Source organism: Felis catus, chromosome C2 (genome assembly GCF_018350175.1).
Source record: "Felis catus isolate Fca126 chromosome C2, F.catus_Fca126_mat1.0, whole genome shotgun sequence".
Lineage (NCBI taxonomy): Eukaryota > Metazoa > Chordata > Mammalia > Carnivora > Felidae > Felis > Felis catus.
Genome location: NC_058376.1, coordinates 31,400,301 through 31,472,389, shown reverse-complemented (window position 1 = coordinate 31,472,389; position 72,089 = coordinate 31,400,301). Strand labels below are relative to the sequence as shown.

Sequence of the window (72,089 nt, the reverse complement as noted above, 5' to 3'; positions counted from 1 at the left end):
ATTGTTTGATAATTTGTAAAAATGAATGCACTGAAGTAGATAAAATGAGATGATGGGAGTAAAATAGAATTTGAATTATTTCACAAAAATTATACAAATTACACAAAATTACACAAAAATAAAGAATATACTAGAAAAATTTAAAAATATTTTTAATAAAAATTAAAAATAAAAATGATTTTTTTCTCTTTCTGTATTCAAGAAAAAGAAGATACATGAAAAAGAGAAAAAAGAGGAAAAAAAGGAAATCATTTGAAAATTTGAAAAAGTGAATGCACTGCAGTAGACTAAAATAAAATGATGGAAGTAAAATAGAACTTGATAAAATTTACATAAAAGCAAAAAATATATAGTAAAAAAAAATTAAAGACAAATATTTTTAATAGAAATTTCAAGTAAAAATGAAGTTTTTCTCTTTCTGCATTCAAGAAAAGGAAAATAAATGAAAAAGAGAAAAAAGAAAAAGAAAAAAAGGAAATTGTTTGAAAATTTGAAAAAGTGTATACACTTAAATAGACTAAAAAATGATGGAAGTAAAATAGAATTTGAAAAAAAATTACACAATAGTAAAAAATATAGTTAAAAATTAAAGAAAAATATTTTTAATAGAAATTGAAAATAAAAATGAAATTTTTCTCTTTCTGTATTCAAGAAAAAGAAAAAAAGTGAAAAAGAGAATTAAAAAAAAATGAATAGATGGACCTGCTAACAGATTCAAATGCTACTGAAATTACTTTGTTTTCCCCTAGAAGTCAGACTATGAAGCACTATGTCAGACTATAAAGTCCATAAACTAAGCAGGCAGTGAGACTTTTCTTCTTGAAGAGTGAAGTTGCCCAGTTGGGTGGGACTCAGTGTAGAGGCTCTGTTCTCCACTAGATGGCCCTGCTAGCCTACTGGGGTGGAGTGTTGTGGTGCTCGTAGGTGCGTATGCACATGCACAGGAGTGGTGAAAATGGCATCACCCAGCTATCCAGTCTCTAGTCTCAGAACTCTGTTCTCCCCGATCAGCAATCGTGCACCCATCTTCTGTTTTCAGCTTTCGTCCACTCCCTGCTTTTCCATTGTTAGTGACTAGGCCCCAGGCAGTACCTCTCTCCCAAGTTTTATCTCAGATGTGGCTGTTTTCCCCAGCCCCTTACTTCTGAAGGACTGTGGCTTTGACCAGTTCCACCCCTCTGTGGGAGGGTCTCACTGAGCAGTGGCCGAATGAGCAATGGCCGAATGTCGGCTGCACCCAGGAACGCTTGCTGGACCTTGCTGCTGCCAGTGCCCCAAACTGTGGCCAGGTACAGCCCACTCCAGAAAAAGTTTGAGAGACAGTGTAGCAGCAGCTTTTCAGGGATTATGGAAAATCACAAGACACATCTGGCACCAGGCTTCACTCTTTATGACCTTGTTCCAGCACCAGCGAATGTGGCTGTTTTGTGTGGTCTGCTGGGACGAGGTGGCTTCAACAGTCTCTACCAAATGTCTTTTCAGCAGTGGAACTGCTTTTCCCTGTGTGGCTGGAGAACCTCCCAGACCCCACTCTGTTTCTGGGGATTCACTCTCCCCACCAGAGCACCGCCAGGTATGAAGCTGCGGAGTCGCAGCCTTGGCACTCCCCTTGTTTAAAGTCTTAATGGAATTTAAATCCTCTCTTTTCTCCCTTTTTAGTTTAGTCCCTGTGACTGTTTCCAATTTTCTGATTTCCTTCCGACTGCTTTTGGGGATGGGTGCTTTTCCCGATTTCCTCACCCCCCGGCTCCGTCCTCTCTCCGCCCACAAAAGCACCTCCCTTTCCGTGTCTTCTCACTCCCCAAGTTCACCTCTCCTCTCCACTTCATACCTGCTGAATTCTGTTGTTCAGGTTGTGCAGATTGTTCAAACTGTACTATTCTACTCTTATGTGTATATTTTCATCATAAAGATATAACTATTAATTTCATATTGCTCTATAGAGAAATAAGTTGCATATTTAAAATAAAATTGGTATATTTTCTTGTGGTCACTGATATTAGAGTTCAGGAGATTAGATGCATGAGCTAAATAAACTAGGTATTTATCCAATGAGCTAAAGATGAGAGAAAATGAAAATGTGTAAGTAATCAAAGAATGGGGGGGGGTCCATTCTTTGATGGCTCAGCCAATTAAGTATCCAACTCTTGATTTCAGCTCAGATCATGATCTCATGGTCCATGAGATCTAGCCCACATGCCAGTGTAGAGCTTTCTTGGGATTCTATCTATCTCCTTCTTTCTCTGCCCCTCCCCTGCTTATTCTCTCTCTCTCTCTCAAAATAAATAAATAAATAAATAAATAAATAAATAAATAAATAAATAAATTTAAAATAAAAGATTCAAAGAATAATATTCATTTTTTTTCCTGGTAAAAATTGATCTTATAATACACTATAGAGAAGGTAAAACTTGATATGACTAAGAGCTAAGGTAAATAGAATTATATATATATAGTTATATATAGTTATATAGTTATATAGTTATATAAACCCACCATCTTCTGGAAAACATAAAAAAGTTTTCTTCATCACAGACTTTGTCAAAGCACCAAATCATTTTACTCAAAGCAAAAGAGCAGCCAAGTACATACAGGCATGTTTACATGGAATAAAATACTCTTCTACAGAAGTGGAGACTGTGATCTAAATATTGCTGTCTTGTTTTGTATTGTTTTTTTCATGCTTTGGAAGGAGAGCAGATTTTGCCACCCCAAAATATATCTTTGCTGTAAGAATTATTTTGAGTTAAAGCCAATCAAAACCCAGCAAATTCAGGAAAAGTTATTTTACCTCTCCTTCAACATTCCTTCAGAATGTTAATAAACCTCAATTACCTGATTGCCCTTTGGGTCTCATATTTTTAAGGAATTTCCCTATGTACAAAATTTGTTTGTTTTTCTTCTGTTAATCTGTTTTTTGTCACTTTACTTATTATACCAACCAAAAGAACCTAGAAGGGTAGGAGGGAAAACTTTCCTACCCCTGTACTTTTAATATAATTACTATATGAAGGAAGAGAATAGAATATAATAACCTCTTTAAACCTAGGTTAATAGTGATTCACATCTTGTCATATCTCATTCTAATACTTTTTAGCTAACCTGTTTAAAAAGATCATTACATCCTATTTTCGTCACTAAATATTTCAGTATGTATGTTTAAAAATATAAGAGTATTAATCATTTAATGACAAAATATTAACTCCATATTTAAATTTATGTAATAGGAACAAAAACTGTCTTTATTTGTTAATTTGTTCAAATGGTATAGTTCTCAGTCTCCCCAAGGCAACAGGAAATAGCTTACTGACCTCTCTATGTTCAGCCTTCTCCTATGTCCTGGATGAGGCAAGGAGAATAGGGCAGAGGCACCTACATGGAGAATCTCATTCGTATTGAGTGTGTTCTTCCCACTGACTTTCTTCTCTCTTGGCCATATCTTATGGGAGTTTTAGTAAATCCAAGAGACAAAGTGTTTATTTTTATTAATTTTAAAAAAAATCAATTTATGTCAACTAATAGCCAATGACTCCAATCTTGGCAGGTAGATTCTGGTACCTTAAAATACTCTTAGTCTCAAAACAGATTCCTTCTGTGTTGAGTTCCAGAAATCACTCTTGAAATGAAATGGGAATATTAAACTAGTTTATGTCTCACCTTGAATTTCTGCTAAGTTCAGAATGTTGGAGCTGCTTAAAAAACAAAAACACTGAAGTAGAAAACCCTCCTAGTCTATCTTTGATCTCATTCTTGTATTTGAAATGAGACTAAGAGAACTTTTTTTTTTAAGAGAGAGAAAGAGAGAGTGTGAGCAGGGGAGGGGCAGAGAGAGGGGGGGGAAAATTCCAAGCAGCCTCTACACAGTCTATGTGTGGAGCCCAATGTGGGGCTCAAACTCACAAAACTGAGATCATGACCTGAACTGGAATCAAGAGTCAGATGCTTAACCAAGTGAGCCACCCAGGCACCCCAAGACTAAGAGAACTTATTGAAGAACTGGATACTGACTTTGGACTTTGGGAGAAAGAGATGATTTCTTTTGGATCAATGCAATTATAACTAGCAAGAAAAATAATAAATCTGTTTTCTATTTGCAATATTAATAGGATTTAACCCTCAAATGCTGGTGGTAAACAGAACTGATTACAAATGGCTGAATTTTTCTTGATAGACACACTATGTTATGTGGGCATTTGTTAATTTATCTGCGATGTGTACCACATTAGTTGATTTATGGTGATTTGAAAGAAAGGTCAATTAATGAGTGGGAACAGAGTGTAATTAAGAAGTCTTTTCTTTACTCTGTTTCTTTTCAAGCTAGAGAACAGATCTGAATGCTGATGAGGCATCTATTACAATGTCATCTATCAGAGTTAGATAATTATCTCAGAACAGAACACACACACACACACACACACACACACACACAGACAATATCTTTGCTACAGGCAGAAGTCCATGGGAAATCAGGTAGCAATGAGAAGAACTGAGTGTCACAATATATTTTTTAGATGTTTATTTATTTATTTTGAGAGAGAAAGAGAGAGCATACAAGTGGGGGAGAGGGGCAGAGAGAGAGAGGGAGAGAATATCAAGCAGGCTTCATGCCCAGTGTAGAGCCTGATGCAGGGCTCAATCCCACAACCATAAGATCATGACCCAAGCTGAAATTAAAAGTCATATGCTCAATTGATTATGCTCAATTATGATGATTCTTATGATTTCAGATCTTTATTGATCCAAGATAAATGAATTATTCTCTATAAATGGAATGCTGCACATCTGACGAGAATTAGTTCTTCATAGGCACCAGAAACCAAGTAATCTTTTCTGTAGCCAGTGGGTTGAAGTTTTTCATAGTGCTCATAAATAAAAGTTTTAAAGAAACAATTGCTTTTCTATGAAAGCTTTGGCACAGATCTTACTTTTAAAGGCCAAATCTTCGTATCCCCTGAGGATGAATACAAACTGAGTTTTTGTAGTATGTTTTGCAAATTGCTGTTCTACTTTAAACTCTCTCCTGAGAAGAATGCATACCAGAAATGTAGACCAGATCCATTTTCTTTAACTCAGCATGTTAACTATGATGAAGAATTTTTTTTCTGCACTCTGCATTTACATAAGTCACTCTGTTTGAACCACTTCTGAACCTACAGCAGCTGCTTAAAGAACTATATTAAAACCAACAAGGCACTTGTCAAAAATGCAAATCCCAGTGGGTCTTTCAAAGACCTACTGAAGCAGACTCTTTTGGGGACAGGGCAAAATAGTCTGTAGTTTTAATAAGCAGTGACTCCTTTACTCCATTAAACATGTGAAAAACACTGACCTGTAGAGTTTTCATATGATAGAAGCTTCCTAAGCTATTGAGTCATAGAATTCTAAATGGAAGATTGCAATAAAATGGAATAATATGAGTCTCTTGCATTTCTTTCCAGTGGGTACTGTCTTAGCATTTGCTATTCACTCTCATTTAATAGGTCATTCATCGAATAGCCACTGTGGTTTTAGATGATGGGGATGAAATAGCCAACAAAATGCATAAAATCCTACCCTTATGGAGCCTTTGTTTCTGCTGGGGAAGATAGATAAGAAACACAATAGATAAGTAAATACATGGAGTATTTTAGATAGTGATAAGTGCTTAGGAGAGAGAGTAAGTACAGAGTAAGTAGAGAGTAAGTGCTTAGGACTGTGGAGAGATGGGGAAGAAGGTCAACACTCTAATTTGAAAGAAGGGCACCTTTGGAAGGTAATTTCTGACTAGAGACTGATGGAAATAAGAAAGCTAGCCAGGTAGATATTTGGTGGATGTTTTAATGAGGAAACCATAAATGTGAAGATCTAGAGGCAAAATAGAACCTGGAAAATTCAAGGGGAGAAGGCCAGCATGGCTGGAATGAGGTAAATGAGAAAAGAAGAAGGCAGGGGTGGGTGGTAGGCATTATCACATAAGGTCTTATGGGTGATGGTCAGCAGTTTACCTTTTACTCTGAGTGAATTGGGAAGTCAACCGAGGATTTTGAGCAGGTTTCATTGACATTATTTTGAAAGGGGCAAGTGGAAAAACAAGGAGATGATTCAGGAAGCCTTTGTTAGAATTTAGGCAAGAGATGGTGAATTTTGGAAAGTTGGAGAAAGTGGAAGGAGGAGGAGATAGTTATCTTTGAATATATGGGGAATAGAAGAGGAGAATCAAGGATGACTCTCAGGTTTGTGGTCTGAGCACTTTAAAGAATAAAGTTGCCGGTAACTAAGGAAACATTGTAAGAGGAACATGTTGGAATAAGATACCAAAGTTCAACACCAGGCATATTAAATTTCAGATGACTGAAACATTCAAGTGGAAAGTCTAGTAGGCTTTTGGATACCTAAGTTTTGAGGTTTAGGTGAAATATATATTTGGGGTTACCAACATGTTGATGCTATTTAAAATAATGAAATCAGATAAGATAATCCAGGGAATGAGTAGAGATAAAACAAAGAAGAAATTGAATTACCGGGCCCTAGAGTTCCCCCTCACATAAGAGAGTTGGTCACATAAGAGAGTATCAGCAACTGAGGCTGGGAATGAGTGCTACAGACTGATGGTATGTGTTACCTCAAAATTCATGTGTTGAGACCTATTCCCTTAATGTGATGGTGTTTGGAGGTGGGACATTAGGGAAGTGATTAGGTCATGAGGGCAGAGGTCTCATAAAGGAATAGTGTCCTTATAAAAGAGGCCCCAAAGCTCTCTCCCCCCTTCCACCATGTGAGAACAGAGTGGAAGGATGTCCATCTATGGCCAAGAAGTAAGCTGTCACTAGACATCAGATCTACTGGTGCCTGGATCTTATACTTCTCAGCCTCCAGAACTGTGAGAAATAAATTTCTATTGTTCATAACCACTCAGTCTATGGTATTCTGTTCTAGCACCCTAAGCAGACTAAAACAAAAATTGGTTCTGAGAATAGGGTGCTGTTCTAACAACTACCTAAAAGAGTGGAAGCCAGTTTGAAACTGGGCTGATAAAGTTTTCAGTTTCATATTAGAAAAAGCCTACATTGCATTGTACACATTGTCAAGGGCAATTCTGGCTCAGAGAGAAAAGAGAACTGTAGAGAAAGCCTCAATCTTACTAGAGAATTTTTAAGTAATCCTGAGCAGATTGTCAATAGAAATATGGATAGTAAAGCATTCTGATGAGTTCTCAGAAGAAATGAAGAATGTGTTATTGCACAATGGAGGAAAGATCATCTCTGTTATTAAGTGGCAAAGAACTTAGCTGAATTGTGCCTGTGTCCTAATGTTTTGTGGAAGTAGGACTTGCAAGCAATGAAATAGATACTTGTCTGAAGCTATTTCTGAGCAAAGTTTTGAAGTTGCAGCTTGGGCCCTCCTCACTACTTACAGTAGAATGCAAAAAGAGAAAAATTACCTAAAGATGAATTGTTAATCAAAAAGGAAGCAGAAATTAAAGACTTAGAAAACTCTCAGCCTATGTATAGTGTAAAAAAATGAGAAAGGGCTTTTGGGAGAGAACACTAAGGATGTGAACAAAACACCATTTGATACGGAGATTAGTCAGCCATTTCAATAGAAGCCAGGAGTTCTTATTCAAGATAATGGGAGAAAATAAAGGAGGTGCTACTATTTCCTTAGGGACCTAGGCATACCCTGCTCACCTGCACACTTTGCAAATAGACTCCACTTTGCACACTATGGGTTGCACCTCTTGGTCTCTCCAGCTGAAGTGTGGGATGCACCTAACCAAGCCATGGGGCCATAGCTGTCTCCACCTAGATTTCAAAGGATGAGTCCTCCTGGAAAGAGGAATCCAGAGAGCTAAAAGACCTAGGTAGAGAACTACCAAAGGGGCAGAGACTAGGCACAGAGTGGGGGCACAGGTGCAGGCTGCCCAAAACCTTGGTGGATCCTGCCCAGCAAGGGCACAGGGGCAGGACCACCACTCCGGTGGGCCTCGAGGGTGGGGCATCAAGGCCAAGAGGACTATTTTTAAGCTCTAGGATCTAATGGAATTTGCTTTATGGGTTTTGGACTTGCTGGGACCTGATATTTCTTTCTTGTTTCCTATTTCTTCCTTTTCAGATGGGAATGTCCATTCTGTGCCTGTCCTGCCATTGCATTTTGAAATCATATCAATACGTTGGCTTCACAAGTTCACAGCTAAAAAGCAATTTGCTTCAGGATGAATCATACCTTGAGTTTCTTCCTCATCATATTTAAAGAGTACAAATTCAGGTAGAAGAAAAGCCAGGCATGTGGGGTACCCTGGAGGATGAGTAGAACAAATATTTCAGGACTGGAGTGATTAGTTGTGTTCAGTGGTGCACCTAGCAGGAAAGGAGGACTGACTATTGGATTAAGCTATGCAAAGCACAATCAGTGAGGAAGCAGGGGAAAATCTTAATGGAGTAGATTTAAGTGAGAATGGAAGGGAAGAAACTAGAGATGGTGATTAACAACTTTGCTTTTAAAGAACAGAAAAGATTGGAATTTCATATACTGGAGTGGAAACGATGTTAAAGGAGTTTAGTTTTTTTGTTTTATTGTTTAAGAGAGAAATAAGTGTGTGTTTGAATGAGGATGATAATGATCCACTTTAGAGACAAAAAAAACTTGACTTAGGAAAAAAGCAGAGAAAATTGCTGAAGTGCTGCCTTTCAGAAGGCAGGGGGTGGGTATGATTTACTGCACAAAGGCAAAGGTTTGCCTGAGTTTACAGCCCACATAGCATCCAACAGTGACAAAAATAAAGGCAGAGTTTTCTGGCACAACATATGGTTGGTGAGTGAATGTTGAGGTAGAGGTTTATAGGGGTTCTTTCTATTTGCTTCTGTTTCCTCATTGAAGGAGGAAACAAAATGTGGTTAATTTTATATATCAACTTGACTGGATCTTGGGGTTCCAAGAAATTAGTTAACTATTATTTCTGCATGTGTCATTAAGGGTGTTTCTGGATGCAATTAACATTTGAATTGGTAGACTGAGTAAAGCATATTGCCTTCCCCAATGTGGGTGAGTCTCATCTAATCCACTGAGGGCCTGAATGAATAGAATAAAACGCTGAGTGAGAAAGAATCCTCTGTCTCCTGTCTTCTGCTTTCAGACTCAGACAAGGACTAGGACTACAATACCATCAGCCCTTCTGGGTCTCCAGCTTATTGACTGAACATCGTGGGACTTCTCAACCCCCATAATTGCATAATCTTTAATTTCTTATAATAAATATCCACACGTGTATGCTATTGGTTCTGTGGCTGTGGAGAACTCAGATTCGCACACAGGAGAATTAGTAAGAGTGAGGATTGTAGAGGCTTGAGAGGAGAAGCTCTAAGATAGCTAACAGAGAAAGTGAGGGAATGGACTAAGAACTTGTATATTTCCTGGAAATATTAGAGATCAGTGGCTATATATTTAAACTAGCATTATTTTGCATGATTTATTCATGCTTTAATTTTATTTCGTTTTGTTTTGTGTTACTTTTCTCCACTGTGCTCACCAGCATGGGTCCGGGCATGTAGTGCATGGAGAGCTAGATTTAACCAGGGCTATTATTTAGCCACACAAGTATCAAAAGCAGAACAGGGAAAAGGAAATTGAGAGTATAATCAAAGGAGTAATTACAATGATTGGCCAACTAATTAAATGTGAGAAAGCAAGGACAAGATAAAGGTGAGGATATTGAGAAATTTGTGGTATTCAAAGATTGTCCTTGTAGGACAAATGGAATTTGGGAGCTGGTGTTTGGCATATGAAATGGTGAATTGAAAAGATTGAGTTTGTTGGTACATTAGTTGAGATGGATACTATGAAGCAATTACAGTTACCCATAATGACATGTTCAAAAAAATAATCACATGCTTGTGATTGAGTGGCTATAGCCTGATAGAGAATATTAAGAGGGGAAAAAGTCAAGTAAATGGGATTTCAAGACTTTGATCATTCCATAAATTTGAGTTCACTGAGAATTATGAGAAAACTAACAATGGAATGAGTGACAATGGGCCAAGGATCTACAAAGTATAGACTTGGGGTTGGTGTAGTAAACCATAAAACATAGTAGGATATATGAAATCCAAAATCTGGGATTGGAGAGAGTAGTAAGAAAACACCCGTCCAATTCTTGTGCCTAGTGGTACAGAAACCATTGGAGAGAAACAGCTACCATTTGAGAGGGCTACAAGAAAATCAGTGTCCTCAGTGGGGATAAATGCTTTCCTTGGAACATTAAAGAAAATACATGGCTTGGAGGAGAATTTGAGTTTAGAGGAAATTTTGCTGAAATTTGATCTTGAGTTATAGAAGGCACACTGAAAGGGCTTTAGTAACTGGGGAAGAGTGAGAGAGTAAAAAAATAAAAAAAAAAAAGAGTCTTATGTGGATTAGAATCCAGTGGATTAAGTTTGACCTGGGAGTCTTGGTCTGTGTGGTAACTGTCATGGACACAGATGAGGACTTACTGAGAGAAATTCTGAGGGTCTGTGGCAGGGGCTGATGGAGAGGCTGTGAATTAGGGAAGGGCGGTTGTGGGAATGGTTCATCTGTGGTACATGGGACCTGGGGTTCCCACTCTTCTCCTGCTAATGGGAGCATGAAATTTTGCCAAGAAGTGGTTTTAGTCCAAAATCTAAAGAGAAGAGGTTACTCAGGCACAATAGCCTTAATCTGTCAGTTACTGAATAGTGGCCCGGAAGCAGTATTATACTTAAAAAAAAGCTGGGGGAAACAAAATAAATTAATAAACAGAAAAATACCCTCCCTGCTATAGTTTTAGCATTATATCTTAAATCCATTCTGTGCAAATAGGCCACACAGGCCTACATTTCATTGATATACACAATTCAATTTTTCTAAACATATTAACGTGATTTGTAGACTGAATTCACATTTTTATAGTATCCCTGTGGAAATTGCCAGAAGACAAGTAATGTATATGTAAGAACTTGTGCCAGGGTAACAAAAGTAAGAAGCGTACAGTTTAGGCAAGTGTGAATAAATCTAGGTAGTCTATATTAAACTCATACCTCTGCTTGCTTAATATAGAATATTACATTTGAAAAATCATAACAGGCTTGTTATTCTTTGTCTAAACATAAACGTCTAATTACACTTTGTGAATAACTAATAGTGAACCAAAGAAGAGAAAAATCAAACCATTACATACACACAGGTCTGTAGAAATGCAGGTGGTATTAGAAAATACCCTGACACTCAACATTTTATTAGATTACACCACTGAGAAGCATCCTTTGCAACCCTTTGTTTATAAAGATACTTTCCAAGGATCACCATGAACAATGCTCAAATAGTATACTAAAACACTATTGAAAGACCCCCCAAGAGGTTCTAAAAATATGAACTATTTGAGGCAAAGGTTTTTAAGGACCAGTGTTTTCCTTGGCTTCAGATCAAGACAAACTGTTCACTGAAAGGGCAGCTCCTCCCGGGTGTTGAGAACAACTGTTAGTCTCATGTGAACTGAGTGTGCTTTGTTCAATTTATAAAAAAAAAAAAAAAAAGAAGAAGAAGAAGAAGAAGGAAAAAAAAGAAAAAAAGAGGGTTGTTTTTCTTGGAAAACAAAGCATAAAACTTTTTTTTTTTCAGTTAACTCCCCAACACTTAGGAGGCACAAATTCTGTTTTGGTTTTTAGACAAATAAAATATCAGACAAAGGAAATTTGCATTCTCACCCATATAGGCAATGCTGTTTAAAGACAATTGATTTAGTAAATAAAAACTAAGACTGTACTACAGAGCTCTATTAATAGCATTTTTCAATTGCACCATCTATAAGAAAGGCAGTATTTAAAACAGCTATATATAAAGTTAACATCATACATTTCTACTTGGAATGCTGGCTTTATTAGTAATAGCATAATACACATCAGTCATTTGGCAGTGATGCTTTGAGCTAAAATTTTAACTGATAAGGGCGTCTGGGTGGCTCAGTCTGTTAAGTGCCTGACTTTTGGCTCAGGTCATGTTCTGGGGGTCCATGAGTTTGAGCCACGCATCGGGCTCTGTGCTCACAGCTCAGAGCCTGGAGCCTGCTTCAGATTTTGTGTTTCCCTCTCTCTCTCTCTGCCCCTACCCTCCTTACTCTCTTGCTCTCTCCCTAAATAAAAATAAATAAATAAATGTTAAAAAATATAATACGAAAAATAAAATATTAACTGATATATTAAAAATCATGAATTGGAAGAAACATATAAATATGAAATTAAACATCATATTTCTTATTTTTTACTTAATAGTTCTTATAGTTACTTAAATAGTTCAATAACTACTTGTTGTCTTTTTGTGTGTGGTAGTATGTTATGCATTGAGAAAACAATAGTGGGTGCAATAAATGTGGTCCCTGTTTCAATATATCTAGATGAGATCATGAAAAACAAAGAAGCAATTGCAGCACTGAGTAGTCATAGGAATTATAGGAACGGTTCAGGATCTGGCACCTAGAAAATCAAATTAATCCACACGTAGCAGTTTGGAAAAGACTTTGTAGATAAATGGTGGTTGCAGCTAAGCTTTAGAGGATAAACAGGAATTGCACTGACAAAATAGCAAGGCCGTTGTTTCCAAGCAGAAAATATCATTGTCTTTTATGATTCTTTGGTTGCAAATAACAGAGATACATCTAAAGTGCATTTTGGAAAAGGGAGAATTTATTTCCTAATGGAATCTGAGGAAGGGTGGAACATGTTCATGGAGAACATACAGGGTTGCAGCTGAGACTAAGAAATACGGACCAAGAATGACCCTTTTTCTTCTTTCTTCTCTTCATGCGTTGTTTTTATTCTCTGTCACTGCAAATGGACTTCCATCTCAAATGGCAGAAGAAAGCCCACTAGAGGCTAACTCTATAAATTTAAAGTTCTAAACTCTGAGGATAGATTAATTGGTTCAACCTGTGTCCAGTTCCCAGTCCTAAATGAACAAGCTGTGGCCAGAGCTGTGGGGTCACGTTAGAACTTTAAAACTACTGTTGTAATCATGTGAGTTGTGAGGAGCTGTGGTTGCTTTGGAAAATAGTCATGGGGTGGCAGTAGCATAGATATTTATGATTCAGCGTTTCAATTATGAACAACTTAAAAATTTTTTTTTCTACGTTTATCTATTTTTGGGACAGAGAGAGACAGAGCATGAACGGGGGAGGGGCAGAGAGAGAGGGAGACACAGAATCAGAAACAGGCTCCAGGCTCTGAGCCATCAGCCCTGAGCCTGACGCGGGGCTCGAACTCACGGACCGCGAGATCGTGACCTGGCTGAAGTCGGACGCTTAACCAACTGCGCCACCCAGGCGCCCCTATGAACAACTTTAAAATAAGAATATTTTAAATCTCCTGTGATTGTATTTACTATTTCCCTCCAAAGATGAACACAGATGATCAAACAGAATAGTGTTTTCTTCTGCAATATATCAAATGCATTTGATTTGATTTATTCTGAAAACACATCTTACTACATAAAACAATCTGTACAGAATTATACATAAGATGCATATTTAAAGATAAATATATACTAAGATCTGTTTACACAGGATGGATTTGGGATACAACACTAAACTATAGCAGGGAGGTTTTTTTTTTCTGTTAATTAGTTAATTTTTAATACAGTACTCTTGCAGGCTACCATTCACCAATTGACAAACTGACACGACACATATGTGTTCGTGCGTATATGCATATATATGGATACTTGTGTAAATGTCCATCTTCTCTATCATCCATCTACCCATCCAACTAATTGATTTCTATATAACTGAATAGCTGGATAGGGGATTTAACTAGACTTTGTAGGATGTAAATCTCTATTACAGGAAGTCATATAATTTGGGGGCTGTACAATACACTATAGAACATATTGCATCGAGCACCTGGCTGGGAGCACTTTTGGCCACCCACACCACTGGCATTTTTCCCTCACTATGTTTGGAAGTAGCTAGGAATTTGGTAGGTATCATTCCTTTTTCTTGCCCTAATTTTTCTCTTAAAACTGTTTGTTACCAGAATACAGTGACTTGTGATTTACTTTGTTCTTTAATTTTTATATTGATGACATATAGCTCAGGGAAAAATAATGAATTTGGGTGGAAGCCAAATCAGGTAAAACTTACATTTTTTTTAGGTCCCTGGATGGTTATATTTCTCTAATTAGTATCCAGAGTGTTCTATTACATTAAAAAGATAGTTATACATAAAGTTAACATAGTAGAGTTCTACTACATTAAAAAGATAGCTGTAGAGAAAGTTATTAACTTTAAGTAACTTTAGTTCATAACTTCAGAATATTAAATTCAGGTTCGGGTTAAAGGTTTCTTTTCAGAAGCCATCTGCCACATGTGTTCTGAAATTTTCATATGAGGGTAATGAACAAGAGCTGTAAATTAAACCAGATGCCCATGTAGCTTCTGTCTTCTTTCAAGTGGCTATTTCCTAGGTCCTTTTATCATTGAACAATAAAATAAAATAAAATATTTGGACTTAACATAGAAGTCGTAGCTGAGTTGCTAAATGTAGAATTTGAAGCAACACAAATTAAAAACACATAACATCAAACTTTTCGCTTTAACCAAAAAATAAATGTTGAAAATGCAAGGGCACTCTGATTTTTTGATCCTCACATATTGCATTCTTATGTTTTGTTAGTATTATTTTCTTAAGGTCTTAGATATTTCAAAGAATTCCCTCATTTTGGAAAAAAAGTTATCATAGTTAAACTAATAACATTTGTGTAGTATTTTAACTGCATTATTTTATATAAACTGGTAAGTAAGGAAGACAGTTTAAATTTAGTATTAAGAGCTTAATCTTTATTTTAAACCATCTGACTTAAAGATCTGCAGCCAGGAGTATATATATAATAAGAAATGGAAAAATTAATTAAAAACTTATTTGAAATTAGATACAGCAAGTCATAATAAAATACAGAGAACACATTTTTTTTAACCAAGAATTGGTGCATGATTCTGCAAAAGTGATTTTATTTTTCTGATTTGTTGTTTTTATTTATGAAAAAGGCTGTGAATGAACAAAAATTAAGTTTTATTTAAGTTTTTATTTAAATAAACTTATGTATTAGAAAAATGCACCTATCTAAAAGACCTTTCAAAAAATTCTAAAAGGCAGAAACATGAATCCTTCCCTAAACCCAGAAGAGCTCTGGGTATTCAATGATCTTAGAGGAAGTGTGTTGTCTTAGTAATATAAATAGAAAGAAAACTTGGTCTGTATAAGATTGGGGGCAGGGTGGTGGCAATAAGTAGAAAAATGCGTAAGATGGAACAGGTAAGTAGTTGCTACAATGGTAACCCAAGGAGAAAAATGCCCTAGCATAGAAAATACTATTATTTTTTGCAAAAAGGGGTGAACACTTCTACACTTAATTTCATATTTATGATGACTGGCATATGTTCCTTGGTTCATGATCATGACTTTCATATGATTAAGAACTTTGTGCCTCTTTATGGTGTTCTTCCCTAGCTCTACTCCTTATTGTACACTCGCTTTGAGTATTCAAATTAAACTATCAAATATTCATGGCTATCCAGTACTGATACAAAATACTACAATCTCCCTCTGGTAATGAATTTTACAAAACTACCATGTTAATTTTGGCAAACTATGACCATTGCTAGTGGAGGGATCTAGAAAATTCAAAATGCCTTTAAGATAACAAGTCCTTTCCTGGGGCACCTGGGTGGCTCAGTTGGTTAAGCATCCAACTCTTGATTTCAGCTCAGGTCATGATCTCATAGTTTGTGAGACGGAGGCCCACATTTGGCTCTGAGCTGACAGCATGGAGCCTGCTTGGGGTTCTCTCTCTCTCCCTCACTTTCTGCCCTACCCCCAGTTGTACTCTCTCCTTTCTCTGTCTCTCTCAAAATAAATAAATAAACTTAAACAAAAAAAGAAAGAAACAAAGTCCTTTCTTATAAGGAGAAATACATTCCAAAGGGCTCAAAAGCAAGGTTTAAAATGGATATAGACTTACTTACTGAAAGTCACTAGTTCCTCTAGTGTTCTGTGATATTTTTTGTTAACATTTTTAAGTTTATTTTTGAGAGACAGAGTGCGAGCAGGGGAGGGGCAGAGAGAGGCGGAGACAAAATCTGAAGCAAACTCCAGGCTCTGAACTGTCAGCACAGAGTCTGAGGCTTGAATTCACAGACCCTGAGATCATGACCTGAGCCGAAGCTGGATGCTTAACTGACTGAGCCACCCAGGCGCCCCATTGTGTTCTGTGATTTCTTTTTTCTTTCTTTTTTTTTAATATATGAAATTTATTTCCAAATTGGTTTCCATACAACACCCAGTGCTCATCCCAAAAGATGCCCTCTTCAATACCCATCACCTACCCTACCCTCCCTCCCACCCCCCATCAACCCTCAGTTTGTTCTCAGTTTTTATGAGTCTCTTATGAGTGTTCTGTGATTTCTAATTCCACCAAAATTGTTCTGTAGAGTTTGGTGACATTGTTGTGGAGCTCTCAATTTCTTTTCAGCTCAAAGTTTTCACAAGGGAATAAGGGATTGCTGTATTTCCTCTAATATGCTCATGTGGCCTACAATGTCTAGGGGACTCTCCCATGAGTTCCACCTTAGGAAATTCATTTCCTTTTATGGTTGTCTCCCCTTGTATGTGATTTACTTCTATCCTGTGACTTGCTTATAAACAATAGAATGTGGCAATGTGGATAAGATCACGTGATTACACATGTGTGACTACATGATATGTTACGTAAGATTCTAGCACCCATGTGGCTGGATTTTCTCACCCCTTGCTGGCCTTGAAGAAGCAAGCTGCTTCTTGTTGTGGGCTGCTTATGTTGGGAGGCCCATGTGGCCAGGAACTGCGGGGAGCTTCTAGGAGATGAGGAGAGCTTCTGGCTGTTGGGCAGCAAGAAATTGAAAGCCTCAGTCTTAAAGCTAACAAAAGCATCTCCCCTCCCCATGGAACTTTGGTTGAGATCGCAGACCCAGCTGACATGTTGCATGCAACTTTGAGAGACCCTGTCAGAGACTCCAGCTAAGTTATGCCAAGATTCCTAACCCACAGAAACTGGGGAATACAAGTGTGTTTTCTTTTATGCTCTATGTTTGTGGTAATTAGTTGCACAGCAATGGATGACTAATACAATCCTGTTCTTTAGTAGTAGAGAAGAAAAAAAATAATAAATTTGGACAGGAACTGTGCCAAATTAGCAGGAATACAGTACAGCTATGGTCCAACCTCACCCTCTAGCTCCTGTTCATCTTCAGAGCATTGTTCGAACGTTCACACTTGCACAGCAGGCTGGCCAGAGCAGGGAGGGAATTTCCCAATTTGGTTGTAAAAGTGAGTCTTACCAATATTGACGTGGCAATTGAGGGCCTACGAGGTCACTGTCTGAAAGGGATATATTGAGACTTTTAACTGGCCAGACTAAATTCACTGGACATCTTTATATCTGTGAGTCTAATGCTATGAAACCTCCCTGAGATATCATTAAGGGAAGAGAGAGGGATCTTTGACAGAATATTTAAAGCTAGTGAATGGAGAAAACCACAACAATGTCAGGCTTATGCCCCACTGAGCTCAGCCTGCTCAGTGAGCCAGTTATTCTTGCTATCTTGCAAGGATCACAGACTGCGATCCAGAGACTGGAGCTCCTGCTCTGCTACTTATAAAAATCATGAACTTGATAAAGTTATCCAGTGAAATATTGAGTTCCTCCTCTACAGGAGGTGTTAAACAGACTACTTTGCACCTGTTATACTATGCATTTCTCATAATAACTCCATGGACTATCACTGTTGGCTTCATGTTACATGTGAGAAAAAAAATTCACTTTGTTGTCCAAAGCCATCGTTGAGCTAGGATTCAAGAGTCAGATTTATGGGATGCTGAAATCCTTGTTATTTCTGCCATTTTACACATCACATTAAGCTGCATTTCTCTGCCTTTTCAAATTTCAGCGGTTGTGGTCTTAGGGGAAAATAAATGAATAACTGTTCTGCACATAGTATGCATTCAGAAATTGTGGCTTGGTTATCACTGGCCTCCTGTTCCTACCTGTATCATTATCTGTATCCGGTAAAAATCAGGTTACAGTGGCTATCAAGAGCAATCATCAAAAGAAATAAAAGAATAGCATCCTGTCTTATAGAGGTTTAAAAGTTAAATCTGAGTATCTATAAATAAGTCTTGGTCATTTTTTATTTTTATTTTTTCAGCCCTTGACAAATTGAGCTTTGCTCTAAGCCTGTCGAATCACCCCCAGAATGGTAGAAATAAAGTGAGATCCAAAAACACAGACCTGGGGAAAATGGCTCAAATCTCCGAACAGTACAGATCATTCAGGGGTTTCCCTCTTGCAGGTTGAAACCTCACAGCCTCATTCGTGTAGCTGGACGATCCTGGAAGTTTCATCCCACCTGTGTGCCTTTAAACAACAGGTCCCACTGTATCCTATTTCACAGGTCAGTGAAATTTCAAAAATGAGTTTGAAACCTGATACAGGCTTGCCAAGCAGAGAACATAAACTGCATATACAATCTCCCATTTATGCTCACTGTAATTTCACAAGAGAAAGGACATGTTCATTTTAAAAAGTAGGAAAAGAAAACAGAATAAAGGGCAGTCCTTTAAGTGAATAAACTAAACTTTATGGAAAACACACTCTGCTTTCTTTTTTGTACCCTTTTGTGCATCTTGCAGCATACTTACGGAAAATTCGACATTGATGGATACAAGTCCTCCGGGGGCCTCTGGAAATGGTGAGCCCAGAGGACTCGTGAGCCCACCCTGGAGTGAGGAGTGCGGTCGGGATTTCTAGAGGCCACCCTGGCCATGCAGTTCTGTGCAGGAGTTTTGGCTAGTCAGCTTCTGGCCCAATGCGCTGTGGTGAAAGGCTTCAAGTGGACACCGTGTTGTGGTTTGCTGTTTTACAACCCCGGGAGCCCTGTGTGGTCCAAATCGGCAATCTCAAGGGAGCTCCAAAGGCCAGAAAATTTCCAATTCCACTCTCACATTATTTACTTATATAGTTCTCCCCCTCCTCTTCCTGACGTGTCACCGATGATGTTTGTGTAACACTTTGTCCGTTGGGATCTGAGGGGTTGAATCAAATGGATACCAACTGTGAAGGAAAACTGCAGTCGGGAAGGGAGCACGTTGATGGTTTTCCATCACCTGCCCAAGGAGTTTTCACCTTTCAGTCCCAGTTGCCCTGACTTTTCAGGGTTCTAAGAGAGATGACTCTCCTCGTGGAACATCACAGACTTCCAAGATCTCCAGACCAGCCTCATCAGTACACATATAAGGAATTCGTGGGGCGCCTGGGTGGCTCAGTCGGTTAAGTGTCCAACTTCGGCTCAGGTCATGATCTCAGTTTGTGGGGTTGAGCCCCGCGTTGGGCTCTGTGCTGACAGCTCAGAGCCTGGACCCTGCTTCAATTCTGTGTCTCCCTGTGTCTCTGCCCCTCCTCTGCTCACAATCTGCCTCTCTCTCTCAAAAATAAATAAACATTAAAAAAAAATTAAAAAAAAGGAATTCGTGTGCCCTAAAGATACATTTTTCAAAACTCAAACAGCATGTTAGCAGCAAAACCACTATAAAGATGAGTAACAACACTCCACTGTCTTTATTGAGAAAGAAACTTCTTTACCCCTTTATTTAGCTAAAGCAAGATTATAGCTTTCCGAAAGGAACTTGGAAAATAAGAGCAGGAAAAAAAAAACCCAAAAATGGAAATAAGTAAATTTTCAGGAGCACATATTTCATGTACCTTCCTGGACCCTGAAAGGCAGCAGTGCTTGCTTAAAACAAGATGGGATTTGGAAATAGGCCCAAATTCCACCTCTGCCATTTATAATTGGTGAGACTTGGGATAAATTAATGAGTAACCTTGTGTCTACATATCGTTGAATGAAAAATAAGGTTGAGAAAAACTACCTCATAGGACTAAAGTAAGGGTGAAATAGGACAATGTATGTAAGACTCTTATCTCAGAACCTAGCCCAGAATAACTGTTGTTGCAGAGGTGTTTATAATGGATGGTGGTTGCTGCTTCCACTGTTTTTGCTAATGCAACTGATTTCAATTCTAGCAGCTTAGCACTTGGAAAAGTCCACAGTCTTGCATTGCTCAACAAACTGCTATAAAGACCCCCTCAAAGTCTCTCTTTTTAATCTTGGGGCATTTTCATCTTTTACCTTTTCTTTATTATCCTTCTCTCCTATAGCCCACAGGCAGGCTATTATTATAGAATGAAATAAAACCTTCATCATCAGCCAAATAAGGAAATGTACTCAATGACTAATGTTTCATTCACACAGAAAGAAACCTCCATATTCTTTAAGTATTTATTAAAATATTGTGGGGGGAAGGTTAAATTCTCCTTTCTATGGGAAATGAAACAATTCTCTGCATTCCATAGATCTTCAAACCTGGGACTTCTTGAGAATCAGCTATATGCAAAAAAATACAGGTTTGCAGAGGCTAATTCAAGTCACAATGTTCTTGAAACATAATACACTACTCAAATTCCTATAAAAGATAGTCATTATAAGAGGGGCAAAAATAAATTTCTAACTTAGTTGTCTAGCAACATATTTTACTCTATTGTGTTGGATCTGTGTTATTACATCTTCTAATACTTTAGCATTCCTTCTCCAAGCTCCCAAGGCAGGCTTCTGGCAGAGCTAAGACTGATGCTACGTGCTAAAAACTGGCATTAGAGGCATTCTAGACTTGAGAGCAGAGGACAAGAGGTCTGGGAGCAGTACTTTCTCTGAAGTGCTTCTAAGCCTAGGACTTGTTCCTGGTGACCTTCCTTCTTCAACTGAACTCAAGAGTTGGTTTATCTATTTTGTTTCCTTTAGTTTGTATCAGGGCTTTCTCTCCTCCCCCACCACCATCTCAGGCCTATAACTATAATTTTTTTCCAACACTGGTTTATCTTTAAATGTAGCATAAAATCTTTTTAAAGATTTTTAGAAGTTTGGACTATAGCCAGTCATGAAAAAATAAAATCCTTTTGTAAAAGTTACTTTTATTGTCAGCTCTCTTTTTGCCTTTATTTCCCACCACTGACTCCCTCTTTTGGATCTGTTAACTACTCAGGCTCAGTTCATAGGCACCATATATCAGCCAAGGGGTGGATATAATTCATGCAGGAGCAAGTTTATCTAGGTTTGTGTGGGGAAACTAGACCAGGCTCTTGTAAGCCTAGCCTATGGCCACTCTGGGGTAGGGGCCTGCTGGCAGGTGGGTTTGGAACAGAGCCCAGGTTTAGAAGACTGTGCAGAGCTAAGAGTTGAGAGAAAACCTATGCACAGGAACAGGCCTTGACAAAGGTATGGGAAAAGGAGGGGAAATCTACCAGAGAGAAGGAAGTCCCCATGCCCATTGGGCTACCCAGCAGTGGTAACTGTCCGTAGGTGGTTAATTTAGGTCAACGGAGACTGTCTGTATTATTACTCTATCTGGGGTGTGTGTGTGTGTGTGTGTGTGTGTGTGTGTGTGTATTTGGTGGAGGAGGGTGGCATTGAGGGAGTGGGAACTGAGTGAAGATGATTAGGATGGCACAGACACCAGACATCAGTTATTGCCACCTCTGTGGTTCAGAGAAAAGAAAGAGCATTTTATATTTGCAGGGAGCAAAATTAAAAGACACCTAGATGTAGTGTTGTCAGTTGCTGAAAAAGCTTTTATAAGCAAAAAAGTAACCTTTTGGGTACAAACCACAATAATTCCACATGCATAAATAGAAATATAAATAGGCAAAAATGCTTCTTAATGTTCATTTCATGGTTTGGAGAAAGCTTTGTAACAACTTGCATCCACAAATCTCTTTGAACTACTGTAACCAATAATTTACTAAAGTTAATGATGACTCTCCCTAGAGTCTCCTGTGAGATGGGAACCGTAAATTGTGACATTTATCAGCTAAAATAATCTAAATATCACTGAAATCTAGGGTAAGAGTTGATTAGAAAAAGGGTAGAATATATGACCAAAAATCTAATTATTAAAATTCTGATGTATATAAAATCAGAAACAAATTAAGGATGATGCTATTGAAATTTCTATTATGGCACTCTGTTCTGGTTTTCACAGCACGGTTTTACATTAATCGTATTTCTGTAATGACAATGCTGTTTCCTAAAATAATAGATTGTGCACAGGGGAAGTCATACTTTCACCACCTTGTGAAAAATGGCCAGGGATGTTATTCACAGGCAGATCGCAAAGTAAGTACATACTAGAGAGCTACATTTTTATTCTTTGTGGCTCTTAGGACTTTGCTCACAGTGTTTCTCAAATGTGAATTTTGTGTTTATGTTGCAATGAACTTGCAAACAGAAAAGGGAAGAGATAGGGTAAGTATTAGGGCAAAGAAATCTCAGGCACATATGAGTATTATTTTTATGAAGTGTTAAGTAAGTACCTAATCCAAAAGTGATCTTGAGATGATATATTTACAGTTAAATATGAGGAAACATTTTTGAATAAAGGCTACACTTTTTATTTCATAGGCAACCTGCTTTCATTTGGGGTAAAAGTCCTTCAGCTATTTATGTGGAAGGAAACTATTGGCCATAATGTTGGGCCTCTGTGAGACCCAAGAAGGCTCAGCTCTTAGGAACAAGGGAATTTGGTAAATGAATAAGTGAACTTACACATTTTAACTTTTAAAATATTTAATCTGTAACTAAAAAATAAGAAACTATGATATGATATTTTCAAGCTAAATTATAGACAGGTCATATGAAGAACGTTGAATAAAGGTAACTTTTTTTTAATGGCACTGGTGAGCTGGACTCCACAGCCACAAAAATTCAGCCTAATAGGGAAAATAGGCAAAGAAACCAATTTGGTTTATCAGGCCTTTCCTAAGTGCCTACATATGCACAGTACTTGAAGTATGTGTCTCCTTTAAGAGAGGAGCACACTTTACACGGTGTTTCAGAGCTAGCTGATGTTTCTTTAAGAAATTGCCAGGGACACCTGGGTGGCTGAGTCGCTTAAGTGACTGACTTTGGCTCAGACAATGATGTCACAGTTTGTGGGTTTGAGCCCCATGTCGGGCTCTGTGCTGACAGCTCAGAATCTGGAGCCTCCTTCAGATTCTGTGTCTCCCTCTCTCTCTGCCCCACTTGCAGTCTGCCTCAGTCTCTCAAAAATAAATAAGCATTTTTTTTTAAAGTCAACATTTGGGACACCCTGGTGGCTCAGTCGGTTAAACGTCCGACTTCAGCTCAGGTCATGATCTCATGCTCTGTGAGCCGGAGCCCCAGATTAGCTCTGTGCTGACAGCTCAGTCTGGAGCCTGCTTCAGAGTCTCTGTCTCCCTCTCTCTCTGCCCCTCCCCCGCTCACACTCTGTCTCTCCCTCTTTCAAAATAGTAAATAAACAGTAAAAAAAGAGAAACAGTCAACATTTAAAAATGCATAGTTTGCACCTGCATAGAAGAGAACAGGTGAAAGAAATCATTTCCAGATGCCAAGAATCAGTGGATAATTGAGGAATAGAGTGACCGTTGATTTGCTCAGCTCACAACCAAAGGGAGAAATAATTCAGAAGCAACTTAGTAAAGAAACTAGCATCAGGAAACCAAAGTAAATCCCAAGAGAAAATGTGGCAGCTATAGGGAGAAGTTAAATCCCGACCTAAGGCACAGAAGATGAGCCTTGGGATAAAGAAAGGATTGGCCTGAAACCCATGCAAAAGTTTGCCTTAAAACAGTGGCTTTCAGTGCTGAAGGCTCATTAATATTACCTGGAGAGCTTTTAGAAAACAACGTTGCTTCCAAGGCCCACTGGAGACCAATTAAACCCCAAATTACTTAGGGCAGGGCCCAGACAGAAGTCTATTTAAAACTCCCCAGTTGATTTTAAAGTGCATCCGGGATTGAGACATATTGCTTTGAAGATACCGACCTTGAAAACTTCCAGGAAAGGCCAAGGAGATAAACCACTTCTTCCAAAGGTAGGAAGAATGTCTAGCCTTGGGGGCCAAGAAGGTTTTGCAATCAAGTTTTGACCAGATATATGACTGTTCAGTAATTTTCTCCCTTCTTCTCTTAATGTTTATTCCTTTGCTTATTGGATTAGCAAATGATTTTTTTTTTGAAAGGCTAAAGTATTATGTTGTTTTTGTAACCTAGAGAGAAACTAGGTCTAACAGAAATCAGGGATAGGAAAGAGCCCCAATTGGAGTGGGTTCATGACATTAGTCTCTGCCCTGTTTTTAGATGGTCTGGAATTACAGGGTTTTATTCCACAGAGTTTTATGGAACCAAGGTAGTATTAGATGGCTAGAAAATAATATACCAGGCAAACATTTTTTTTATTCTGCTTCTTCTATATGACTATAACTTTCCACTACTCATAATTATAGCACCTATCACTTACTGAGCAGCTAATTTTGCTAAGTAGAAGTTATGTTAGTTTTTATACATGTAGTATCTAATATTCATAATAACCCTGCCGCTAAGTAAATACTACTATCTATTTCATTATTTTCATTTTGAGGTCAAAACTAAGCCTTAATAAAATTAGGTATTTATTTATTTATTTATATTTTTTTAATTTTATTTTTTAAATTTATACCCAAATTAGCGTATAGTGCAACAATGATTTCAGGAGTAGATTCTTTAATGCCCCTTATCCATTTATCCCATTCCCCCTCTCAAAACCCCTCCAGTAACCCTCTGTTTGTTCTCCATATTTATGAGTCTCTTCTGTTTTGTAACCCTCCCTGGTTTTATGTCATTTTTGTTTCCTTTCCCTTATGTTCATCTGTTCTGTGTCTTAAAGTCCTCATATGAGTGAAGTCATATGATATTTGTCTTTCTCTGACTAATTTTGCTTAGCATAATACCCTCTAGTTCCATCCACATAGTTGCAAATGGCAAGATTTTATTCTTTTTGATTGCCGAGTAATACTCCATTGTGTGTGTGTGTGTGTGTGTGTGTGTGTGTGTGTGTGTATAAACCACATTTTCAGCTGAGCAAGAAGTTCAATTCAGGTGTGTTTGAATGTAATGCCACTTTCATTTCAATAAAATTTACTGTCAAAGTCGTCCTGTGAAATAAATTCTCTGATGCTTCATTGTAAATACACTAAAGTGTTGAATTGACTTAAGTAAAAATCTCTTCTACTTGTTTGAGGAAGAGAGTAATAGATTGAGTTTAAAGTAGGTGAGGGATGCTACTAAAATCAAGGAAGAATGTTTGGGGTCAGTTCATTGTTTCTTTAACTTATTTGTCTTTACCTATGATTCTCTGCAGTTTTAATATGATAGGCCTAGGTGGAGTTGGTTTGGCATTTATTTTGCTGGTGTTCTCTTAGCATCCTGCAATTGTGCTTTGGTGCTGGGCATTAATTTGGGGGAAGTTCTTTGTCATCGTCTTGTTTCTTCAAATATCACCTCTGTTCCATTCTTTTTTCTCTTTCTGGTGTTTGCATTATGTATATGTTACACCTGTTTGTCACACAGCCCTAGCGTATTCTGTTCTGTTTCTGGGGTTTTATTTGCTTTGCAGTCTTTTTCTCCTTCCCTTTCAGTGTTGGATGTTTTTATTGGCATATCCTCAAGCTCAGAGATTATTTCCTTGGCCATTTTCAGTCTACTAATGAGGTTATCAAAGGCATTTGTCACTTCTGGTAGTGTTTTTGTTTTGTATTTTAGCATTTATTTTTAATTATTTCTTAGAATTTTCATCTCCACTTTTCCTATCAGAGCCCTTAATGTATGAATCCTAGCTGCTGTGCAGTCCTTGTCTGATAATTCCAACATCCTTGCAAAATCTGGGTCTGAGTCTGATGCTTGTTCTGTCTCTTCAAAGTGAGTTGTTTGTTTGTTTATCATTTAGTAGGACTTTAATGTTTTGTTAACAGGTGGACACACAGCATACAGTGTGTAAAGGAGCTAAATACAGTAAATAGGTCTTTAGTAATGTGGTGGTAAGTTGTGGGAGGAGGAAAATCCTCTCTAGTTGAAGAACCTGTGCCTCCCTAAGAGAGTCAGCATGGGCTGGACTAGGGATTTCCCTTCTCCCAGATTAGTTTCATATAACCCCCAGAAAATTAGTTTCTGGTAAAAGTGTTTCTCATGAGTACAGATCTTGTTCAGAACAAAGTGCCCTGTCGTATTTCAAAATGGTTCCTTGTTTCCTCCTACCGCCAGAAGCATGAGAGGATTTTTCACCTATGTTCACTGTTTAAAACAAACGAAAACAGAAATCTGGTAGAAGTCTAGGAGTAAAACTCAGCAGAAGCGTAGGGGCCTCCAATGACTAGATCCCCTGGAGTTTTAAACTCTCAGACTTGTCTATGGCTGAGCCTCCCGCATTGTGACAATTATAGTTCAGGTCTTCCTATCCCAGCACTGATTCACACACTCAAAGAAGTTAATGCCTGTGGGTTTCTTCTGCTCAGGGAAGTTGTGATTCTCTATCCTCCTGTCTCTGATTTTGTGGGTGAGAATTTGCTTTGTGACCTCACTTCTATAATGGATCTAAAAGGAGTTGTTGATTTAAAAAAAAATTTTTTTTCAGGTTTTTACTTGTTAAGATGGAGGGGTAACTTCTAACCTCATTTCGTGACAGACCAGAAACTGGACGTCACTTCGATATATTTTTTCATTTCTTTTCAGAAAAAAAAAAAAAAAAAAGCAAACTGAAATAGAAAATAATAGCCCAATTAAAAAAAAAAGTTCTTCTGGGACAAGGTTCCCTTATTTTATACTGAGCTTGAGAGAAATTGATGTTATTTTATATCATTTGTGTTCTCTGCATTTGTCTCTGGCTAGAGTTCCTACCATGATAAACCACAGGTTTACAGGTCACAGATGATGTCACTTATCTACTTTCACCCTCATATCTCAGGTTAGCTGTGCTTCAGAGTAAGTTTTTACTTTAAATTAGATATTCTATTATATCTACTACATTGTATGTGCCAGGCACTGGATCAGGAAAGAGGTTAATCTCAGTTGTAAAGACCTTCCTAGTACTGAAACTTTTCCACTAGGCTCATCAATGCCATGTCTCTCTTAATTGATCATTGAGTCTGTTGGCTTTAACTATCTGTCCTACTCTTTGAAATCTATGCCCTCCAGTTTTTGAATATTTTATTACTCACTGACCTGTTGCTTGTACCAGACTTGGGTATCTGTAATTCTCTTCAATTTGTTAAATATGTCTTGATTCTGATATTATGATAGTTCACAAAGATCTATGTTGACCAGCAACAATCTGGTTGTTGACCACACCTAACTTGGACTCCAAACATGTATGTTATTATATTCAGAATTTTAATTTTGTAACTCAGTGGAACAGATGCTGATAAGTACTTGTTCTGTGTAGTGAGATGGGCAATTAGAATAAGCACCCATTCTACCTCAACTGATATGCCTAAAACAAAGACAGTTTGAACTCATGTTGGTCTTCTGACCTATAGGAATGTAAGACAATTTTTTTTTTATTATGCCTGTGTGTTTATGATAGCTTGTTATGGCGGCACTAGGAAACCAAAACAGAAGGACAAAAGTCATTGCAGATATAAGAAACCAAAAAGGAAGGACTAGACAGAAGGCACTCATAGGTAGGCCTTGATGTCCTGGTGAATATAACCATTTTTCAGAACATCAACATTTGACATGGCCACACTGATTATGATGGCTTGATTAAAAAAGAAATATTCTACAATCATGACTTAACACAGGCAAAAGCATGAACTTTAAGCCATAAAAATGACCAACCGTCTCTCCATCTTGGTATCTGAATGAATGACTGCTGCTTTACCAGTTAGTGCTGTAGCTTTGCTCAGTCTTTGCTCCTAGCTAAGACCTATTAAAATATCCAAGAAGTTGGTCCATGACAGGATCCACTCAAGGATGAAATCCCTCATCTTTAGAAGTTCCTCCAAATCGCCTGGGGCACCTGGGTGGCTTGGTCCGCTCTATGTCTGACTTGGGCTCAGGCCATGATCTCATAGTTCATGAGTTTGAGTGATGCATCAGGCTGTGCGCTGACAGTGCAGAAACTGCTTGGGATTCTCTCTCTCCCTCCCTCTCTCTGCCCCTCCCTTGCTCTCTGTCTCTCTCTCTGTCTCTCTCTCTCTCTCTCTCTCTCTCTCTCAATAAATAAATAAATAAATAAATAAATAAATAAATAAATAAACTTAAAAAGATAACAATTTAAAAAAAGTTACTCCGAGTCACCCAAAACAAGCTCAGATCTTATAAGTCCTTTATTACACTCTCCTGTTGAGATGCCCCACAATCTCCCAATATGTTTATTCTCCCTTTCTACAATGGATAGTAAATGAAACTTGTCCAACCTCAGCTGTGGTCCTGGAAGTCTTTGCATAACATGGACAAGAATTATATTCAAATAGAGGTGCCTGGGTGGCTCAGTTGGTTAAGCACCTGACACTTGGCTCGGGTTGTGATCTCATGGTTGGTGAATTGCAGCCCCATGTAGGGCTCCATGCTGACAGTGCAGAGCCTGCTTAGAATTCTCTCCCTCCCTCTCTCTCTGCCCATCTCCTGCTGGCATGCATATGCACTCTCTCTGTCTCTTGAAATAAATAAACAAACTTAAAAACAGTGTGTCCAAATACATTTCTTGAAAGCACTTAGGTATCTTGTGCTATTTTATTTATTTATTTATTTATTTATTTATTTATTTATTTATTTTGAAAATGAGCAGGGGAGAGGGGCAGAGGGAGACAGGGAATCTTAAGCAGGCTCAACACTCAGCATGAAGCTGGACACAGGGCTCAATCCCATGATCCTGGGTTCACAACCTGAACTGAAATCAAGAGTCTGATGCTCAACGGACTGAGCCACCCAGGCACTCCCTTGTGCAATTTTTTACTCTGTAATTAGAGGTGCCCAAAATAGCAAAGTCTGATAACTCAAACCTCAAGAGACTAGAGAGACCTTTCATGTACCTACTGTCTTGTATTCATGTCATTGCTAGTTTGTGTCATGCCTGGTGAATGCAGAGGGAATACACTAGTCTGTGGATGTGAGTCTGTCATGAAGAAGCATTGCATTTGGAGGAAGTCAACATTGTGACTCAAAAAGGTGAAGACATGTTCATTTGCAAGGTTGAGGTAAAGGTGTTAAAGGAGGCCAAGCATCAAAGTCATTGGTCAAGAAAGCAAAGTGCTGTGGATGACGTTTTATTTGGTATTGACTTCACTTTATTCAGACAGGTTGAGAGATGACTCACAGAGAGGTTGTTTATTGTATGAACCTTGAAATGGAGCTCTATAAGTGTTGCCTGGGTGAGCCCCCTTGCTTAAGGATGTGAGACAGGATGATGGCCTGAAATCCTGCCATGTAATTCAGGTTGTTTTTTTTTTTTCATTTGTTTGTTTTTTTAATGATAAAATATCTCTAAATTCCTATAAAAGTTTTAACTCTATAAAACATTGTGGATATTCAATACAAAAAGTAAGCAATAGATGACTTCATTTAAGTTGTTCATAACTCAAATGTTTAAAAATACACCCTAAACCTATTTTTTTTTATAGTAACACTCAATGTTGGTATAATACTTGTATGGTTTTAAGAAAGTATGTAATAATATAAAGATGCACATCTGAAATCCAGGTATTTTCAAGAAGAAGAGCAAGAATAGGTAAGTGTTTTAAAAAACGTAGACTGGCTTGAGCAAGATAGTCCTTTTTCTCAGTGACACACCAAGGGCAGGACATGTAAGGGGTCTGTATGGTATGGAGAAATACTTTATCACTGATATCTTTTTAGAAATTAAACAGGCTGACCCAAACACATGGATTTTAGTTTATAAATTCTCTACCAAAAAAAGTGCCTGCTTCCCCCTGCCATGATGCCTGGACTGGGGAGACTGAACCCATTGTTCTACCTCCTTGGTATGTCACTGTTTAGTTTACCTCACTCCAGTGGAATAGAAAGGAGGCAAGTGGTCAAAGGTAGTAGCAACCATTGCTCTATTCAAGGACCAAGTTTCCTCCCATATAGTTGCTTCCCAATCCCTTAGGGCATCATCTTCATCTTCATGGTGAAAATCTGGTCCAGTTATATTACTGGTGGGAGTATAAAATAGTACAACCACTTTGGAAATTATTTTTGAAGTTTCTATAATACAAGGCAAACATACACTTTCCCTATAGCCCAGTAATAATTATATTTAGGTTTTAACTTGAAGAAACTGTTCACACACAAATTTTAAAAAGAGTATCCATAACAGTTCTTTTTAGAGTGGCTCCAAACTGAAAACAACCCACATTGCCATCAATAGGAGAAAGAATGAAAATATTCTGGGTAAATATGGATAGTCACACAAGAGATGATTATTAGCAATGAGAATAAATGAAATATCAGTACATGTGACTGCATTAGTGACATGGAAACTAGGAGTAATATTCTATATGTTGATTTGAGTGATATATATATATACATTTTGTCAAAATTATCCACTGAAAATCTATGCATTTTATACTATGTAAACTACACCTCAAACCAAAACATGACAAAACTGGGTCATAAACCCATCACTATTCTATCTTGTGGCAATGGAAAATAATGCAAAGGAATGGAAAGCAATTTTAAATTCTTTTCACTTTTAATTGGGAAAATGAAGTCAAGAGGCCCCACGTAGCCACAAAGAAGAGTGGAGAATTTTCTCTAGCTGGAGACCATATGTCCAGAGTGAAATTTATTACCTTGGAAAGAAGCAGAGTAAAGGGTTGTTGGACAACTATGAAATTTATAGCTATATATAGATATATAAAATACTCTACAAATATTATTTTGTTTGTTAAAATAATAGTGAATGTTAAAACCACAAGTGCAAGTTGTTCTTAGAGACCCATAGAAATTCATTTTATCCCAAGTAATGTTTGATGTACTGACCATGACATTTTACACTGATCTGATTAAACCAAGAACAAGAAATACCTCCTAAGCTAACCACATAAACCCAGGAGATCTTGCCATAACAATGTCTATTTCAATTTTACTTTATTTCAATAGTTTTAATGGTTGTTTTGATAGCTATATCTACCTGCCTTCACTTTGTAGTGTCGGTATTCTGGTATGTGCTACATTTCTAAAAACTATGGAAATAATAATTGGAGTGATTTTAGTTTATATTTGCCTACTCATCCTGAATAACTCTGCAAATTTAATCTTCAAAACTGACAAGCTTAATATCTATACTTAGTAAGGTATAGATTGTCCTCTGCAAAGTAGGAGTTTCTTTTATAAACCTAGCCTCTCACTGATTTTATAACATTTATGAAAAGTATAAAGTAAAAGAAACGAAATGTTAGATAACTACAATGACTTTTATTTTTGTACTTTATCTTTACTCTTCAATTCAAATAATCTTATTTTTATTTTAGAGCAATAAATATTCATTCCTTTGTTTGCCTTTGGGGTTAGCTTCCTAAAAGATTAGTTTCCTATGAGTTGCCTTCACTTCCTTCTTCCATTCCCCAGTGCCCTGCAATGTGAATTCTATTTCCATTACTCTAAATAAATTGTCTTTAAGTTGCCTGAAAAATATTTACGATTCAAAGATTGCTTCCTAGCGATTTTTTTTTCCTTAAATGAATTTGGCAGCATTTGACATTTAAAAAAAAAAATCTCTTTTCAGCTCTTTTTCTAACAGTCTCCTTTTCCATATCTGTCAGAACGCTTCTGCAAATCCTTTTGTGGTTCTCGCTTCTCTCTTTAAGTGTTCTATTTCTTCAGGTTTCTAATCTCAGCCCATCATCTCCCCTTATCACTCTATGTGCCTGTGACTTTCATTTGGTCTAAACATTGTTGACCCCCATCCACATCATTATCCCTGGCCCTTCTGGAATACTAGTCTCCCCTGCCCCCAATATACAAATGTTGTAGAGCGATACCAAACTGATCTTTTTGGAAGCTAAACATACGTTCTTTCCAAACTGATCTTCATATGCTTGCTGTCTATGCTAAGGACATCATTTTCCATTAAGTTTCTCAATGAGAAACCTTGAAATATCTTCCCATATTTAACCTCTTATTGTGTCTAAAAATTCTACCGAATTTTTTTAGCTACACAGTATCTCAATGCCTCTATAGTCTTTCAGGTTCTATTTTTTCTTCTGTTTGGATTATTGCAACAGTGTCCTAACTTAACTCATTGTTTCTATTTTACCCAACTTATCCTCCATACCATTATTAGTTACATTCCTAAAGTATAAAACAATCCATCATAATCTTTAAAGACATTACTCAAAAATTGCACATTTTTCCTTAACATATAAGCATGTAGTCCTATCTATTAAGACTATTAAGAGAAATGGGTCAAAAGCCAATTCTCATGAACTAAGATTCCTGTGTCTATATCTTGCTGGCAACACTTGAGCTAATTTTTAATTTTATTTTGCCACTGACTGCATCTTCAGACATGAAGGAACTGATCGGCAATGTGCTTTTTGACCCCACATGCAAGAGTGCTCGTGATCTCTGCAGCTTTCCAGATAAGGGAAGAATAAAAAGATCAACATCAGAACTCCTGAACTACATTTATTGGATTTACAGAGCGTTTAACATCAGTAAACCTGGTTTCAGCAAATGTTACACAAGTTTCCCTTATGGAAAAAGATGGCAAAATCCCAAGGCTAGGTAGAAGGGTGTTTGAGGCCAGCCAGAGTTGTTAAGGAATCAAGTATTTTCTTTAGTTGTCCTGGCTGAAAATTATATATATAATTTATATGTAATATATAAAATATATTTAAATGCATATAAATATATATAAAATTGATATTACATATCCCAGAGTGTAACTCATAGTAGGCTCTTAGAAAATACATACAGACCTGAAATTGAACAAGAGAATGAAGAATGGTGATCTCATATTTCCATTTCATCTCATTCAGTCATGCATAAAAAGGATCTGCATAACTCGTTTCAGAAAAGAATACCAGTACTGGAAAATTCTTCAGTCTTCAGGCTATAATTGTGTTCACAAGCCACTATGAAAAGAAGCCAGAAACCACTGCATGTTGGCAAGTAACTTCTCCCATAAAGTGTACTGAGAAAGATGTGAATGAAATTATGAACTAATATGTAGGGTCAGATAAAAGCTACAAATCTAACATGTCTAAAGATTGAGTATTGAATGCCTCTGATGGTCAATGCCATGTGCTAGAAAGAGCATTTCACTAAGAGAAAAGACCTCTGCTTTCCTGGCTCTGACACTAACTTTGTAACCATAGGCAGTCTTGATTTCTTCCTTGAAATTCACTTTCCACATAATGAAGTAGGGATAGAAATAGCGTTGCTTTGAAGATCAAATGACGAAGGACTATTAACATGCTTTGTAAAACTTTGAAAAGGATGGGTTACTTTAAACTGTGTAATCTCACATTTAATAGAAAAGTTTACATGCCCTCAATTACCTAGTAATGCAAAGGTGAAAATTGCTACAAAATTCTGCTCTTTAATGAGAAGACACTTTGTGACTTTTGGGTAACAGAATTAGGAAAGCCAAAAGTGTTGGCATATCCACAAACAGGCAGAGAACTGGAGGGTAGATTCTTCAATGTGCGGGCATTAGGGTTAAAATAATGGCCCAGTGGTAATGCCTATATTTTTAGATGAATCCTATTAGCTGCTTACAGTTTTATGAAGTCTATTATTTATTTCCTTTAAATGTTACCTGATTGGCTGCCATTGCAATGAATTGAAACCTTGAAGCACAACCAGGTCATGGTGAGCAAAGAAAAGACTGAAGTCACTCTGGACTGGCTACCCTGGGTATGTTCAATGTTGAGAGTCAGCAGAATAGTACAGGCCGTGTCCAGGAGAAAAATCACAGCATGGTGGGAGACATAGGGACATGAGGATGTCTCTCATGGGAAGCAAATGGAAATAGATCTTCTCTGCAACATAAAAAGGCAGGGCCTACCCATATGCCCAAAGGAATGGATGAATTCATTGGAAATTTAAAATATATCCATTGTGGGTTCTGCAAAGTGAATATAGGAAACAAGCCTCCCATTTTTGCCCACATTTAGTATTCAACATGGTTGGTAACATGGGATAGTCTTGTCACAAAGGCTGTGTCTTATAAATAGATGTCAAATATCCAAACCAAAAAAAATTTGTATACGAAAATAGAATGGTCCTGTTTTTGCATTATGTCTCCCCCCCCCCATTTATACCCTGTTGTGGGTATCAAGTATTTATCATCTAACACAAATATCTTCCAATTTTGTTGAAATGAGTGGATAATCTTAAATTTTGCTCTACAGAGAATTGGACCAAGATCCTGAGTGCAGTAAGATTGGATTGAAATTTTGGGTGTGTTAATGTTTATGTCATGCAAATGAGATCTTAGGAAAACTCTTGAAAACCTAGACTTAAAATATAGACCATGAACATATGCCATGGGCTATGTCCAAAGGGTGTTTGAAGAATTTGGCATCCACACTGGAAACCTTCACAAAATTAAGGGTCAATTGTTCTGTTTTAGGCAAGAACTAAGGTGGTTCCAAACTTATGTGCCATGCTATAAAAATTTGTGAACACAGTACAACTCTTGCTGTTCATTGGTGTCTGGTTAAATTTTTATCTCCTATTCTTCTAAGCTACCTATCATAATGTAAAGGATATTTTAAAACTTTTCCCTTGGCTATTCTGAGGGACATATAGTACATAAAAACATTAGACTCCCTATTGTCCATACATCCTAAGTGATTTCAATTATGTTCAAGGTTTCCCCAATGCAAGTCATTTCCTACTTTGTAAATAGTGTAACATCCCACCCTGGAATCCAGTATCCCTCTAAATTGTATTATACCACTCTAAAATAAACTTTTCTTGTCATGAGCCTTTTTATTAATAGCATTTCACTTTGACTTTCATTTAAAACCAAGTGCTACAGCAATTTCCTGAGCAATAACTAGAATTTACTGCCTCTTTTCTTCATCTGGTAACCTTTCATCACAAATAGTAGATGGATAGCAAATCTAGACAATTAAAATGTAGATAATTGTGTGTGTGTGTGTGTGGTAGACTTTTTATAACTGGAGTTGAGTTTGTTTGAAGGAGGCCTGGTAGCCTTAATTGGTGTCATTGTTTACTTAAGACACAATAGCCAGTTAAATTTTTTCCAACATCTAGTGAAAGTTCCAAGTTTCTATGTGGACCAATACCTTCTACACGCAGGCATGGCGCTTCCTGTAACAGTGTGTTTCTACAGCTGTCATCTTTCACACCTGTCAAATGGCTCTAATAGTGCTGGAGTTTGTCCTTAAAGAATAAATGAATCCAGGAGTGCTTGGGTGGCTCAGTCAGTTGAGCTTCTGACTTTGGCTCAGGTCATGATCTCATGGTCCATGAGTTCGAGCCCCATGTTGGTTTCTGTGCTTACAGCCTGGAGCCTCCTTTGGATTCTGTGTCTCCCTCTCTTTCTGCCCCTCCCATGCTCATGCTATGTCTCTCTCTCTCTCTGTCAAAAATAAATAAACATTATTTTTTTAAAAAAGAATAAATGAATCCAATAAATCTTTTATTCATTCTCAGTATGGCAATAACTTAAACAATTTTTTTAACGTTTATTTTTGGCAGAGAGAGAGAGAGACAGAGCATGAGTGGGGGAGGGGCAGGGAGAGAGGGAGACACAGAACCCGAAGCAGGCTCCAGGCTCTGAGCTCTCAGCACAGAGCCCGACGCGGGGCTTGAACTCACAAACCTTGAGATCAAGACCTGGTCCGAAGTCGGACGCTCAACCGACTGAGCCATACAAGTGCCCCATGGCAATAACTTAAAAAAAAAATCTTTGGGGAGCGCCTGGGTGGCGCAGTCGGTTAAGCGTCCGACTTCAGCCAGGTCACGATCTCGCGGTCCGTGAGTTCGAGCCCCGCGTCAGGCTCTGGGCTGATGGCTCGGAGCCTGGAGCCTGTTTCCGATTCTGTGTCTCCCTCTCTCTCTGCCCCTCCCCCATTCATGCTCTGTCTCTCTCTGTCCCAAAAATAAATAAAAAAAGTTGAAAAAAAAAAAAAGAGAAAAAAAAAATCTTTGGGAAGTTAGTTACCAAGAAGAAAAAGTTGGGTATGACCATTTTGTTTCCTGTTTAAAAATGCATTTTTATTTTTTTAATATTACCATCTTTTTTGGACAAAGTTGAGAGAATTTATAGAACCAGTTTGTTCAGACGATTCATATACATGTCCCAGAAAAGGTGTAATACGCGGATCCCCTAACTCAAAATTTTCTTTCTACATGTAAAGAATCATAGGATATTGACTTTTTTTTAAGAAGCTGTAATAATTTCCTAATTTAAACTCGTCTTTAAAAGATAGAAGTGAATCCTGATGTGAATGAGTGACATGGTCAGTTTCACACAGACAGAGCTTAGATGAAAACTTAGCCTATATGCCAGCTGCTTCTCTAATGAGTGTAATTTAGGTTAATAATCTCCTTGTTTTAAAATAAAAATAATTATGGGGGTAGTTGAGCCTATCAGCCAGTCATTCTTTAATGTGAATGAATTTAAATTATTTTCTTCTTAAATGATATCAGTTGCAGAAATGAGGGGACTAATATGCATTTGGGGGAAGGGAAAGAAGGTTTGGCATCTTTGACAGAGAAAACAGTGCCAAAAGTTGGAGGAAGGAGAACAGAGATTGGAGTTAAAAAGGAAAAAAAAAAGAAAAAGAAAAAGAAAAAGAAATGAATAAATCGAAAAAGGAGGAGCAGGAAAAAGCCACCAAACATAAACTCAACCTAGTTGCTGTTTTGTTGAAAACTCTAAGGACCAACTTTTTTGTTTGGTTTTTGTTTTGTTTTTTGAATTGAAACTCTTTATTTTTTTTTAAGTTTTATTTCTTTATTTGGAGAGAGAGAGTCCAAGCGTGCAAGCAGGGGAGGGACAGAGAGTGGGAGAGAAAGAGTCATAGGCGGTTTCCATGTTGTCAGTGCAGAGTCTGATGCAGGCCGGGCTCATTCTCAGTAACTGTGAGATCGTGACCTGAGCTGAAACCAAGACTGGGACACTTAACCAACTGAGCCACCCAGGCGTCCCTTGAAACTCCTATTATATGCGAAGTTGCTTTAAAGTTATGCTTATTTTGGGGCACCTAGGTGGCTCAGTGTGTTAAGCATCTGACTTTTTCTCAGGTCATGATCTTATGGTCCTGGGTTCCAGCCTCACATCTGGCTCTGCTGACAGCTCAGAGCCCGGAGCCTGCTTTGGATTCTGTGTCTCCCTCTCTCTCTCTCTGTTCCTCCCCCACTTGCTCGCTCTCTCTCTCTCTCAAAAATAATTTTTTTTAATGTACTTATTTTAAGAGACTCTACAATACGACCCAATAGGTTTTTGCCCTTCTAGAAAAGGATTTGGGCTGGTGTTTACAGAAAGAGGGAGACCTGAGGGATCATGATGGCCAGGGTTGGGGAGAACTACAAGTTACACTGTAGTAGTACAAACTATGTACATACAGCATCAGGCTCTGCGAATTTTGTCAGATGTGTGTCACAAATATCTTCATTCAAAGAACTGAACAGAGCACTTTTGAACAGTATTTTTCTTTGCATGGCTGCATTTATCAATTAATACTAACTAGAGGCTCATTAATAAGTAATACTTAATTTTCTAAAAAAGTTACAGAAAATTCATAAAATGGATTTGGCCCAAACATTCCCGTAATGGAGGAAAACTTTCAAGAATTCCAAATGTTTAAAGCACCGATCTTTATTATTTATTTATTTATTTATTTATTTATTTATTTATTTATTAAATTTTCAAAATTTCAGACTCCATGGCAGATATGATGACAGACAAGGATTTTTAATTTAAAGCTTTGTTTATGATCACTTGTATTTATCTTGATGTCTAAAGAAATGTCCTCTCACTTATACCTGTTAATATGTGTTTGTACATAGCAGAATATCAGATAATAGCTTATGTAATAAAAAGTCTGGTAAAGATTCAAAAATAAGACCAAGAAAGACAGTTCAAAGCAGGTTCTTTTATTCTTCTATCTACAATTTTTGTCATGTAGACTTTTTGCATTTGTGCTTTTTTATCTCCTTCTAGCTGCAAGATGGTTGCTGTGGCTCATGATGGCAAAATTTCATCTACGGACAAAGGTAGGATGCAAAACTCTTCTTGTGGAAATGAAAGTCCCCTAAATATTTCTTGTTTGGTCTCGTTTGCCATAAGACCAACCATGGGCCCCAGCGCAGGTGGAGAGGATAGGGCCATAGCTATGGTAGTTGTAGTCCAATTACTAATCATCCTCTGAAATTGGCAAATAATTATACCTGCTTCAAAATTGGGATATATGTGGAAAAGACAGAGGTAGATATAAATATTAGTGACAATATCTGCCATATCACCACTGGAAGGAAAAAAATAATACATAGAGTAGAAAGCTTACTGTCATGTCAACTGTTCTCTGAAACAATACAATTAAATGTATTAGCATATCTACAAACACATGCAGTCTAAATAATTACAGATTGAACTTATTTAAATAATATTAATTTATCAACAGATTGATTTTCAATATAGGTAAATGATTAGACTATCTAAGAATAGTTTCAATGTTGGTATTACCTAAATATTTTATGTATTTGTAGGTTTGGATGATAGTAGCATTGTATATAAATAATCAAAATGAAATATGCTCTAAATGTGAGGGTCTAGGAATCACAAACTTATTACCTTCCAGTTTTGTAGGTTAGAAGTCCAATATGGGTCTCACTGGGTTAAAATCAAGATGTTGACAGTGCTGTGTTCTATTTTGGAGAGTCACAGAAAGAATATAATCCATTTCACTGCTCATTGTAGCTTCTGGGGACTATCCTCTTTCCTTGATTGGTATCCCTTGTCTTCCATCTTCAAAGCCAGAAATGGCAGGTTGAGCCATTTCATATCACATCTCTCTGGCTCTTCTTCCATAGTCATATCTTCTCTGACCACCGCTTGGAATGGTCGTCCAATTTTAAGGACACGTGGGATTAAATTGGGCACACTCAGATAATCCAGGACAATTTTCCTATCTCATGTTCCTTAACTTTAATCACCTTTGTAAAATCTATCTCACTGTGTGGGATAAACTGGCAAAGGTTCCAGTGATTAAGGACTGAACATTTTTTGGGTGGATAGAGCAATATTCTCCCTACCACAGTTGACAAACTTTTTTTTTCTAATTATAATGAAAATTATTCATTGTTCCATTCTGACATAATAATTTTAAAAGTATATTTTATTATAGTATAAAATACTATTTAAAAATCTATATACATATGTATACATATGAGTACGTATATAATTTAAGGGCATAGATCAGGTTGATCTTTATTTGTAAAAGTTCACATATTATGGCTTCTAACCACTTCTTGTATATAGGAAGTCTAAAATTGTTGCCCAAATAAAGAGACATAGATGTTGGGAAGGGTGGAGTCAAATAAAACATAATCTATAAATTCCCTCTGGCCTGGTCAGATCAGACCAATCAGAAATTTTCAGCAAATGATGATGTATCCTACCCTATGTGTGAGGGGAGACATTGGCCATTTGGAGACAGAAATTTCCTCTCTACTCATCTTATATAGTCTGTCTTCAGAATTTGTTGCTGAGTGATTTCAGGCTAGCTGTGCTTCCTGGAGAAAAAAAAGACCTTCTTTTCAAATAATACAACACTGGAGAAGATGAAACATCTTCATGGGTTTTATTTTCTGAATTTTATTTTTAAAAGTAGAATATGCTTGAGATATTAAATATTTTAATTAAGAACTCTTCAGAACCAAGACCAGTTTAATTAGATTTTTGTATAAGACAGGAGTGATATCAGATGATGGTTAATGATTATTTGCTATATATATATAATTTTGTTAGGAAAAATGAATCAATATAGATTGAACTTCATGATATTTAAACTAATTACTAAGTTTGGATAAATATTATTCATAACTGATTCTCTTAGTTAAAACTCTACTAGATGGAGAAAGATGATAAATTTTCTTGATTTGCACCTTAGCAAATTTTTTTTTTCCGAAAGCAGACATTTTTCAAGAAATGAGAAGTTGGAAAAATGCCTAAAATACCAAACTAACCTGCTGAGTTGAAGATTTACTTTAAGCTTAAGAGAAAACAATTTGGAATAGCACTTATTAAACAATTTATATAGGATTACTAGAAAGAAAAGTTTGTCAAACATCGATACATTTTTGCCTCCCTGATTTCAATACATATGGTCGTATAACCTTTGTTTTCCCAGTGAACACGTCATGTTAGAAGTAGGTATCACATGTATGGTAGATTATCTCCAAAGATAGCTGTCAAAAAATCCATTCCTTATATGAATGTGCCTCTCTTCTCACTAAACGGAGACTATCCCCACTCCACCAAAGTCTTTTAACAAGTAGGACATGATGAAAGTGATACTGTGCCACTTCTGAATCTAGGCTTTAAGGGGCCAGATCGCTTCTGCTTTCATTCTGTTGCAACCCAGCTGCCACTTTGTGAGGAAGTGAGTATAGATCACTGGAGGGAGAAAGACCACATGGGCGCCAACCATGTAACCCAGATGACAGCCAGTATGAACTGTCAGATTTGGGAAGAGGTTTCTTGGACATCTACCCCAAGCTGTGCTACCAAACGCTCAGATGAAGGCAACCACATGAATAACTCTAGCCAATAACATAAGGAGAGAAGAATAACACAGCTAGGTCCAGCCAGGCAAAGAATCATGAAGAAAACAAAAAAAACCTTGTATTAGACCACTAAATTTTGGGGTGGCTAGTTACAAAATATTAGATAACTAAAGGATGTAGTGACACAAATCCTTATTCTCTTACCTGAAACCACTATCAAAAAGAGACATATTTTTTAATATTTATTTTTTTTTAACATTTATTCATTTTGAGAGTGAGAGAGACAGAGCATGAGTGGGGGAGGGGCTGAGAGAGTGAGAGACACAGAATCAGAAGCAGGCTCCAGGCTCTGAGCTGTCAGCACAGAGCCCGACTCCGGGCTCGAACTCAGAAACCGCGAGATCATGACCTGAGCCCAAGTTGGACGTTTAAGCGACTGAGCGACCCAAGCACCCAGACAGATATTTTTTTAAAGGCAGAAGCTTAAAGATCTTTAGGTTGTATTGCCAAATATATATTTTAGGCCATTCCTCACCTCTCTTTATTTACCTAAAACTCATTTTTTTTTAATGATCAACAATGTATATCAAAGCTGGTGGATTAGTAAAATTGATTTCCTGTGTAGGGCTTAAATTATTCAAAGACAGAATAAGTCTAAATATTGAAGTAAATTTTCCCTAAAACTGCACTTGGATCATTGTAGTTATTTAAAAAAGCCACAGAATTTGGAAATAAATCTCACTCTAAGAGTGAAACAAAAAATCCAACAGCTTATAATAAGAGGTGGGAGAAGCTGAAGTTATTCCATACCTAAAAGATGATTTGTAAATGGGTTGGTAGAGTCCTGGGATAGGCCTATGTCTGATCAGGGTAACCAAGGGATAGCCTCAAATAGACGTGCCTGAAATGTGATTGATGTAAAAGAAAATTTCAGGCCATTCAATCATGTTGTACCTTGCTTGATGTGATAGAACAGTGTTTGTGGGCACTCAAAAAGAAAAAAAAGCCTGCAGGGCATGAATTCTGTGTTAAACAACTGTGTAGAGAAAACGGTGCTCTGAATCAAGGAGCTATAGTTCTTCGGGTAGAAAAATTCCTAGAGTGGAGAAGGACAATCCAACTTTCCCTGTTCAAATTTTAGTTATTCCAAAACAGTCTTATGACTCGTACTTTTGGGTTTAAATGGATTGGTATACTGAGAGAGATTTGCTTATGCACACAGTTGACATTGATTCTTGTAGAAGGGAATTTTTCTTTCATTATAGAGAACACCAAGCCACTGAATTATTGGACACTATTCTAGCCTATAATCTTGCAATAAAAATACATGCTAATGGTGAATGAAGAACAGTAGTGACAATTTTGAGGTGTGGATGTGATGACCTGAGTCAACTGGGATCAATTGCTAGATAAGTAGTTTATTCCCATACTCGGTTTATAAATAAAATCTGTGGCTCAGGAAAATCACAAGTGCGTATATGTTATAGACTCTCAGGTTTTATACAAGTAGCCCTGAACAAAAACGTTAGATCTGTAAAAACCAGAGCCCAGAGTGGACGGTGACATCTGGTTGATATACAGATATTACTTTAAAACTGACCAATATTTCTTAATTCCAAGCCTCACCAGATCTGGGATTATTGATAAAAATCAAATTATTGGGCCACATTTCACAGATCTTAATACTAAAATTGGCAGTTACCCTTCTCACCCGTCCGAATGGCCTCTCCTCTCTCCCTCCCTCCTCTTTCTTTTATATCTTTCAAAATTGGTATAAACATGACAGGGTGGAAATTTCACTTTTCAAAACTTCTATTTCCAGTTAACCTGTATCAGAGACAAATGGATGATCTGAAAAACATTTGTGCATGCATGTGTGGAGTCACAGAAAATGAACCAAAAGCATACAGTTACATCTGAGCCAGTTAGTGAATGTTATCAGTTTGGAATGAGTGTAATGAGATTTCATGTCTTTTGGATATCCAGGTGAAGATGGGTAGATTGGATTGGTCATAAGTCAAGTGATTGTATACTGTAGTTGCCTTGGGAGAGTCCTGGCCTACACCTGCTATCACAACATGATTTTTAATAATGCTCCCTTTTATTTTCAAAAGCAGTCCCATGTTTTAGAAAGTAAATTTTATGATTGCCTGGGTTTTAGAAAAGTTTAAAAATTGGTAAAGAGTGAGTTAGAGTAGGTGTTAATAGTAAGTTACTACTTTTTCTTTCATATGACAGAAAGTTATACATGCCCATTTGGATTTCCCTGAATAATTAAAATGAGACTGTTCTATAGGAGCCTGACTACTCACCAACTCTATTCTCTTCCCAGTCAGACTTCTCCATCAGCACCTCCCTGCCAGATGCTTTCAACCTCTTGAAAAACCTGAGGCCTCTGGTTTAATGGTATTCTAGTACAATACAGAATACCGAATAATAAAATAAGAGTCTCTTAACTTTTCACTGTATTAGGCATGAGGCAGGGAGGTGGCAAGATACAAGCAGTCAATTAAAAAGTTCAAAAGAAGCTCCCCCTTCCCCTCCTGCCAACAGACATTTAAAATTATTGTTTATACATTAGATGACAAGCTACTGATTTAAATTTTACTTGTATATAGTTGTAGGAATTTAAATGAAAGATAGTGTATATTTGTCATGCTAAATTACTCTCAATATGCTCTGTTCAAAATTTACCCAAAGTTCCACGATTTCTTTCTTGGATATTTTCAATAACCTTTCATAATTTTTGTCCTTCCTATTTAAGACAGCTTTTTGAAAAATATTTTACGTATATCAAATAACCATTTCCCCTGGAATTTTAAAAATGATTATGTAACATTTTATCTGCTCTTGTTTTAGTGAGTGAGGAAATGGTAGCATATGCAGGTGATAGCGTAGTGGATTAATGGAAGCACATGAACTCTGGAGCCAGAGGGCCTTGCTTTGTTTTGGTTCTGCTGCTGCTTGCTGTATAACCTTGGGCAGGTCCTTAACCCTTGTGCACCTCACATTCCTCCCCTGTAGAATGGGGTAATAGATCTACTTCACAGATTTGTTCGGGATAGCTAGTTCAGATTTGCAAAGGGTTTAGAACGATGCCTAGTTAATGCTCATTAAAAAATAAAATAATATCAAATATTTAACTTAATAACAAGAAGACATGGACCAAAAATGAGAGGTTTTTTTTTTTTTTTAAGTTTTGCTTTTCTCAATTTCTTCTTCTTCCCCTTCTCCTCCCCCCTTTTCTTCGGGCTTCCCCAATCTTTGTGTCTTTGACAGATAATAAATGTGTCAAGAGTTCTATCAAAGAAGATCTATTTTGACTATGATTATATGAAGCATGTAAAAGTTGAGTAAAGCTGATTGTACCCCATCAGAATTATAAGGGCATTTTGAGACATACAAGAGGACATAGATGGACTATTGAAATCTCTTCTAGTAATCATGAAAATAAGGGAGGCAGAACAGTCCATCCTTGCACATGGCTTGCTTCACAGGTGTGAAATCTATGTAGTTGCACAGAGCTTGGTGCTTAGACCTGGGCTTGGTTTATTAATGTTACCATTTTGAAATCCTTAATATTTATTTATTTGTTTGATTATTTTAATTTTTTTAATCTTTATTTTTGAGAGAGACAGAGACAGAACGAAAGCAGGGGAGGGGCAGAGAGAGAGGGAGACCCAGAATATGAAGCAGGCTCCAGGCTCTGATCTGTCAGCATAAGCCTGATGTGGGGCACGAACCCATGGACTGTGAGATCATGACCTAAGACGATGTTGGACGCTAACCGACAGAGCCCTGAAATCTTTAATATTTAAATCAGGGATTCCACATTTTCATTTTGCACTGGGCCCTGAAAATTACGTAGCCAGCCCTGCTCTGTGCTGCATGAAAGAGGATTTGAATATTCCCTTACAGCAATATAAATGTCTAGGCTATATAATTTTTTTTCCATACCAGCAACAAGAGAATAGATGTTTAAAAAATAATAATCAGAGATGCCTGGGTGGCTCAGTCTGTTAAGCGTCTGACTTCGGCTTAGGTCATGATCTTGTGATTCATGGGTTCGAGCCCCACATGGGGCTCTGTGCTGACAGCTCAGAGCCTGGAGCCTGTTTTGCTTTCTGTGTCTCCCTCTCTTTCTGCCCTTCCCTCACTCATGCTTGTCTCTCTCAAAAACAGATGAACATTAAACAAAATTTTAGTAATAATCAATGCAAATCTGTGACTCAGCATACAAAAGACTGAAATTTTCACTTTTCTACTCTGAACATTGCATGATTGGCATGTCACAATACTCTTCAAACTCAATATGGCTGAAGTTTACCATTGTTGTTCCTCCTCTAGTATGTCCTAGGTATTGATGGTACCATCTTCCTCCTATGCATTGTGCTCAAATACTGTTTACCTTTGACTCCTCTCTCTCTTGTCTCTCCCAGGCAATCACTTACTGAGAACTATCAATTTTCCCTCATTATAATTCTCCCTTTGATTCCTTCCTTTCCATTCTCACAGCCACTACCATACCAGAAGTTCTCATTATGTCTAGTTTACCTCAATAGTTTCCTTATTGGTTTCCCATTCCAATCCTGCACACTCCACCCAATTTTACCTATTGCTCTAAATGTCATTATCCTAAACTGTTGCACTGATCATGTCTCCCCGTGGCTGCCCATTTCCTTCAGAATAAATCAAATCTATATTCCTTAGTATGTTGTCTCTCCATGAATAATCACAACTTACTAGTCTAACTTTATCTTCCTAAACCTCTTCATATAATGTATGTTAAAATCACAGTCACTCCACCAAGGTTACCAGACTTGCTATATGTATTTATAATTTTTAAACTGTTAATTGTATTTAGTCATGGAACAGATTTGGAAATAACTGAGAAAAGACCTGAGGGCTAGGAAAAGAGACTGAAGATGTAAGCAGGTTAAGGATTACATGGGGTCTTATAAGCAGGAAAGAATGTGGCTTTTATTCTGTCCCACTGAAGAGTTGAAAAGAGTGAGAGGATCAGATTTCATTTAACTGGGTCAGTAGAGTAATCTGGTGAGGAACAGACTGAGGGGGAAAGAAGATAGTGGAGATCTTAATTAGGAAGATTTACATGAGAATGGAGAAAAGTGAACAAATTCAAGAAATAGTTACTTTTTAAAAATCATTTATTTTTTATTTATTATTATTATTTTTTTTTTTTGAGGGAGAACACGAGCAGGGGAGAGGAGCAGAGAAAGATAGATTGAGAATCTTAAGCAGGCTCTATGCTCAGCACGGAGCTCACAACCTTGGGATCATGACCCGAGCCAGAATCAAGAGTGAGACACAGTGGACTGAGCCACCCTGGCACCCCTCAAGAAATATTTAGAAGGTAGAATTAGCAACATGAATATTGATTACATGTGGAATCAAGGATGACTACATATCTCTAATAACTCAGTGAATGATGAGACCACTCACACGTGGGAACACTCAAAGAGTAGCAAGTGGTGGTAGAAGTAAGGAGTGAGACTTGGGTGTGAGGAAAGAGAGAGACACTGATTGCTTTTGGATTTGATGAGCTATTTACTTGTTTGTTTATTTAAGTTTATTTATTTTCAGAGAGAGAGCCAGAGAGAGTGAGAGACTGTGTGTGTACAAGCGGGGTGAGGGCAGAGAAAGAAGGAGAGAGAGAAAGAATCCCAAGCGGGCCCTCACTGCCAACATGGAGCCCAATTTGGGGCTTGAACTCAGGAATCATGGGTACATGACCTGAGTCAACGTCAAGAGTCAGACCCTTAACCGCCTAGGCCACTCAGGCAGCCTACATATGATGAGTTATTTAAAGAATGTCCTACAGGCAATGGGAAGGGGTCACTATAGAGAGAGAACCCCAAGGCAAATGTCCTTTATTCAACAATTCTGCATGGGGCCGATTTTGATTAGTTAGGGTTTAGCAAATCTGCATCCTGAGCAAGATTTCAAAAGTAAATGAAAATTATCTTTTAAAGGAATCAAGAATATACAGGTCAGAAATGAAACTGTTCAAAAGATTTAATAATGATTTAATTCTGACTGAACATACTTCCATTTTAAACTTCTGATTTGTTTTTCTTTTAGATTAATTTTTATGTCTTTAAGGGGATTACAAAAAAAATCTGATAAAGGTGTTTATTGTTTTTGGAGGGTTTTTTTCCTCCTCTCCCTGAGAAGCAGGTTGTACTAAGTATTCAAATCTAACAAACTTTACAAGTCTTGAGAAATAATGACAATAGGGGAAAGTGTGAGGTCTTTGCATCTTCACAGAAAGATGTCAAAATCCTGCGAAGGCAATTTCAGACTGAAATGATTGCCACATTTCTGTTGATCAAAGATAATTCTGCCTTTAAGTTTCTTCATGCTACTTAGCTCCTGGATAATGGTAAAAGATATTACACATTCTCCCACCCGGTAGTACAGCATGCATAGCAATAATGAAGATAGATTAGCGCTATTTACTTACTGACACTGACAAGAGTAGCTCAGTCTTTGTTCCTCTTTTTTCTATCATTAAAGTCTTGTTTTTCAGCAATACATCGCCTGAAGACAGCATGCTGCAATCTTGAATGCCAAAGGAGAGGTGTTTAAATAGCTTTAATGGCTTGGATCACCTCATGACTGAAACCAAGGAAATTCAAATCTAATACTTTTCCTCTGTCCTTAACTTATATTTTTATGAAAGTGTAATGAACTTCACAAACTCATTTTCATGCTAGGGAAACATAGTAATTAGAAAGGGGAGATAATTTATACACACACACACACACACACACACACATCATATAATATTTTGGTTTATTTCATAGATTTCAACATTTCAAAGAAAGTTACCTAAATCCTATGTTCACCCTCAACAGTATGTATGCTCTCAGATGTCAGATGCAGAGGAGATAAACTTGATGGACAAATTAAAATTTTTTATAGACGACATTGAGAGGAATATTGAAAAAAAAAATCAGTTTGAATATCACTTTAAAATTTTCTTTTGGAGTCTGCCAATTTTCATTGATTATTCTTGGTGACCAAGAAAATTGATAAGTTTTCTTTTTGTTGTTTCTCTGGTGTGAGGGTACCCTATTTACCTCCAAAAAGCCTTTGATACAGAATTTGAAGCTCTTTGATAAAATCCAAGGGCATGATAATACCATCCTTCCTTATGCTTATCACTCACTGTTGGTGCCATTTCCTCAAAGCGGTTAATCAGATTTGTTCAGTTTTACCTCCACTTTGAAAACCCAGCCTGGCCCACAGAATTCTAAAAAAAATTTACTTCTGTTTATTTATTTTTGAGAGAAAGAGAGCACGAGCAGGGGAGAGGGCAGATAGAGAGGGAGACACAGAATCTGAAGCGGCTCCAGGGTCCGAGCTGTCAGCACAGGGCCCGACCCGGGGCTCACACTCATGAATCATGAGATCATGAACTGAGCTGAAGTCAGACGCTTAGCCTACTAAGCCACCCAGGTGTCCCTGGTCCACAGAATTCTATATCAGTTCAAGGACTCTTGGCAAAGACAAAGCAGACATTTGCTGCTAGGGCTAAGTTTATAGTAGCAGCAGTGCTGTTTGTTCAATATAGCTTGGTTCCAACTAAGTCGTACCTCTGTTCAAATAACCCAGCCTGCAGTGGGAAATGGTGATGTCGTTACTAAGTTCTCACCTGGACACTAGCACCCAATCCATTTTCCATCGTTAATGATCACTTCCCTTAAAGGGGAACTGAGATAAATCTTAGTTCAAAGTTACAATTTTGATAGTTGTGTGTTTTCAGCTTTTTCTCAATCTTTTCTTGAAAACCTTAAGGCACAGACTGTATCTGTTCATGAATATAAATTTTAGTATTTTAGAATTAGAAGAAATTTCTTTCAACAAAATTTTTGAGAGCCTACCTCATACAAGTGTGAGTATGTTACTTTCACACAAATTAAGGATAAGAATGGGGAGGGGCAGATATCAGATGGCTTCTTAATTTGAGCTGGTTCTGGAAGGATCATTAGTTTATTCAGAGATCGTATCATTTAATAGTAGAAGGTATATGGGTTCCTTCTTCCATAGGGGTCATGGAGGATAGAACAGTGTTTAAAATGTTTGGCCATAGAGACAAACTCTTTGGTTTTAAATCCAATATTTCATTTCCTTACTAACAACAAGCTAATTATTAACTAATCCAAACTCCAGTTTCACCATCTATAAAATTTGAGGTAAAATGTTATTTGAGTTACTTTGTGGATAAAATAAGCTTTGTATGTAAAGCACTTAGCACATTGTACAAACAGTAATTGTTTATATTTGAGTTATGTTTTTCAACAATCACTTAAGTATCCCTAAAATTTCTCTTTTAAACAAACTCTATTGTAGAGATCATATAATCAAACAACATAAAAGGCCAATTTATTCACAAAGCTATAAGTCATATAGACTTATTACATATGCCATTGGTCAGAAAAATAGAATCTCTTAATTGAGTATCACACGTGTGAGACAAAACACACACACACACACACACACACACACACACACACACACATCATAGGAATTATTCTCCTGCCTTTAGTGTAACCCATAACCCACCCTTGTATCCACCTATACATTCTCACCTTTTGAAAAAAGAGAAAGCTACATGCTCTACCCTCCTTAAAAAAAAAAAAGGATTGGGGTGCCTGGGTGGCGCAGTCGGTTAAGCGTCCGACTTCAGCCAGGTCACGATCTCGCGGTCCGTGAGTTTGAGCCCCGCGTCAGGCTCTGGGCTGATGGCTCGGAGCCTGGAGCCTGTTTCCGATTCTGTGTCTCCCTCTCTCTCTGCCCCTTCCCCAGTTCATGTTCTGTCTCTCTCTGTCCCAAAAATAAATAAAAACGTGGAAAAAAAAATTAAAAAAAAAAAAAAAGGAAAAAGAAGTGACAACAGATGAACCTCATCTCTAGGATGGGCACTAAAGTGAAGGTCATGGGACTTGTCAGAGGTCACAGAGTAGGGAAACGAACGTGATTTAGGATACAAGATGGTAGGCATGAGATGCTGAAGTTCAAAAAGATGCTATTATAAGGCAGACGATGAGAAGCTCCTGGAGCTTGGGTGCTCTAGAATTGGAAAATTAATACTTAAGAGTTTCTGTGGGCCGTGTACTTGGATCCTCTTAAGTTACAAAGAGATGTCTGTAAAGACTTATTATTTACTTATTCTTTTGAACGGAGTCACTTAAATGTGGTATCCATTTTACACTGGGCCTCGTGGGTTACCGTTTTATGGGAAATACATTATAACTGAGTACTTGAGAGAATCCTGTCTCACAGCCAGAGACTTGTGGGGTAGGAATTTGTGGAGGCTGTGCTTGTCAGAATGTCTGCGGTAGTAAGCAAAGTAAAACATATCTATAAGAAGGGTCAGGATGGGGCGCCTGGGTGGCGCAGTCGGTTAAGCGTCCGACTTCAGCCAGGTCACGATCTCGCGGTCCGTGAGTTCGAGCCCCGCGTCGGGCTCTGGGCTGATGGCTCAGAGCCTGGAGCCTGTTTCTGATTCTGTGTCTCCCTCTCTCTCTGCCCCTCCCCCGTTCATGCTCTGTCTCTCTCTGTCCCAAAAATACATAAACGTTGAAAAAAAAAAAAAAAAAAAAAAAAAAAAGAAGGGTCAGGAAGTAATTTACAAAGTGTAAGAAAAGATCTTTACATGAGAACCTCACAATTTAGCATGATGACGTTAATAGTGCGTTTATGGGGGCGCCTGGGGCCTGGAGCCTGTTTCCGATTCTGTGTCTCCCTCTCTCTCTGCCCCTCCCCCGTTCATGCTCTGTCTCTCTCTGTCCCCCCCCAAATTTAAAAATAGTGCATTTATGAAATCCCCTTCTCAAAGACGTTCAGCTATTTCACTTGCTTTGAAAGTTCTATTTAATGACTATTCCAGGGTAACCTATATTCCCTAAGGTATCAGAATCTGCTGTGGAGGAGGCACAGACTGGATGGGCAAAGGCTACAAATGTGTTTTTCATCCATCTACTCCTGCCTTTTGCTTCTGATCTATTTTGTGAAATACTTAATTTTTACTTTGTCAGTGTCATAAGATTTATGGGATCCTGTATTCTTCAGTTGGTTTCTAGTTTGCTGCATTTGAGAGCACTCCTGTAGCTTTTAAATGAATTGTAAGTAAGAGTGACTACTAAAAACATACATTTTCATATATTGTTCTTTTCCATCATTCTTTAGGCAAATGTAAATAATAAATACTGATTATATTTCTCAGCAAGATTGGTTGATTCAACCTCATAATCTTTTTTCATAAAACGCACCTTGCTTCCTTTCAGAATTCCAAATATTAATCATGGAAGCACAACTCTGAAACAAATTAGTGAAACATTTTGAAATAGTATATAAAGGAAGTTCTTTGAAGACACTGAGGCAATATATGTATCCCCTTCCTAGTTTTTTTTTTTTCAAAAGACTATTTGCAACCAATATCATCACAAGTAATGAGGGGCCGGATATGGGATTTTGCACCTCCAGGTCAGCAGTTCAAATCTGGCCTAGATCAGCGAAGACTGAAAATCATTACAAGCGGATGGCTTCATAACGTTCTCCGTAAATGAGTCAGTGGTTGCACTCTGCTGGTAGACCAGTGCTCAGGTGACAAATCATGACCTACCATGCATGACACACCCTTGGTCACAGTGGCACTAAATGACACCCTCTGTTGGTTATTTCAGTAAGTTGGCTTAATATTAACTGAAGTGGAGACCAGAGAGCCATGAAGCTTTCACAACTGATATCTGTTAATGTATAATCTGATTTTGTTTAAATAGTATACATATTTTATATTTGAGTACACTCAGAACTGGGTGACTAAGTGACTTAAATTAAACTTCCTCTCACATCGTATATTCAAGAAAGAACTTAAAGTGTTCCAGACATATTCTTTTGAACACTGAAGTGTTTATTTTAATTTATAGATTTATTCCAATGTATGACATGATCCTGTAAAGCAGAAAACTGCCCTTTTGTTCACTTTTCTGACTACACCAAGTAAACAAAATTGTTCTAAAATCGTTCTTTCTTCCAATGATATTCCAAAAAAAACATTTATAATGTTAAACCGTGCTGTGCTTTAATGTAGGTAAAATGAGTTTCAGTGGAAAACTAGGGTAAGAGTGAATTCTTGGAAGTGACAGAGTTCAGGATACATTTCCTCAAAATACGATACAATGGTGTAGTGAATATTTCAAATGAAAGGATTTGGAAAGTGGCAGATCACAGAGGACCTTCTGACCTTGCACTGAAGCAGAACTTCATACTTTCATGTGTGAGCCACCTCCCCTACACCCGGAGGTAAAGGAGCCTCCTTATCTCCAAAGACTAAGGGACACAAAGCAGAATATGAAGGAACAGGCCTTGCTAAGTTTCCCCCAGTTCACCAAACTTAGTCTTGTGTCCTCTGTCCTGTCACATCTTTCCATGACTCCACTCTTCATTAGACCTAGCAGAAAAACACTCAGGTTTAACTGCTTTTTTTTTGTTTTAAATAAAGCAAACATTCTCAATGTTTATTTTGAGAGAGCAGGAGTACAGTAGGAGAGTGGTAGAGAGAGAAAGGGAGAGAATCTGTCAGCACAAAACCTGATGCTGGGCTTGAACCCACAAACCATGAGATCATGGCCCGATCCGAAATCAAGAGTGGGATGCTTAACCAACTGAGCCACCCAGGCATCTCATTAACTGCTTCTTTGTGTCTTTGTTTCCTTATGAAGGTTCCTGTTCCCTGTATAACTTGTATTAAATTTGTATGCATCTGTTTTTGTTCCCGGGTTCCAGTCAAGAATTTAGAGAAGGGTAGAGGACAGAGATATTTCCTCCCTGCAGAAGATATTTAACATGACACATCATCAAATATGGAAGCAAGGACTGTGATAAGTTGAGAGGGGCTATCCCACTCCATTTTCACTGGAGGAAGAGGGTTTGGGCCAGGAGGGAGGAAGCCAGAAAGTATGTCCTGCCATCCACAAATACTTCCACAGTGGTGTTTCTCCACAGGGGCTGCCAGAACTTTGTAGCCATTTTGGTCACATCACCTACAATTCTTATGTAGGCCTTTTCCTCTGTGCAAGGAGAGAATTCTACCTTGAATTTATATCTTGTTTGTCAGTGAATAGAGGGCTCTTGCACATGCCACCTTATTTAATTTGAAGCCTCACAAAACTCCGTGACCTCAGAGACTGAGTAACTTGCCCCAAATTCCACAGCCAAAGAGGAGCAGCTAATTCAGTCCTTGTGTCTCATTGGTTTCTAAGTTGTGGCTGTCAAATTCGAGGGAGGGAGTGAGAAGAGGAGATAAATTACTACTTGTAGAGGTTATAACCTTTCAGACACAGAGGAAGTATAGCCTGTTGACTGAATACATAATCTATTCTTCCCACATGTATACAAATGTCAAAAATGTGCAGAAGTTATTTTTCTGATGGAATACAATTTTACTTTTAAATTACTGAAAGTAACCATGTTTGTTATTTAATTAAAAAAACACATCTTAAGTATACAGATATAGCATGGGAACTCATTTTTTCTTGCATATTGTAAAAATGTCCTCATGAATTTAGTGGTTGAAAACCCTTACACTATAACTTGGTACCTCCCAGACGTATCCATTTATTACCTGACATCTGCAACATTGCAAAGATATCCCCAAACTGAGAGTATCTCTCTGGAAACTGTTGCCTTCAGATCTCCCTTCTCATCTCCCTCCCAACCTTTGCAAACCAGGTGGCAGAAGGAAGCAAGTAAAATTGCCAAATATCCTACACTTCTAAGAAATATCTTGTGTGACAGAGATAAGGGATGAGAAGCATTCTGGTTTCCGAGAGTGACAGGATAACAGCATCTGAGGAACAGGAACAAGAAATAGAAACAATCTTACTGGTTTTTAAATAGACTTTTGGGTCCTTATACCTAGAAGAGTGGATTAATAGACTTTCTTCTGCAAAGGTAAAGATAAAAAAAAAAGGCATTTCAAGAGCTGTGGAATTAGAGCTAGAAGAAGACCAAATCAGAATGGTAAAAATAATCCTTCCTGAGTTAGAAGATCCTTCTTTCTTCAAAGCTGTCAAACTGGTGGTGTTACAGAGGCTAAAACATAAAATATATGTTTATCACTAACAACTATGCAGAAAAGGATTCTGAACTAGGGTTATAGGTAGAAGTTAGATTTGCAGAATAAGAAACTTGATTGGAAAAGAAGAAAAAAAGGATACAATTATTTATATGTTTGTGTTGCAAAATAAGCTATTTGTATTCAGGGCACAAACCTGAAATGAACATGATTAAGGTTAAAACGTCTAGGAGTAAGGATTGGAAACTCAACCGGGAAAACATTAGGGGAATATAAATTATGGGTGTGAGGATAGAAATATGTTATTCTAAATAGTAATATTCCATTAAGTAAATAAATAACCATTAAATTTTGATGTGATACATAGTCTAGTTATCAGGATACTTGAAGGCAGCAGTTAATAAAGAAATGTGTTTAATTCTTAAAAATATAAAATCACTATAAAAATCTAACATAAAAATATGCCTTTAATTTTAACTAGGAATGTGGGTTTTTTATAGGAGATGAATGGCAACCACCATGTTAAACTTAACTGTGACATTTGTTATTCTGTCAGCTTTCCACTGTATACCCAAGAGGATGGCTAGGCTTCGAGGGTCAAAAGAGGGTGACAGGAGGGAAAAAAAAAATGACATACACATGGTTCATTTGGCCCTAGGGGTTAGTCTGCACATAGGAACAGTAATAATTATTTTCAACCTTGTTCTGCTGGGATTCTCTAAAAAAATAAACTTATGTTTGCAGTATCTCAGAAATAATAATAATGGGAGGAATTTGTCTGTATCATTGCAAACCACACACACAAAAATGTAGTATGTGCCTTATCAGCACTACAGGACTATAGCATATACTCAGTGTAACTGATGGCAGTGGCTCGCTACTCAGATGGGTGTTTTCTTTTTGTGGTAACAAACTTTGAGATAAGAGAATTTGGACTTCTGTTATAGACTGGACTGTGTCTCCCTCAAATTCAGATGTTGAAACCATAACCCTCAATGTGAATATATGGAGATAAGACCTTTAAAAAGATAACTAAAGTTAAATGAGGTTGAAAGAGATGGGGGTGGGGTTCTAACCCACTAGGACTGGTGTCCTTTTTTTTTTTTAATGTTTATTTTTGAGAGACAGCGCATGAGCAGGGGAGGGGCAGGAGAGAGGGAGACACAGAATTCAAAGCAGGCTCCAGGCTCTGAGCTGTCAGCACAGAGCCTGACACAGGGCTCGAACTCACAAATTGTGAGATCCTGACCTGAGTGGAAGTTGGACACTTAACCAACTGAGCCCCCCAGGTGCCCCAGACTGGTGTCCTTTTCAATGGAGGGAGAGACACGGGAAATCGCGCGCGTGCGTGCTTGCACACACACACACACACACACACACACACACACACACACAATAGGCCACGTGAGGACAGACACAGGGAGAAGGCAGCCATCTGCAAGCCCAGGAGAGAGTACTCAGAATAAAACAAACCTGCCAGCACCTTGATCTTGAGCTTCCATCTTCCAGAGCTGTGACAAAATAGATTTCTGTTGTTTAAGCCATCCATCCAGTCTATGGTATTTTGTTATGGCAGCCCTAGCAATCTAATACAACACATACATAGACATGTTCCACATATTTGATTGAGTTTGCCTTTACCTGTTGACAGATAGATAAGGTATTTCATTGTGTTTTATAGAGACTTTAATATATATTACATTCCATTTATGTAGATATGAAAATACAACATTTAGGAACAGACAGAAATATCTAGTTTTCAAATTTCTCTTCTACCTTATATGCAAATAGTGATATTTGTCCAGTAATTGCTAGGTGATTTTAATATTTAGTTAGTCCAGCTTTTAGGGTAAATATTTTTATCCTAGAGCATTCTGATGAAGCTGATATTAAGCCAAAACATAAATAAGCTGCTTTTGACTTCCAAATCCAAAATACCTAACTTTTTAAATGTTCATTCACCAGGTTGTTTTGAGCATTCACCATTTGCCCTGCGCTGTATTAGGTGAGGAGACACAGCAGGAAGGGAGACGAGTGTCTGAAATCAGTGGAGTTCAGACCAGAGCATGAATAGCTGCTCTAAGACAAAACAAATGCACAAGGAATGCATTGATGGTAATTGCCATGGGATGCCTCTGGATTATCAACAGAGAATCTGGGCCTAAATAGAGGGTTGTGAAGGGGGCCAAAAAAGACCTTCTAAGTTTAAATTTGAAACATAAAAGGCATTATGTAGATGAGTATTGGGTTAAGGCATAGGGTTTTTGGAAAGAGGCAAAAGCATTTGGAAAGAGGCAAAAGGTGCATTCATTGGAGGACCTAACAGAAGACCAGGGGAGGAAGGAGTAGGGATGATAAGAGAAGAGCCATGGTACACATGTGCACTTCATCCTATAGCAAAGGGAAGTCACTGAAGTGTTAGGTAAGGAAAATATCTGATCTGATTTGCATTTGGAACCTCGTTCTGTTTCTCTATAGAGAAGGATAAGTGTGTTTGAGCACACATAGGGAGACCAGTTAGGAGTTTATAAAAGTAATTCATATGTGAGATGCTAGATGTTTGGGTTAGAATGTTGGGATGAATTTGATAAGAAGTTAATAAGCTCATAACAGTTTTTGGCAGTAGAACCTACAGGACATTATTGGAAGAAAATAGACCCTTTCCACCCAACACACATACCAGGCAGCCAGGGAAGATAATTGCATAAAATCTCATGGAGATTTTACATTGTAAAGTTTATGGAAACCCTCCTTCCACCTACCACCTACCACCAAAAAAAAAAAAAAAAAAAAAAAAAAAGATTGAGTAAAATCCATCACTAGGGTGCTACTTGAATAAATTTTTATTTGTCTATATAGACTATTTAGCAGCTATTAAAGATTTGGAATATTGTGTTAGTAGATTCTTGGGATATGTGGAAGAAAGTCCACCAACAAGCTCACATTAGGCATATATGAAGGGTGAGCTTTGAGGTGATTTTTATATTCTTTTACTTTGTTTTTTGTTAGTGAACAACAATCACAGAAATATAGGATGTTCATTTTTTTAATTGATTATCAGTGTAATATCAATATATTTAATCTTAGCAAGTACAAAACAAGTATGTTTCCAGACTAATATTTACTTATATCAATAAATTAGACTAATTAATAGTATCTATATTGGATTTGTTTCTTCAGTTTTAGGTTCAGACTTCAGTATCCAAAATAAATTTCATGAAAACATGAAACATTTCTATTTGTTCATAGCTAACATTTTTTTTTGAAGGAAATGACTACAGCCAATGGATATATTTGGTGTTAGGAAAAAGGCTTTGTGAAAAAAAATGCATTTAAAAACATGGTCAGAGGTCACTCACTTTAGCTTTGTAAGCCTTAATTGTCTTAATCTGTATAAAAAACAAAAATTACCAAAAAGGATTTATAAGATATAAATAAGATGATATATATCAAGTAATTAGTATAGTGTCTGTTACCTGCTAAGCATGGAATAAATTATTATTCACCTTCAATTACCAAAGATTCATTGATAAGCTCTTAACTGCTTTGTAAACTGAGGTCTGTGGTCATTCTAATTTAATGCCTGTTTATTCCTTTAGTATTTGGTTAGCTCTATTACTCTGAAATGAGTACAACTATTGAGTTCAGGAACAGAATTCAAATTGCTCAGTAACATTTAACTGAAATACAGAAATAGTTTTGAGCATTGTTTATCATCTTGTAGTGCTACTGTGATATAGCCAATTACTTTGTGATGTTTGTCTCTGTTTTTTTTTATTAGAAAGCCTGGTGGGGTGCCTGGGTGGATCAGTCCATTAAGTGTCTGAGTTTGGCTCAGGTCATGATCTCGTGGTTCATGAGTTTGAGCCTCCCATTGGGCTCTGTGCTGACAGCTCAGAGCCTGGAGCCTGCTTCGGATTCTGTGTCTCCCTCTCTCTCTGCCCCTCACCCCACTTGTGTTTTGTCTTTTTCTCTCTCTCAAAAATAAGTAAACATTAAAAAAAATTAAAAACAGAAAGCTTGTGGTTACAAGCATGTTATATAGATCTTTAATTTTCAAACTGGAATTTACCCTCGTGTATGGAAAGATCTTTAAAAAAAATGGCCTGAAAAATATGTGTCGGTAGAGTTTATAATTCTCTTAAATGATCATTAAAAATGAATGATATAGATGTGGGAGAACAAGTATGGAGATTTCACAAAGAGTAAATACAAAAATATTTCCATTATTATAGATTTATCCATATAAAATAGCTCCCTTCACACAGAAGTTCCTATTGATTAGCCTGTCAAATTTATGAAGAGGTGCAAAAATAAGTGAAAGGTGGGAAAACATGATCTGAGTGTATATGTAACATATTGTAAGACAGAAGAGTGTCACTCAATCCAGCTGGCTTAACAACACCATTTTTATTTTTTGTTTTTTTTTTAAATCGTAGACATATTGAAAGAAAAAATGGATGCATCATATGTCTAAAGCCCCGGATTTTGACCCATTGAATATGCTCTTGTAACCTCCCAGAAGCTTCCCCTCATCCTATCTCTTATTGTATTTGATGATTAAGGTCACAGGTTTTATAAGCAAATACATGTTAAAATACCAGGTCAGTCACTTAGTCTCTGTAAGCCTATTCTCTGAATCTACTGCCCCCCTCCCAAAAAAAGGTGATTATAGACTCTATTCTGCTAACTTCTAACAGCATAAATTAGTTTTAACCATTTTTGTACTTTTTATCAATGGAAATATATTGTATGTAATCTTGTATCTGTCTACATTTGTCAACATGTTTGTGAAATACACTTAGATTTTGTGTACTGTAATAGTTATCGTTGCTGAACAGTATTCCATTATGTGACTACCACAGTGTTTCTTCATTCCGCTCTTGGGAAGTTTTTAGTTTTTGTTATTACAAATGGCGCTACTATGAACATGTTAGAATATGTCCTATAGTGAACCCATCTATGCATTTCTGATAAATATATGCCTAGGATTGGGATTATTCAGTCATAGGTTATTCATATCTTTACCTTTAGTATATATTGGCAAATAGTTTTCCAAAATGGTTGTAGTAATTTATACCTTCTCCCCCAATCCATAACAGTGTAGGGGAGTCTCAGTTTCTCCATGCCCTTACCAAGAGTCGATTTTGGGGGGGAGGGGACTTTTTTTCATTTTTTGCTTATTCTGGTGGGTAAATATTGGTATCACATTTTTTATTGTTGTTGGCAATTCCACAGTCTCCAATGGAATTGAATAATTTTGCATGTTTTGGCATGTTTCAACCACCAGATATTAATCATGAATTGTACCTCATAATGGATATAGAATAATAACAGTGTACCATAGGTCATGTAGACATTTTATCTCTTCCTTGTTTTTTTCTTCCATGCCTTTAAGATTCCTTTCATTCAGTATTTCTGTTTTCATAAGCTATTAATTTTGCCCACAATTATTCAAATTGCAATTTTTTATCTTCCTATTTATCTAGGTATATGTGTATTATGTTTCTTTAATCTCGGCATAGGTTACAGTGAAGTAAACTATAAGCTACATAAAGAAATGCAAAGAAGAGAAATAGAAAGTGATTTCTATTTAAAGTAGTATAGGATTTCCGTAAAGTATTTATTAAAGAGTTACCTTGAGGATTAATGGATAGTGAGGTGTCTGTATCTCAATTTTGTAATTGATGAAAAAATTCCACTTTCTAGCAAATAAGACTTATTAACATCTTACATTAATATGATATATTTGTTGCTATCATTGAATCAAGATTGATAATTTTTATTATTTAACAAAAGTCTGTATTTCATTCAGATTTCTTTAGTTTTTACCTAATATTTTCTTTGTTTCAGAACTTTATCTAGAATACCATATTATATTTAATCATCATGTCTCCTTATACTCTTCTTGGCTGTGACAGTTTCTCAGACTTTTCTTGTTTTTGGTAACCTCAGTAGATTTGAGGTCTGCTAGTCAGTGCCCTAGTGGGATTATTTGTTGTTTCTTTTCCCCTTTAATTATCATTGTACAGAGGTTATGGATTTGGGGGGGAAATATCACAAAGGTAAAATGCCATTTTCATTGCATCATGTCAAAGGTACGTACTATCAACATGACTTATCACTGTTGATGTTAATTTTGATTACCTGGGTGTTTGTCTAGTTTCCCACTATAGTTGTTTTTCTTTCTCTCCTTTTCCATGATACACTCTTTGGAAGGAAAACACTATGTATAGCCCACATTTCACAAGTAGGAATTTTTGTTCCACCTCCTTGAGGTTAGAGTAGCTACACAAATTATTTGGGATACTCTTGCAAGGAGGATTTTGTGCAGTGTGTGTGTGTGTGTGTGTGTGTGTGTGTGTGTGTGTGTGATCTTTTGACTCCCTTTATCCATTTTCCTATCCCCCATCCCCTACCATCAATCTACTTTCTGGCAACCATCAGTCTATTCTGTATATCTAGGAGTTGTTTTGGGTGCATGTTTGTTTTTAGATTCTACATATAAGTGAGATCATACTGTATCTTTCTCTGATTTCACTTAGCATAATAGCCTCAAGGTCCATCCATGTTGTCATAATAGCAATATTTCATTCTTTTTAAATGGCCAAATAATATTCATTGTGTGTTTATACATATATATGTGTATATGTTTATATATATACATATATATTTTTTTCTATCACCTTTTCTTTATTCATTCATCCATCAGTGGATATGTAAGTTGCTTCCATATCTTAGCTGTTGTAAATAACGCTTCAGTGAACATATAGGTACACACACACACATATATATATTTTTCGAGTTAGTGTTTTTTTGTTTTTGTTTCTGTTTTTTTTAGATAAGTTGTAGGCTTGGTGAGAAAGCTGCTCTTTGACACAGGTGGTATCCTTTCAACTTTCTTCTATGACTGTGTGTGTTTAGAGCATTTTCTTCCTTTCCTTCAGTAAATGCTCCAGGCTCATTCTGTATATTTCCAGCCCCAGTTCTAAAATCTGTCATTTCCTCTTTAATTGGAGAATCATATTAGAAACAAAGATCTAAGTGTCCGCCTGTTTTTTTTTATGTGAGCATATTATTTATATTTTAAGAGACTACATAGAGATATTTGAGTTAGTTTTGGAAAAGTTGGTATAATTATTTTTTTAAGCCTTCAGTGTTTTCTACTTGGACAAACACGTATTTTAGAATAAAATAGAATAAATACAAATAATAATGTTTCCAAAGTTACTTATTATATTTATCAGAATTAATGATAAGTATTTTACTTGAGCTAGAAATTATTCCATTGATATGGCTAACTAATAGACTTTCTAATTAGATAGTACATTAGTCTAGAAATTAGGCTGGAAAATAGCAAGTGCTGTGAAGGATATGTATATTCTATTTGATAATTTTTTTTTATCTTAATGGAACTGAAGAAATGAAATTATTATGATTGTTGCCCTGCATGTCAAACATTCATCTTTTAAACTCAAAGTTTGGTGGTTTGAGAGAGAACTGGGTTTATATATCCCAGAGGAATATATGAAGAGAAATTAATAGAAAAATGATCTTAGTGAATAGATACATATTTAGAACTTTATCTTCAGAGAAGTTAGCTATAAATTATAACTATATTTTGCTGTTCATTATGACAAGACCCATATTTATCTATAGTTTCTCGGGTTTTCATATTAAGGTCCACTTAATGGTAAATGATAAATCAAGTAGGTCTTCATAAAAAATATTTTTAGGTTGTTGGACATTTAAATTTTTATTTTTTTTTACTATTTATTTTTGAGATAGAGTGAGAGCGTGTGCAAACATGAGTCTGGAGGGGCAGAGAGAGAGGGAGACACAGAATCAGAAGCAGGGTCCAGGGTCCAAGCTGTCAGCACAGAGCCCGATGGGGGGCTCAGACTCATGAATCATGAGATCATGACCTGAACCAAAGTCAGACACTTAACCAATTGAGCCACGTAGGCGCCTTAGGTTGTTGGACACTTAGATGTTAACTTTCAGTGATTTTGAGTAGGACTGTGGAGTTTATAAGAGAAAATAAACAATGATATGCAGAGTTCAACCAGTAGAATGATTTTCTATTTTAAAGGAAATGTTGACTGCTGCATTTGAAGTAATTTTAGAAACATCTACATTTTTAATGTTTTATAGTCTAATTAAAAGACACTACACCTTATAGCACTTTCTCAATGGGCAAAAGTAAAATCAGCAGGCAACAGCCTCTTCTATCAAATATATTCCACTCTCATTTTTTTTCATTACCCCCATATGAGTTTTTATTTCATCTTTTCTTTCTTTTTTAAAAATATAATCCCACTCTTATTTTAAGTGAGGGTTGTATACACCTTGGCAAGGATAGTAGATTCAAGTTTTTTGTAGCTTGAAGTTTACACAATTTGGAAGCCACCCTTCTTAAAAAAAAAAAAAAAGGACGGTGTGCCTGGGGGTCTCAATTGGTTAAGTGTCCAATTCTTGGTTTCAACTCAGGTCATGATCTCATGGTTCATGAGTCAAGCCCCGTGTCAGGCTCTGTACTGACAGCATGGCACCTGCTTGGGATTGTCTCTCCCCCCCCCCCCCACCCCACTCCTTCTCAAAAATAAACAAATGAACTTAAAAAAAGATAGAATGTGAATTATTAATGCAAAATTAAGTACAAGGACATGGAAGAATAGGGAACTCTGAGGTTTAAGCTTCACCAGCTTCATGTAAATCTGGCTCTCTGTACAATGAGAGAAAATTTTGTTCTATTGCCTGTGCTACTGGTTTGACCATATACAGACTGTTCTTGAAGATGTAAACCAGAACTGATTAGTTTAGTTGGGATTATGATTGTTTTCCTTTTCCTGCACAAGTGTTTCAGGCACTGTGATCAGCACAATGAGCCAATGGTATGCAAAAACAGACCCAGTCCCTAAGGTTGGAGAGCTTTCAGTGAAGTCTATAAACAGGTCTCCTACTCTAGACATTGGAATTCACAAAAGTTATATTCATTTATTTTTGTTTCCCACTTCATCATAAGGCTTGAAGCATGTTGTTCTTTAAAATAAAAAAGCTTTAATGAGATATAATTGATATATTAAAATGCACATATTTAATGTATACAATTTGGTGAATTTGGACTTGTGCATACAATGATAAAACTGTCACCATAATCAAGAAATAAACATATCTATCACCTCCAAAAATTTCCTTCTGTCACTTTTTTTTTCTTTTCTTTTCTTTCTTTCTTCTTTCTTTCTTTCTTTCTTTCTTTCTTTCTTTCTTTCTTTCTTTCTTTTTTTGTGGTAAAGGCTCTCAACATAATATCTACTCTTTTAACACATTTTTAAATACACAATACAGTTTTATTAACTTTAGGCACTGTATTGTATAGAAGATTTCTAGAGCTGAAACTTATACCCGTTGAACAACAACTCCCCATTTCCCCCTCTCCTCATCCTTGGCAATTGTTACTCTAGGAACTTCCTATACAGTGAGAGAGGCAGGCATGTAAGTACCTATTTTTAAACACCAGTTATAACTAAGTAAGAAATAACTAAGTAAGTTATTACTTATAACTAAGTAAGAAATAAGCATGCAAGCAATAAGCTGTTGACATGTTAGGAAAAGAGCAATTATTTCTGAATAGAAGGAATCAAACAAGAGTGACTGTGATGATTGAGGTGGGTCTGCAGGAGCTTCAATAGGATGACCAGAGGTTTCCAAGGCTGGAGATGAAGGTAATAAGGGTGAAAGTAAGAAAGTTGTACAGAAAGGAAGGAGATTGGGATAGATACTGAAGGTCAGAATATAGAACTTCAAAGTCATGGCAGAGATTTGTTTTTAGGCCACAGAGATCAGTTTCAGAAAAACTGAGGGAGGAAAAGGCATGATCTGATTTGTGTTTTAGGGAAGTTACCCTGGAATCAATGTGAGGGGCAGATTAGAAGATACTGAATTTGGAGGCAAGCAAACCAGAGGAGGGTCTTCTAAAATAGAGTAGTCAGTCACTGTGGGCACAGAACAGGGGGGACAAACAGATATTGCTGAATTAGAAATGCCAGGATTTGGTGCCTGGGAAATAAAGGAGATGAAGAAAGAATGATAAAACCATTTATCACCGTGTTACTCTACATGCACTAACCCTTTTCTTTTTTTTTAATTTTCTAAATGTTTTTATTTATTTTTGAGACCGAGAGAGACAGAGCATGAGCAGGGGAGGGGCAGAGAGAGGGGGAGACACAGAATCCGAAGCGGGCTCCAGGCTCGGGGCTGTCTGCACAGAGCCCAATGTGGGCTCAAACCACGGAGTGCATGTAACTAACCCTTTGATCTATCTGTCAACTTAGAGGTGTTAATTGGGACCTGGAAAGAGTGAAGTATTTCACAATAGCCACAACTCAGAATGAAATACAAAGTAGACTTAGAAGGAACATAGGATGCTTGAATAACATGGAATGTACCAATGAGATTGGAATTTCCCTTTATAATGGAACCAACCTGTGTGGGTTTATGCTTTTTACAGGCATCACATACTAGTTAATATTTTATAAATATATATTTTTATTTTAGGGAGAGAGAGAGCACAAACGTGGGAGAGGGGCAGAAAGAGAGAGAGAATCTAAAGCAGGCTCCATGCTCAATGGGGAACCTGACTGTGGGGCTCAATCCCATGACCCTCAGATCGTGACCTGAGCTGAAATCAAGAGTCAGAAGCTCAACTGACTGAGCCACCCAGACGCCCCATAGTTAATAAAGAGAGAAACAATAATATTAATGCCTAGTATGGACTTTAACTTCTGGATATCATTAGTTGTGACTATTAAGTCCGTCTCCCTTTTTTTTTTAATTGAGATACAATTGACATATTACATGTTTCAGGTATACAACATAATGATTCTATATTGCCACAGTAAGATGTTAACATCCATCACAACATGTAGTTATACTTTTTTTTTCTTGTGTTGAGACCTTTTAAGGTTTACACTTCGCAACTTTCAAATATACAATGCCAGGTTGTTAACTATAATCGCCACGCTATATGTATATGACATCCCCAGGATTTATTTGTTTTATAACTGAAGTTTGTACTTTTTGACCACCTTTACCCATTTCATCCATTCCCCACAGTCCTCACCTCTGGCAACCACCAATCTGTTTTCTGTATGAGTTCAGATTTGTTTTATTCATGTTGTTGCAAATGGCAAGATTTCCTTCTTTTATGGATAACATTCCATTGGGTAAATATACCACGTTTCTTTCTATGCATTCATCAATCGATGTGCACTTAGGTTGCGTCCAGAATCTGAAGCAGGCCCCAGGTTCTGAGCTGTCAGCACAGAGCCCAATGTGGGGCTCAAACCCACAAACTGTGAGATCATGACCTGAGCTGAAGTCGGACACTCAACCGGCTGAGCCACCCAGGCGCCCCAACTTGTGGTTATATTCTAAGTACATCTCTTGATTTAAAGCCTTGATTTACTTTAAATTACTTTAGTAAAAAATGCAATCTACTTAATAATTTTTTTTAAGTTAAATTAGATGAAACAAAGACCCCATCAGTGGAAATTAACCTTTTGGATAAAAATGGATCTTAATGTGACACGCCTTTGAAGTTCTTGAAGAAATAATGCCAGTGTCAATGGGTCCTGGAATAACCTATCCTCCATGCCAATTCAAAATCAGATGCATGTTCTTAGGATTTGCCTTATATACATGAAAATTGAGGGTGGGGAAGAGATGAGATAATATTCACCTTAAAGTTTTTGTTTGCTTAGATCTGCTGGTATTGCTTTGGTAACTACCACTTGGCAGGGAGTCAGTCATATTTCTTCAGTCCAAAATTTGCCAAGAAATATCAGGCTCTGGCTCTGTATGAAGCTTTTTTAAATATAAAGTGCAAGATGAACTTCAAACTCTCACAGATTTTCTCATGCTGCAATTTTCCAAGAGAATAATTGGTCCAACTAGGGAGATCTAGGAAGGTGACTCTTTTCTCCTCTCCCCCACTGATCTGCACACCAGATGAGCTTTAAATAACCACCATCTTCCTAGGACATTTATCACAAATAATGTGAGGGTCTTTGGGTCTCAGAGGATGAGGACAGTAAAGATATTTTGGATGAGCTTCCAGAAATGTTCTTGTATTTACTGAGCCTAAGTATTTGCATGTAAAATATACATGGCTTGATTCTATGGCAGCATGCAAGAAACTGGCTTGAGTCATCATGAGAAGAAAGCTGTCTGGAGGGCATCCATGAGGTGAGTGTAGTGTAGCAAGGAGAGAAAAATAGCAACTAAATGTGCAGTATTGCATTCCCTGACCTTGCAGGTCAGCCAAAGTCCTCAGTATTCTTAGGGAGTAATTACAATCAGAAAGCATAATTGCTCTTATGTATCTCTTTAGAGTTCATAAAGGAGGATCACATAAATTATCTCCTTATTGTATTTGATGTTTTAGATATGTTTGTGTTTTTCTCTTCCAATTGCACTCAATCTTTTTACATCAATGCCATGAGATAGGAGGCCAAAGATGATGATCTCAACTTAAAGAAGGAAACCGAGGCACAAGTATTAGTGACTTTGGAAAGGTCACAATGTCTTGGCAGCAAAAACAGAACAAGAACAAACTTCTAGATTTCTGGGCTTGTAATCATTTATACAGAAAGCATTTTCTGAAGAAGCACAGAGGCAGTGCCTGACCTCACATCTATGACCACATAAAAACTGCTTCAAGAAACATTTCCTTCTGGCAGCCAAGTCTGAGCTGAGCTCCAGGAGGACATGCAGGAGGACAAATCATCTCCTTTCTCTCCCTCTGTGAATATGCTTCATGTGCTCTCCTATGCCACCTGGAAGGATTTTTGTTCACAGGAAGAATTTTCAAAAGAGTTCTTAAATACAAATTTGGTGTTAGTAAAGGAAAAAACACTAAAGCAAAAATGTTGTTGTGCTACTTTGATTGCTCACATGAAGTCAATATGTCTACTAACTTTCAAGGGAGAAAGAGATGTCCACTTGGAAACACCGAGGTTGCATGGAAAAGTACAGGCAAAGCCAAAAAGAAATGAACAGTAGCTATTATTGACTCCAGAAGTTATAACTTTGGGGAGAGCAGGGAGAGAGAAGAATGGAATGTAATTGGAAGTTCCCGGCGGAAATCAAATCCATGTTCCCTCAGCTGGCATTGGATTTTTGCCCTTTCTATATTTTATCTCCCTTGAGGGCTCTGGTGACCTAATGCCCCATGACCTTCCAACCAACAAACAGTGGGAAAACAATCTGTGTTCCTATTGAGAAGGAGACAATAATAGCTATGCTACTGGGTTGACAGTGTCCACCACCAGAAAAAGGTTCCACTCCATTTCTGTACACAGGAAGGTGGGGGTAGGGACATGATTATCTCGGTGACATGATTATCTCTCACTCCTGAGAGTGCTAGCCCTTAGTATGACTCTCCTAGTCTCTGAAAGTGACACTATCCATCCCAATGAGGAGTGGGACTATCAAAAGCCAAATTTCAACGTTTTCTTGCCCAGACATAAAGAAGTTGCTTCTTATTTCTCAGAGTCTAATTCTTTGGAGCTAGTGCTATACAAGCATTTCAGGAACATTCTGCAACCTGTAAGGGCAGTAAGGCTTAGAAACAAACTGCTACTACAAACACCTTGAAGTTTATTCTGTAAGAGAGAGAGAGAGTAACACCTCCAGGCCTACCCTCAGGCAATTGATTAAAATAAAGCTGCTGGTCTAAAGAATCCCAGGATATAGAACTTCCTGAATCAGATCTCTGCAGTTTGTAGTCATTTGCTCTAGGGACAAAGGACTTGACAAGACTGAGTTTTTCCTAAAGGCAATATAACCTAATACAACAATGTCAGTGAATTTTTCCCTGAATCATCAAGAAAAAATAAATGATATAGCATTTTTTAAGGAGGCAAAATATGCATAATGTAACTGATTTAAAAATCACCCAAGGTTTCAGTCAAATCAATTGGTACATGTTTGTGTTGAAGATACCGTAGACTAATAGAAACAAAGTGAAATTTTTTCTTGCCTCCAAGTGCTGTCATTCCAGGGTAGGAGACAGATATACATGAACAAATTCAGAAGAAGACTGTAACATATGATTATTTTAATCATAAATGCTATGATTAACATTTAAACAATTTTGTGACGGGGCGCTTGGGTGGCTCAGTTGGTTAAGCATCTAACTCTTGATTTCAGCTCAGGTCATGATCCCCTGGTTTATATTACTGAGTCCTGAGTTGGGCTCTGTGCTAACAGCACAAAGCCTGCTTAGGATTCTCTCTCTCCCTCTCTCTCTGCCCCTCCCTGCTTGCACATGTGTGTGTATGTGTGTGTGGTCTCTCTCTCTGTCTCTCTCTCTCTGTCTCTCTCTCTCAAAATCAATAAGCATAAGCTAAGTGAGATAATTCAGTCAGAGAAAGACAGATATCCTATGTTTTCACTCAAATGTGGATTTTGAGAAACTTAACAAAAGACCATGGGGGATGGGAAGGGGGAAAAATAGTTTCAAACAGAGAGGGAGGCAAACCGTAAGAGACACTTAAATACAGAGGGCAAATTGAGGGTTGATGGGGGGGAGGGCAGTGGGGGAGAGGGGAAAATGGGTGATGGGTATTGAGGAGGGCACCTTTTGGGATGAGCACTGTTTGTTGTAGGTAAGCGATGAACCATGGGAATCTACTCCTGAAGCCAAGAGCACACTGTATACATTGTATGTTAGCTAACTTGACAATAAATTATTTAAAAAGTGCGTTGTCTCATTTAAAAAAATAAATAAAAGGACTGGTTCATTAAATTAAAAAAATATTATGGCACTCTAAGAGAGCAGATAATGAATTCCAAATAGTGACACCTCTCACTGGCTTGTAGGAAGGCGAGATTTAGTCTGAATTATGAGTCTATTTGATCATTTCAAAGCTTGAGCCAAAAACAGTAACAACATACAGACAAATATGACAAATGGTCAAGAGATAGCCACATGTGGAGGTAGAGGAAGAAGGATGAAATATAGTTTGGGGTTATATAATGGGGAGTTTTAAATGCTTGGCTAAGTAATTGTTATTTATTCCAAGCAAGGATGTGAATGTTTTACAACAGGGGGCTAGCTATAACTCTAACAGTAGTATAGAGTATTGATTGGAGAGAGAGAGACCAGTTGGGTGACCATTGCAGTATGCAGATAAGAAATTAAGAGGGTCAGCACTAAGTTAGCAGTGGGAACAAAATCAGGTCTGTGCAAGAGACATTTGAAGATAATTCACTTATTCTAAGTACTTGGAATCCTTCATAGGCCAAACACTTGCAGGCATGTTTACTATAATACCTTATGGTGATTTGATAAACAGAACAAATTGTGTTAGGAATGAAACTTCATTCAAAGGATGAGAACTAGTATAAGAACTTATAATTAAAATAATTTTAAAAATGGATCATATTGCCTGTGTGTATAGGTAGGGATAACAGGATGTATGTAAAATAGAAAAAAGGTCAGGTTAGTTTATTACACATTATGATGCTTTGGAAAATTTTCAATCTCTCTGGGTCTCAGCATTCACAAGTTTAACAGTATCACAGCAAAAGAATTACAAATGTTGTAATTCAGTATATCCTTTACATATATGAAGTGATTTTTATCAAACAATATTCTAAACTATTTTCCTAAACATGCAGAATTAAAATATATTCAATACGATAATTGCCCCAATGATGATGATGTTTGGCAATATGTGCATCTAATATTTAAATTGTCCCTTGCATCTATATTTTAGAAACACAAAAGTTTACACATGTTTCTAAATGTATAATGAAACTGATCTAGGAATTTTTATAATTCAACTTGTATTGCTTAATTTCACGTTTAGATATATTTTATGAAAAGCATTGCGCTTTGGATCAATGCTGTGTTTATAACATTAATCTAATAAATAATGGAAATAGCCATTAAACAAGGCAACCATATTAAGCGGTATATAAATAATCATTTTAAAGCTATAGTTGAATAATTGATCCTGGTGTAAACCACATTTTTCCTTTAAAAAATACTCTATGTCCCCTAAAAAAAGATTGCGGTTCTCATAAAATGTGTGTTTGTCAAGATATTTATTATACAAAATGTTTTCATGAATTTTAGGATGTAAAAAATTAGGTTATCAAGACACTACTGACTTTCTCTGATATGCAACCTATATTGAAGTTTGGTGTATCAGACTTTTTACAAGAACCCAGTTTAATAAAAATGAAACCAGTGACTAGAAAACTTGTGTATTTCTGGACATTGTCTGCTTCTTACACCTAAAATAAATAAGAACTTAAGCATATAGAAATAGTTCTGATTTACAGGAAAATACTCAGCATTATTTTTGTTTCTTTGTAAGATTACTCTATTACACATCACAGACAATTAAAAATGCACCCAGCCATCCAATCAGGTAGAATGAGTATAAGAGAAAAACAAGTTTCTCCCTTTCTCTCTAATATACGTATATGTATTACACACACATACATACACATATGCATATACACATATATGTACATACCAACTATTATATATTTATTTTGTATAATTATATATATAATTTTAAATTTCGCAAATTATTTTCTCCTACTCTTCTGGTTCCTTAAAGAGTAGTGTTTATTTTCACACTGATTTTAAAATTAAAAATATGTTCTACATGATATATACAGTTCCCCACACAGTCCCTGGAATGGAAACAGATACAGGTAATTTTAGTGTATACACAATAGCAAATATATGGAAACATCTGGATCACTGACTAAATGTTTCTCTTTCTATCCAGATGCCTGTGCTATAGTAATTCTGGTTTAAAATTAATTGTGTTTAGAATTCATTAATATCTGCATTACCGATTGAGTATAAGCATTGAGTTGCTAGAGACAAATGATGGTAGAAATATAATTTAATTGTAGCTATTTATTTCTTCTCTCATAGATCTCCTTTTACCTTGTGATTTTCCCTTCTTTGATTTGGCTCTTAGAACCACCATTGCTCTTGGATGGGGGGATGGAATTGTTAGAATAGACAAGAGAACAAATGTGGCCCATTTCTACCCTTTACGCCTAAATGACCTGGGTCAGCAAGGATCAGCATGTCTTGCTCCCTCCCCGTATAGTGTAAAATAGTTTCTCTTTTGGGAAAGAGAGAAGAATATTCTATAGAGAATTAAGGGCAGACATCCTACCTCCCCCAAGAGCCCATCTTTACTCACAGGTTAACTCTGAAGTGGAGGATGAAATAACATAATATCTTCTCTGAATTTGGGGACCAGAAAATTAAGAGAATCTGTGCCTTGTTTCCTAGATGGGAGCAGATTAATGGTATGACAATCTTGAGAGGTAAGTGACATGTTGTCATGGTCCATTAGCTACAGAGTAGAAAGGAAGTTGCTATGTTCTGAATGTTTGTGTGCCCCCCACATTTATTTGTTGAAATCTAATCCCCCAGGTGATGGTATTAGGAAGTAAGCCTTTGAGAGGTGGTTATAAATGATGAGGGCATGTGATTATACACTCATGAATGGAATTAGTGCCCTTATAAAAGTGGCCTGAGAAAGCTAGCTTGTCCCTAGTACCATGTGAGGATACAATGACAAGTCAGAGGTATGCCGGCAGGAGAAGGTCATCACCAGAATGTGATCATGCAGGCACCCTTAGCTTGCATTTCCAGCTTCCAGAACTGTGAAAAATAAACTTTTGTTGTTTATGAGCCCTCCAGTTTATGGTATTTTGTTATAGCAACCTGAATGGACTAAGATCAGTGTCATGGCATAGGTAGACACGAGAGAGTCAAAGACAATCTCCTTATGTTTTCTCTTGTCCAGAATGGCATGGGGTTGATTCTTACATGCCACAGTCCCACCAGTGAGAGGCTGAGCTCACTCTCAGTCAATTGCCCACAGGGACTGGGACATGACCAAATACCAAATGGGAAAAGTTTCATCTAGAGCAAGGGCCAGCATTAGACCCATTAAATAGAGTTGTCTTGATTTGGAGGTAGATATCCCTCCCGTACCTATGATTCAATATTAGTTGTATGAATCATCTTACTTTCTACTCAAACTTAACAGCTTAACACCAACCCATGGAAAGTCTTCACTAAGTTCAAGTTTATAGCTGAAATAGCTTAGATATCTCTTAAATTTTCTGAATTTCCTAGTAGTAGCTGGAAAAACAAAACAAAAACATTAGACAGATGGGGCTTAAGTTAGACATTTTCTTTATAGAATAAATGAAAAGTTTTATAAATTTGCATGTCTGTTTTTCCTAAAAGTTTTACATCTTCTATAAAATAAATGGAAATATTAAACAGTAAGCATATTCAATG

At 37.2% G+C, this 72,089-nt stretch overlaps 1 long non-coding RNA gene across 1 annotated transcript; it reads left to right on the top strand.

Annotated features, from left to right (window-relative positions):
* The first annotated feature begins 23,564 nt into the window (after positions 1-23,564).
* Positions 23,565-58,647, top strand: LOC123379790. The gene is made up of 3 exons (XR_006584662.1): positions 23,565-23,978; positions 38,066-38,118; positions 58,174-58,647. It is a non-coding gene; the product is annotated as an uncharacterized LOC123379790 (long non-coding RNA).
* The last annotated feature ends 13,442 nt before the right edge of the window (positions 58,648-72,089 follow it).